The sequence below is a fragment of the Coregonus lavaretus genome, assembly GCF_964263955.1.
Source record: "Coregonus lavaretus genome assembly, chromosome: 25".
NCBI lineage: Eukaryota > Metazoa > Chordata > Actinopteri > Salmoniformes > Salmonidae > Coregonus > Coregonus lavaretus.
In genome coordinates, this window is record NC_140012.1 from 16033874 (window position 1) to 16105962 (window position 72089).

The 72089-nt window shown below is 41.2% G+C and overlaps 2 protein-coding genes across 6 annotated transcripts in view; both read right to left on the reverse strand.

Annotated features, from left to right (window-relative positions):
* Nucleotides 1–11826: 11826 nt before the first annotated feature.
* Nucleotides 11827–45777, reverse strand: hectd2 (HECT domain containing 2). The gene is made up of 21 exons (XM_084141292.1): nt 45340–45777; nt 44175–44292; nt 43029–43173; nt 42768–42870; nt 41795–41884; nt 41635–41699; nt 41444–41489; nt 39496–39605; nt 38996–39144; nt 37198–37321; nt 35529–35625; nt 30389–30496; nt 28393–28525; nt 27905–27993; nt 23854–24012; nt 21882–21956; nt 21670–21757; nt 21408–21514; nt 15631–15746; nt 12175–12318; nt 11827–12015 (listed from the first exon to the last, which is right to left on the reverse strand). Exons 1-21 carry the CDS (start codon nt 45433–45435, stop codon nt 11895–11897), a joined length of 2283 nt encoding a protein of 760 aa, XP_083997418.1. The 5' UTR covers nt 45436–45777; the 3' UTR covers nt 11827–11894.
* Nucleotides 45778–66128: 20351 nt separating this feature from the next.
* The window catches only part of LOC311101157 (polycomb group RING finger protein 5-B), a 17614-nt gene continuing 11653 nt past the window's right edge, over nt 66129–72089 (reverse strand). For all 5 annotated transcript variants that reach the window (XM_084142240.1, XM_084142238.1, XM_084142239.1 and 2 more), the window contains one exon: nt 66129–69290. In XM_084142240.1, coding sequence (XP_083998366.1) covers nt 69243–69290 — 48 coding nt within the window. In that variant the 3' untranslated portion in view covers nt 66129–69242. The remainder of the gene's footprint in view (nt 69291–72089) is intronic.

A 72089-nucleotide genomic window follows, 5' to 3' on the forward strand; every position in this document is an offset into this window, starting at 1 on the left:
GTGTCCTGGAAATCACAGTCTGTTTTTTTCTTCTTCAGTTCTGCTGGGAGTATATTTGATGATGGGAATTTGTGTTGAATGAGAGGCTAGAGACTTCGTAAAATAATAATTGGAATAATAATTGTATATTAACTTGCTCACCCAAACGTAGACATACGTCATGCGTGAGACATAATTAATATAATATTGCACAAAGCCAATTTAGGGTTTCCATTAAGGAACGTCAATCACTACATTGGATATTAATACTATGGAGATACATTAAATATATGCTGGTCAACTACGGCATGTGTTTGGTGTTATTTGTAGCCTACTTAGAAAGGACAGTTACCTATATCTGCTGTATTCTAAACAATGACAGATTGGGGGTTTCATAAGAGGTGGCTATAATTTTAGTTGATAACAGAGGTAATTAGATTTGAGAAATTTTGAAAAGTAATGTTAGATGGAAATTCAGCAATAGAGGATAGAGATTGTACAGGGTTACCTGTGTGAAACAAAATTAGTTATAGAAATTGGGTGATGAGAAATGTTGAATTGCATTGTTTAAGCAAGAATGGCATTAAATTCATGCTTTCTAGTTATGTGTATGCAAATATGTGATTCGTTTTGGATAGAATTGACTAATGCCAGGTTTAGTAAACGAAGCAGAGAGATGTAGTGAGAGCAGTGGAAGGGATACCCCACCCTAAAACGGGGGTACACCAGTTCAGAAGAGATATGGAAGGGCTGACTGCCAGCTTTAAGCTGAATACAGGGTAACTAGAGAGGGCAGTCAGACAGTGCTAAAGGACTGGGCGGCAGTGAGAGGAAACTGGGTTCCCGGAGATGGGAATGTGCCGGTTCTAGAGTGGGCAGCAGGAGGGGCTTATGGAGATAAATTGGCACAACTCTGTGATAATCTGAGAGAATATTATCACAGACATGCCGACTTCTCCAAAGTCCACGAGTGTAAGCAGGGAGACAGTGAGACTATTAGTCAATACCTAGAGAGACTGAGAGATGTGTTCAATGCAAACAGTGGATTTATTAAACGGAGTTGTGATTGTATTGGCTAATGAATTAAATATTACATTTACAGGGGCGACAGGAACAATAGAAGGGGAGACAGATTTTCCTATGGTGTTGATCAAATAATTGATAATGGATCATTTGAGATGAGATCACATGGAGCAGATTTAGGGGTTCAATAATCATTGTGAGATTTAAAGAGGATATGATCTGAAGGGTAATCAATTAAACATAATCATTGTATACTCGAGGAATTTTGAGTGGTTTTATGGATTAGTTATGAGGAATTAGATTGATACAAACGATTATTGATGAGTTAGGACTGGGGATATCTGTATCATGTTTTGTGTGTACTTACCATCTTTAGATTACTGATGGTAATTGAAGGTTAACAAAATGAATAATTTCTCTTCCAGGAGAAAGAGATTCGCTTATCTAATTGGAATGTTGCCCAGGGATAGGGGGAGCAGTTTAGTGTAGTTAGGCAGTATTTAGGTCGTAAAAGTGAGCTACCAAATTAAGTGGGGCCTGGCTATTTTTGGTTGTTGTTTTTTAATTGGGGTTTTCAAATAAAAAACAACACACCTAGTATGATGTTTATAAAGCCTTGTTATTTTGATTTTAGAGGATTTTCAACAGGTCAAAGGTGATAAGTCTTTAAGGAGCACACACAGTGAATTCTATGGAGTTTTTCTGTTTTGACTGAGTTTAGGGTATACATGATTTCTTATGAGAATAAATGTCATGAGGACTTAATGAACACCTGGGATAAGTAACATTTATGAAATATTTAGAATGATGGTAATGTTTAGTATACTATGGGATGGAACAGTTTGTTGAATGATTTCAATTGCCTCTGAACTCTGTTTTGACTTTCTGGTGTTAATTGATCATCCACACTGGTAAATTCTAAAGGCATGAGAGGAGGACTTTAAGATAGTTTATTTTACCAAGTTGAGGGTAATTTATAGTACTGTGAAAAGTGTGAAGAAATTTATAATTTGGTAATAATATATATGATTCAAACCATAAAATATCAGAAGAGAGAGAGAGTGTTCCCTGAATGAGGGATACCTGTTGCTAGTAAATTGTACTAATCTTGGATTACTTTTACGGGATAGAAGTAAGTTGAGGTATTATCAAATGTTGTCAGCAGGGTTAAAACACTTCTCTGGTCCCAGTCAGCTGTCAAAAGAGGAAGTTTCGATAGACAGAGATCTACTTATAGAGAGCTACAGTAGGGCCCCAATTAAGGAAGTTCACAGATGGGTGAAGCAAGGCGCAGTAAATAAGGAAGGAATATGGGTCAAAGACAGTTTACCAATTCTCCCGAAATTACTGTTTAGATGCTGCAATATTGACACACGGGCAGAGCCATGTGTCAACGGGAGGGATGGATGGTAGAGCAGATTAGACAACACTTTGTTGCATATGGGATTACTAATTATAAATAAAAAAACTTTTGTTCAAGATGTGTTATCTGTGCTCAAAATAATCACCAGGGCAGACAAAGGGCACCTCAGGGTGAGTATCCTCCGGCTAAGTACCCCTTCCAGCAATTGGAAATGGATTTTATAGAGTTATCACGGAGTGAAGGGAAGAAATGTAGAGTAACCCTAGATAAAGATGGGTTATCCCCCTTTGAGAAAGGTTTTGGGGGCTTTGGTAAGAAGGGGGCGTGTACAAGAAAGTTAGGTCCTAGAAGGTATGGTAAATACATTTGCACTGGGGAACGCTCATGTCTTTGGGCAAGGGTGTTTAAACATACCTGGGGAACATACTATGAGAATGGAATGGACGCAGTACACCGATGGGGAATTAAACAAACCCATGATAAATGTAAAACGGAACTGGTGATAACGGTAAAGTCAATTATGCAAGATGACATAGCAAGGAACTATTGGGCCTGTGTTGATGATTTCGGGGCAGATATATGTTTGAGGTTAATTTTTCAGGATATAAATGAATCTTCCACCCCCGAGACAGAACAGCAGGTAGATCTAATGTTATCACCAGAGGTAAAGACTATGACATTGAGCTACTATTTAGCAATGTGAGTAAGAGTTAGACCAGACAACAAAGGACAAGGAGAACTGTCTACAGACAACTGAGAAACCAAGATAAAGAGGCCTCCCAATTTAGGGAGGAGAGAAACTGTTAGGCTTTTTAAGGAGTATGCAGGATATTGTGAGGACGGCGATAACTAAGGAATGCATGTGTGTGTGTATGTATGTGTGTGTGTATGTATGTGTGTATGCATGTGTGTGTGTGTGTATGTGTGTGTGTGTGTGTGTATGTATGTGTGTGTGTGTGTGTATGTATGTGTGTGTGTGTGTGAACTGATGGTCAGGAGAGCAGTTTTAAAGTGGAAAACTACAGCCCGCCTAAAGAGGGGAGGGATTTTTGTATGACGTGTGAGTATAAAAGATGGATTCTGAAATTGTGATGGGAGAATTCTTAATGAATAAATCTCTGACTATGCAGACCGGGACTCTGTCCGTTTCTTGATTTTGGGAGACGCACAGAGACACTGAAATAGTTTGTTAAATAATTCACATAACAACACACATACACACACATAGACTACATACGACTATATCCACTCACACACACAAAACACACATGCATGTTGACTCCACGCACGCACACACACACACATAGACACGCACACACTCACACTCACATATAGACACACTTTCACACTTTTTCACACTCTTCTCATATGCTGCTGCTACTCTGTTTATTATCTATCCTGATTGCCTAGTCACTTTTACCCCTACCTACATGTACATATTACCTCAATTACCTCAACTATCTCGTACCCATGCACATTGACTCGGTACCGGTACTCCTTGTATTTAGTCTCGTTATTGTTATTTTATGGTGTTACTATTTCATTTTTTAACTCTGCATTGTTGGAAAAGGACTCGTAAGTACACATTGTATGGTAAAGTCTACACCTGTTACATTCGGTGCATGTGACAAATACATGTTTATTTTATTTTAGTAACAAGGAAGGAGGAAGTAAGGATTTGATGGACACATCCAGTCTCTGTTAGGAGCCAGAGCCTGTAACCTCACAATCTATGTGGAGCAGATCTCTGTGAAAAAAGTAAGAAAGGGTAAAGCCTACGCATATCCAAAAGTGCAGGTGTTGGATACCCCAGGAAGGGTTAACTTACTGAGAAAAGAAGCTGCCCCGTTTAAATACTGCAGTGAATGCATCAAATAATATCTTATCATGGCTATTAATTTTACTTTTAATCTGTTTAACTGTGAGAAACTGATTTGTGCCCTATCATGCCCAGAAGAATGGATGACTCAGCTAGCAGTGAAACCAAATGTCAAATGATAACGCCTGATCATGCAAACATCACCTGACAAATTGACCTTACTATCCTTTAAAGATGCATCAAAAGTGGCCAATGCCAAATACAGTTTATTACCAATATGCTGTAACATTTCCATTACCATTTTTCATTTAGAGACTGTGGTTAACTGACATATTAATGCTTGAGCAATACTACAGCATTAGATTGAGCAAAATAAAAAAATAGTGCCACCAAGACTCAGTAGAAACACTTTTTTGACCCTGAAACGTTTACATTGCAGTAAAGGCATGAAACTTATGGACTGGAAAGTGGAAACATTCATAATTTACATCCTATTGCGCTGGCCCTTCTCCTTAATTTAGGAATTCTATTTTGGAATAAATTATTTTTGTAAAAACTGTTAAACTATGGTCTTTCTCTCTCTTTGAGTCAACTACTCACCACATTTTATGCACTGCAGTGCTAGCTAGCTGTAGCTTATGCTTTCAGTACTAGATTCATTCTCTGATGCTTTGATTGGGTGGACAACATGTCCCCACAGTGACCGTACGAACATATCCCAACCAGAAGCCATGGATTACAGACAACATCCGCACCGAGCTAGAGCTGCCGCTTTCAAGGAGTGGAACACTAATCCGGACGCATATAAGAAATCCTGCTACGCCCTCAGACGAACCATCAAACAGGCAAAGCATCAATACAGGACTAAGGTTTAATCCTACTACACCAGCTATGACGCTCATCGGATGTGGCAGGGCTTGCAAACTATTACGGACTACAAAAGGAAACCCAGCCGCGAGGTGCCCAGTGACGCGAGCCTACCAGATGGGTTAAATGTCTTTTATTCTCGCTTCGAGGCAAGCAACACTGAAGTATGCATGAGAGCACCAGCTGTTCCGGATGACTGTGTGATCATGCTCTCGGTAGCTGATGTGAGCAAGACCTTTAAACAGGTCAAAATGTACAAAGCCGTGGGGCCAGACAGATTACCAGGATGTGTACTCAAAGCATGCACGGACCAACTGGCAAGTGTCTTCACTGACATTTTCAACCTCTCCCTGACCGAGTCTGTAATACCTACATGTTTCAAGCAGACCACCATAGTCCCTGTGCCCAAGGAAGCGAAGGTAACCTGCCTAAATGATTACTGCCCTGTAGCACTCACGTCGGTAGCCATGAAGTGCATCAACACTGTCACCATCATCTCAGAAACTCTAGACCCACACCAATTTGCATACCGCCCCAACAGATCCACAGATGATGCAATCTCTATTGCACTCCACACTGCCCTTTCCCACCTGGACAAGAGGAACACCTACGTGAGAATGCTATTCATTGACTACAGCTTAGCGTTCAACACCATAGTGCACTCAAAGCTCATCACTAAGCCAAGGACACTGGGACTAAACACCTCCCTCTGCAACTGGATCCTGGACTTCCTAACGGGCCGCCCCCAGGTGGTAAGGGTAGGTAACAACACATCTGCCACGCTGATCCTCAACACGGGGGCCCCTCTGGGGTGCGTGCTCAGTCCCCTCCTGTACTCCCTGTTCACCCATGACTGCATCAGGCACGACTCCAACACCATCATTAAGTTTTCCGACGACACAACAGTGGTAGGCCTGATCACCGACAACGACGAGACATCCTATAGATAGGAGGTCAGAGACCTGGCCGTGTGGTGCCAGGATAACAACCTCTCCCTCAACGTGATCAAGACAAAGGAGATGATTGTGGACTACAGGAAAAAATTATAATCGACGGGCTGTAGTGGAACAGGTTGAGAGTTTCAAGTTCCTTGGTATCCACATCACCAACAAACTATCATGGTCCAAACACACCAAGACAGTCGTGAAGAGGGCACGACAAAGCCTATTCCCCCTCAGGAGACTGAAAAGATTTGGCATGGGTCCTCAGATCCTCAAAAAGTATGGCCCAGTACATCAATTGGGCCAAGGTTCCTGCCATCCAGGACCTCTATACCAGGCGGTGTCAGAGGAAGTCCCTAAAAATGGTCAAAGACTCCAGCCACCCTAGTCATAGACTGTTCTCTCTGCTACCGCATGGCAAGCAGTACCGGAGCGCCAAGTCTAGGTCCAAAAGGCTTCTTAACAGCTTCTACCCCCAAGCCATAAGACTCCTGAACAGCTAATCATGGCTACCCGGACAAATTGCATTGCCCCCACACCCCACCCCAATCCCCTCTACGCTGCTGCTACTCTGTTTATTATTTATGCATAGTCACTTTAACTCTACCCACATGTACATATTACCTCAATTACTATTTTGTACTTAACACCTTTTTTTTTCTTTTTTTTTAACAGCATTGTTGGTTAAGGGCTTGTAAGTATTTCACTGTAAGGTCTACACCTGTTGCATTCGGCGCATGTGGCAAATAAAATTTGATTTGATTTGATGTGACAAATACAATTTGATATGATTTGATAGGTTGGAGGACATCCTCCGGAAGTTGTCATAATTACTGTGTAAGTCTATGGAAGGGGTGAGAACCATGAGCCTCCTAGGTTTTGTATTGAAGTCAATGTACCCAGAGGAGGACAGAAGCTAGCTGTCCTCCGGCTACACCATGGTGCTACCCTAGAGAGTGCTGCTGAGGCTACTGTAGACCTTCATTGCAAAACAGTGTGTTTTAATGCATTATTTGGTGATATGTGAATATATTTAGTATAGTTTTATCTAAAACTGATAACTTTTTTAATGTTTCACTATTTAGATTTTTATGAAATTCACTGAGGTCCTCCTCTTCCTCCTCTGAGTTTTGTTGAAAAGGAAATACGTCATATAAAATATTTCATATTTGTATCATATTTGTACTATGTACTTGAGCTTGTGTCCTCAAAAGTGAGTACACCTCAGAAATGTATAACTATTTTCACCAGAACGGATTGATTGTAATCTTTCTGGCAGTATAAACATTGCTAGTTATTGTTTATGGCCCTCTCATGATAAATAACTACTTTTAGGTATGTCTATTTAGGTGGAAATCTACATTTTAGATTACATCTAACAAGTTTAGTCAATAAAATGGCTAAAAATGAGCTATTGTGGAGAGCTGGGACACAGCAGGCTATACAGTAGGACTACAGTAGCAGGCAATAAGAAATTAAAACAGACACTTGTGGATATACTGACTTAAATAAGACTATTTTTTTGCATGATGTGGAGAGGTTTCAGTGACCAAACTTCAGACATATGATTCTGATACTCTTCTCTATCTGAGCGCAATCAGTGTTTTTAAATTAATCTACAATTTGTGGCAATTGGGAAATGTATAGTGCTGTCCCAGCTAGCAAATTTGGTTCACTGGAAGATGTAGGAATGTACGTTTTTGATTTCCCATTGGTTCTGGGAGTGAAGCCATAAGTTTCCCCTGACTAGTAATGAATTGGTGCAGGATACCCAGTCAGCACATAACGTTCTGAGAACCATATGTTTCTTAGGTGGGAATTTCAGTACTTTCAGTGAGAACGAAAGTGAACATTTCACATGTTCTGGGAACATACATTTTTAGGTTGCAGGGAGGTTCTGAGAACGTTTTACTATGATTCCCTGAAAGTTTTCCTGGGAGGTTTTATTAACATTCTGAAAATGGAATTTATAGGTTATTTGAAGGTAATTCAATAACGTTCTGAGAACATGTTTCAATAAGACTTTCAATAAAACTGCTAGCTTAGTTTGGGTTAACTGTTTTGAACTCCAAGCACAGATAGGACATATGGAAATCAATTTGCTTATCATGCAAACACATTTCTTTTTTATTGTGGCACAGCATCAGTGAAATTCAAACCTATGATCTTCTGTTCTCTAATCCATGGAATTAGTCCACTGCACCAACAGGATGGAGGTAGCATGCTATACTTTTTTAAACTGATACAAAGCTGTTAATTTGAGTCTATTCAAACAGAGCCCAAACAAGCACTCATTAAGAGCAGGTGTGGCCAATTAGTGGGCGCGGCCAACATACCTGAACACACATAACAAGATAGAGGAGAGAGTTTTGTTGACGCTAAGAATGGAATGTATATGTTTTTTAAATACAATTCTTAGAACGTTATTTGAATGTTACTAATGTCTTCTTGTGGTTTTATGGAACGTTTTCTTCATGTTCTGAAAATATGACTTTAAAGAGAAGCAGAAAACATTATGCTGAAGTACTGAAATTCCCACAGAAGAATGTTGTTTCTTAACGTTCTCTGCACGTTCTGAGAACATTACTTTAAATAGAACCATGAGGAAACCTGTAGGAAACTTTATGCTGAAGTACTGAAATTCCCACCTAAGAAACATGTGGTTCTCAGAACGTTATGTGCTGTCTGGGTTAGGTTTGCCAACCTGTGCCAGTAAAGTGGGTTATGAGAGCCAAGGAACCACAGCTGAGGTATTGAACAGCTATTACGAATGGGCATACCTAGGCCTACAGTAGCTGCCCTACTGTGACCTCCATTACTGCTACTGTACATGTCTTAGTATTTTATTAGGATCCCCACTCTTCCTGGGATCCAAACAGGAAACAAAACACAACAAAATACATAAATACATAATATACATGACACTACATAATACAATACATAATACAATGCAAAAGACAATACAAAATGTATAAAAATGTATGCGTCTCTTCACAGTCCCTGTCATGCTGAAAGGTGTTATTTTATCTTCTTTTTTATCTGGTTTTATTGCTAGCTTCAGTTACCTGGGGTGGCAGAGAGTTCCATGTAGTCATTGCTCTACTTAATATTGTGCGTTTCCCAGCCTTTGTTCTGGACTGTGAAGTGACTTCTGGCTGCATGTCTTGTGTGATGCCGAACTGTGTGACAACTGCTTGAACAGACAGTTCAGTCCCTTTAACCCATCAACACCTCGCACAAAGACCAATAGTGATGCAGTCAATCTCTCCTCAACTTTGAGCCAGGAGAGATTGACATGCATACCACTGACATTCGCCCTCTGTGTACATCTAAGTGCAATATGTGCTGCTCTGTTCTGGACCAACTGCAATTTTCCTATGTCCTTCTTTGTCGCACATGACTACACAACTGGGCAGTGGTCCAGGTGCGACAAAACTAGGGCCTGTAGAACCTGCCTGGTTGATTCAGATGCCAAGGGTGGCAGTATTTCTGGACCTGACTGTCCATGTGTCTAAAATCACCAACAGGCCACATTGACTTGGGCTCACATGATTGGTACGTTTTCTACAATTCAGGATATGACTAAATCCTCAAATGTGTCCAACTTATACATTCAATTATGAAATGTTAATTTTATCTACACACTATGCGTTCAACCTGGACTCAGGGGAGGACATAACATAGTATACGAAAATCCGGGCCACTCAAATTAGTATGCTATGTTAACGTTTGGTAGGGTATGTATTAATTTATGATATGTTACAAATTGCAATTCATACCATATGTTTCACATTTGCAATATATATTATATGTTACGAATTTCCAATTTGTTAAGACTAACGTTATCTAGGTGGCTAACTCTAACATTAGCTAGGTGGCTAACGTTAGCTACTGTAGGCTAGGGCTTAGGGGTTAAAGTTAAGGTTAGGAGCTAGGTTAAAGGGTTAAGGTTAGGGTTAGGGGAAGAGTTAGCTAACATGCTAAGTAGTTGCAAAGTAGCTACGAAGTTGTAAGTAGTTGTAAAGTTGCTAATTAGCTAAAATGCTAAAGTTGTCCGTGATAAGATTCGAACATGCAACCTTTGGGTTGCTCGATGTTTTTGTTATATGCCCAGCCATCCACCCCCCTTTTGTTGTTGCCTTAACTAACCTTCTGTCTTATGTAACCATACCAAACGTAACATATCAAACTAATTTGAGTGTCCCAGATTTGTTTACTATGTTAGTCTAAACCAAGCTGATACTTTAAACAACGTCCATTACATCACAGTCGGTGGTGTGCATTGCAACTTCACTTTCTCACTGTTGGGGAGAACTATAAACAGCTGACATGGGCCCATAAATCAAAATAACAGCTTGCTCCTATGATAGAAGCACAGGTAGTCCATTCCCGGAGGAGAGAGTGATGAGGGAGGCCTCAATGTATGGCAAGATCTTCCAAGCCTGGTAACCTTGGTTACTATACATTTACATGTACATTTACGTCATTTAGCAGACGCTCTTATCCAGAGCTATGACACTCCATGCAACAGGAGCGACACTTACATAACAGATCTGTTTAAACAAAGCCCTTTTTTTTCTTCAAATATATTTTATTTTATATTTGATCAACAATACAAAATATACACATACAAACGACAACATCATACAAACATCCACGACATCACCCCTGCCCAGACCCACTAGCACACAGCCCCATCTCCAGCGCCCGCATCACTTTCTGTCACATGGCCTCAAACTACACCATTTTGATTCTCTCCGTCGCCCACTTACTTTCAATTTTTAGATAATAAAGCAGTTTACCTTTTCATTGTGTTAACAAGGACCACATTTTTATTATCAAGATCATCATTTCAGAAGAATCGTACAGTACATGCAATGTGGACATCCTGAGAGTGAGCTAACTACTACAACACAAGAGGTGTCACTTTACAATAACGATCATTTTACAACCGCATTAAATTATATAGTTCCCGATACTGTACAATTCATACACCCGTTTTATCATTCTAACCTGCAGGTGTGTGAGGTCCATAGAACTCTTATTTGCCTTGATATCAATCATGATCTTATTGGTGTTTTGTAACTATTTCATACCTCTCCATACAATATGCCAATTGTAACAAGAGTATCAAGAGACGTAATCTGTATCGAGAGGCATCACCGACAATTGGGGAGCAAAAGAGGTATACCGTAAGTTCTCACATCAATAATAGTCATATACCAGCACAACTACTGTAACATGATAAACCCTAATGAAGCTTGATTCCCTTTCAGGCTCTACATTAAAACATCCTGAAAGGGTCGTCTAAAAACTCTGCTCACAAACATAACAGAAACTTCTTCCAAACCACAGAGACCTCTGAAAACAAAATATATTAGTATAAATACCAACGAGACAATCTCTGTGTTCATAATTTACCATCAGCCTCAGAATGAGTTAAATCTTAGGCCTGAAAAGGCCTTTGTCAAAGAGAGACAGTACAGGGACTCTGTTCAGGAAGAGAGATGGGCTCTGTCACTAAGAACCTACACCTCAGTACTGACAGACTGTCTAGCTATTTTATCACAGTCCAAACCAGCCCTAATCTAACCTACATTAAATCCCTTACTTTAATTAACTACTTAATTGTTACTGGACTGGGCAGAACCTTTTCCATGTCCATTTCGATATCCAAAAGGCAAAGGTATTTAGAGCACAAACACAAGTGCTCTGAAAGCTTACTTGTAATATAACTTTTCATTCATATTTCTACAGAAACAGATTGGCTAAGTTAATTGCTAAGAACATTTGAAGCGGAGAGCTTACTGGTATACCATTAGCATGTCTGAACATGTCCAAATGTACACACCCTAAAACAAGATAAATTACAATTTCACCATTGTGGTTTGTAGATCAGAGTTCACTCCAGTCCAAACCCCTCTGCGTTTGAAATGGCAATAGTTAACTTCTGCTTCAGTTCTTTTTTATTTTTGTATGGTGGCAGGCAGATCTGGTTGAAACAAGTGTGAGATATAGGCAACCTGGAGAGGAAGAAAAGGTAAATGATAAATTCACATTTGTTCACAGTTGCTGTTCTGTCTAAATCAAATGGGACAATAGCAACTGATTAAAGGGTCTTATTTTTTCAACATGTTTAAAATGAATAAGAAAGAACACTGAGGACATCTGCAGTATCTCACCAGTCGGTGGATGCATCAATCTTGGAGATCTTGAAGTTGAGGTCGGCCATTCCTCCCACGGGGACGCGGTCACTTCCTGTTGAGAAATGTAGCAGCTTCTTCTGGAGCTCCAGAGGGAAGGCCAGCACCACGTCCCAGAATGCCCTGACCACAGAGACAGACAATTGAACTCATTAGGTGCATTACTTTAGGGTTAGGCACAACTATTATTAATTTGAATCAGGGATGGGCAACTGGCGGCCCTCCTTTTGAAGGCCCTCAGATCAATCCCCCCCGCCCCCCAAAAAATATCTATCTATCTATCTATCTATCTATCTATCTATCTATCTATCTATAGTGCCTTCAGAAAGTATTCTCACCCCTTGACTTTTTCCACATTTTGTTGCGCTACAGCCTGAATTTAAAAAGGATTAAATTGAGATGTTTTTGTCACTGGCCTATACACAATACACCATAATGTCAAGGTGGAATTATGTTTTCCATTTTTTTTTAAACTAATTAATTAAAAACGAAAAGCTGAAATGTCTTGAGTCAATAAGTATTCAACCCCTTTGTTATGGCACCCCTAAATATGTTCAGGAGTAAAAACGTTCTTAACAAGTCACATAATACATTGCATGGAAATAGTGTTTAACATGATTTTTGAATGACTGCCTCATTGCTGTACCCCACACATACAATTATCTTTAAGGTCCTTCAATCGAGCAGTGAATTTCTAACACAGATTCAACCACAAAGACCAGGGAGGTTTTCAAATGCCTCGCAAAGAAGGGCACCTATTGGTAGATTGGTAAAAACCCTTGAATGAGTAGGTGTGTCTAACATTTTGACTGGTACTGTATACTGAACAAAAATATAAACACAACATGTAAAGTGTTGGTCCCATGTTTCATGAGTTTAAATAGAAGATCCTATAAATGTTCCATATGCACAAAAACTTATTTCTCTCTCTCTCTCTATTTTGTGCACAAATGTGTTTAAATCGCTGTTAGTGAGCATTTCTCCTTTGCCATATCCACCTGACAGGTGTGGCATATCAAGAAGCTGATTAAACAGCATGATCATTACACAGGTGCACCTTGTGCTGAGGACAATAAAAGGCCACACTAAAATGTGCAGTTTTGTCATACCACACAATGCCACAGATGTCTCAAGTTTTGAGGGAGTGTGCAATTGGCATGCTGACTGCAGGAATGTCCACCAGAGCTGTTGCCAGAGAACTGAATGTTAATTTCTATACCATAAGCCACCTCCAATGGCATTGTAGAGGATTTGACAGTACGTCTAACCAGCCTCACAACCGCAGACCACATGTAACCACGCCAGCCCAGGACCTCCACATTCGTCTGACACCAGCCACCTGGACAGCTGATGAAACTGAGGAGTATTTCTGTCTGTAATAAAGCCCTTTTGTGTGGAAAAACTAATTCTGATTGGCTGGGCCTGGTTCCCAGTGGGTGGGCCTGGCTCCCAAATGGGAGGGCCTATGCCCTCCCAGGCCCACCCATGGCGGCGCCCCTGCCCAGTCATGTGAAATCCATAGATTAAGGCCTCATTAATTTATTTCAATTGACTGATTTGCTTATATGAACTGTAACTCAGTAAAATCGTTTTGGGGAGGGGGGAGGGGGTAGATCAGCTTTAATACTGCAGATAGATTGTAGCGTCCATCAATGTAATTGGCTGCATCATTTCCAATCCCCCATATATTTTTTTGTTAATATATATACAGTGCCTTCGGAAACTATTCAGACCCCTTGACTTTTTCCACCTGTTGTTACGTTACAGCCTTATTCTAAAATGGATCAAATGTTTTTTTCCCCTCATCAATCCACAGACAATACCCCATAAAGAGAAAGCAAAAACACGTTTTTAGAAATGGTAATATCACATTTACATAAGTATTCAGACCCTTTACTCAGTACTTTGTTGAAGCACCTTTGGCAGCGATTACAGCATCGAGTCTTCTTGGGTATGACACTACAAGCTTGGCACACCTTTATTTGTGGAGTTTCTCCCATTCTTCTCTGAAGATCCTCTCAAGCTCTGTCAGGTTGGATGGGGAGCGTTGCTGCACAGCTATTTTCAGGTCTCTCCAGAGATGTTCGATCGGGTTCAAGTCCGGGCTCTGGCTGGGCCACTCAAGAACATTCAGAGACTACATCTCTCTGTACTTTGCGCCGTTCATCTTTGCCTCGATCCTGACTAGTCTCACAGTCCCTGCCGCTGAAAAACATCCCCACAGCATGATGCTGCCACCACCATGCTTCACCGTAGGGATAGTGCCAGGTTTCCTCCAGGCGTGACGCTTGGCATTCAGGCGAAAGAGTTCAATCTTGGTTTAATCAGAACAGAGAATCTTGTTTCTCATGGTCTGAGAGTCTTTAGCTGCCTTTTGGCAAACTCCAAGCGGGCTGTCATGTGCCTTTTATTGAGGAGTGGCTTCCATCTGGCCACTCTACCATAAAGGATTGATTGGTGGAGTGCTGCAGAGATGGTCGTCCCTCTGGAAGTTTCTCCCATCTCCACAGAGGAACTCTAGAGCTCTGTCAGAGTGACCATCAGGTTCTTGGTCACCTCCCTGACCAAGTCCATTCTCCCCCGATTGCTCAGTTTGGCCGGGCGGCCAGCTCTAGGAAGAGTCTTGGTGGTACCAAACATCTTCCATTTAAGAATGATGGAGGCCACTGTGTTCTTGGGGACCTTCAATGCTGCAGAAATTTTTTGGTACCCTTCCCAAGATCTGTGCCTCGACACAATCCTGTCTCGGAGCTCTACGGACAATTCCTTCGACCTCATGGCTTGGTTTTTGCTCTGACATGCACTGTGGGACCTTATATAGACAGGTGTGTGCCTTTCCAAATAATGTCCAATCAATTGAATTTACCACTGGTGGACTCCAATCAAGTTGTAGAAACATCTCAAGGATGATCAATGGAAACAGGATGCACCTGAGCTCAATTTCGAGTCTCATAGTAAAGTGGCTGAATACTTATGTAAATAAATATTTCTGTAGTCTAAAAACCAGTTTTCGCTTTGTCATTATGGGGTATTGTGTGTAGATTGCTGAGGATTATTATTTTTTCATCCATTTTAGAGTAAGGCTGTAATGTAACAAAATGTGGAAAAAGTCAAGGGGTCTGAATACTTTCCGAAGGCACTATATATATATATATATATATATATATATATATATATATATATATATATACAGTGTGTGTGGGGGGGGGGGGGGGGGGTTGGTATGGATGTGGGAATGTAGACCCGCGAGCAACTGCGGCCCCTCAGATTTTTTGTGGCCCCCATCAACATTGTCCATCCCTGCTTTAAATGCACCATCTCGGGTATTTCCTGCTCTTCAATGGTCATTTAGAAACTCAGGATTATTACTTTAATATCTATGAGAAATCAGGCCCTTTTTACAAAATGAATGACATGATGATGGGTTTACAGTACCTGATGGTGGGATCAGCCTTGCTATAGCCTTCGTACTGTGCTGCCTTCTGCAGAGTGTTCATGTCCAGGTTGGGACTGCCACACACCAGGATCTCCACCTCCTCTGGCCTCAACAACTACAACAAGAGGGACAAGACAAGGAGTCAATATCATGGTAGTCTGACAAGTAAAACTACAGGATATGAAACTACAGGACACATGGGATTCCAGTGAAACTACAGGATTTCACAAGACAACCAGTCACTACCATCCTACTTGGCACAGACGTCAATTCAATGTCTATTCCACGTTGGTTCAACATCATTTCATTGAAATGATGTGGAAACAACTTTGATTCAACTAGTGTGTGCCCAGTGGGATGGGATTTTGTCCATTAAAGAGCAACTGCCCCTTAAAACCAACTTCTCATTTACAAAACAGCCTGGTTGGCATCAATATGAGTCAGAAAGAGTTATTCTACTGTCAAAATTGACTACAAAGTGTAAATAGGATAATTCTGGTCATAAAGTCACTCTCGTTTTGGACGAGCGTAAATGAAAGTTGAGTTTGAAAGTTGAGTTGGTTTAAATTCTGCCCACATGCCCACAGCTGGCAGCACACAAGTAATCATCAATTCGGAGTACAGCTGCACGCGACCTGATCGTAATGCTTGTGGTCAATTTGGGTTGACTTTGGATATCCCTATAGGGCTGGTTAGGGACCATCTGTAAAATTATACAATGTAAATGGAAAATATGTTTAAAAAATCCAATAGCTCCACATTTCAATGACTTAAAAACCTCAAACCAACTATAAATTGTAGAAATTCATATACAAATATTGAAAGCAATTCATGAGAAAACTAAAAGGTGTGCAACATGAAAATATTGTCTCATTTACATTGTGTAATTTATTGACGGTCCCTAACTAGCCCCAGAGCTAGGCTATCCAAAGTCAAACCAACTTTGCCACAGTTGCCTGAAACTAATTGCTAGCTTTTCTTATTAATGAACCAAATATAAAACGAGGCCAAATCAGGAAGTGCAGTTGCCCTTTAAAACTAACCTACTGCATGACACAAGACAATTAGTTACTACCATGGTAGTCTGAATCATGAATCCCTGTTCATTGCACCAGTGCTGCACAAAAATGTTTACTTAAACAGTAAGGGCATGGGGTGCATGATCAGAGTGCCATATGCATGGTTCATCGTGTCACACACTGTCTAAACTGTATTTATCAGATACAGTATCCAATCTGTTGCTAACTTGATACATTGGTCCTCATTTTGCAAACCCTATTTGACATAGTTGCATATTTTCTCTGTATCACTCTGTCCTTGACCACTTTCACTCCCATGCACTCTTCACATCCGTGACTCCACCTTATCAAAACACACCCAGACGGCTGTGTCAGGCAGTGCACGGAGTGCAAACAGAAATACAACCTGGTGACTAGCTAGAGCAAGCCAAGCCAACGGCAAGATCCAGCTGGGATATAGAGTTACAGAAGAATCTGGGACGATCCAAACCTTGTCTGCCACACCCCCTCTTCCCTCACCCCACCAGGCAGCCAGTGAGTTATAACTGTCACAGCAGCGTTGCATAACCAATGAGAGGGTAGACAACTGTTGCATAACTGTCACAATGGGCTGGTTTGAAAGTCGATTGCTTTCGCTGTCGTGGGGCCATGTGGTGGGCTATAGCTGACTTTTCCTACATGTACATTACATGTTTCCATCCCACTGTCACACTATCATTGACCAGCATGAACATACATGTATAGTATGAGCCTGTTTATATGAGAAAACACTGCCTTGGAAAGCAAAGAGGGAAAATCTCCCGATTTGCAAGAACTGAGTGGACTAATACAGATGTAGGATCTTAATTTGAGCCAGTTTGCTACAGCAGCAAAATAATCCTGCAGCAACAGGAAATGTGAATTATTATGTGGATGATAATTTATGGATATGTTTGTAGGGGTTGATACATTTTTTGTAATGGAAAATCAAGTCTGAAATTTTAAAGTGGAAATTACAAACTTCAGATGCCTTTTTAAACCTCAAATACACTTCAAGTTTTTAAATGTCCTGCATTGCAGGAAAGTTCTCCTGCAACAGGTTGATCAAATGTAGATCCTAAATTTGTAGATAGCACTACTAGAACTAAAAATAGAACCAGGTCTGCACATATCTACAGTGGGGAGAACAAGTATTTGATACACTGCCGATTTTGCAGGTTTTCCTACTTACAAAGCATGTAGAGGTCTGTAATTTTTATCATAGGTACACTTCAACTGTGAGAGAAAATCCAGAAAATCACATTGTATGATTTTTAAGTAATTCATTTGCATTTTATTGCATGACATAAGTATTTGATACATCAGAAAAGCATAACTTAATATTTGGTACAGAAACCTTTGTTTGCAATTACAGAGATCATACGTTTCCTGTAGGTCTTGACCAGGTTTGCACACACTGCAGCAGGGATTTTAGCCCACTCCTCCATACAGACCTTCTCCAGATCCTTCAGGTTTCGGGGCTGTCGCTGGGCAATACGGACTTTCAGCTCCCTCCAAAGATTTTCTATTGGGTTCAGGTCTGGAGACTGGCTAGGCCACTCCAGGACCTTGAGATGCTTCTTACGGAGCCACTCCTTAGTTGCCCTGGCTGTGTGTATCGGGTCGTTGTCATGCTGGAAGACCCAGCCACGGCCCATCTTCAATGCTCTTACTGAGGGAAGGAGGTTGTTGGCCAAGATCTCGCGATACATGGCCCCTTCCATCCTCCCATCAATACGGTGCAGTCGTCCTGTCCCCTTTGCAGAAAAGCATCCCCAAAGAATGATTTTTCCACCTCCATGCTTCACGGTTGGGATGGTGTTCTAGGGTTGTACTCATCCTTCTTCTTCCTCCAAACACGGCGAGTGGAGTTTAGACCAAAAAGCTCTATTTTTGTCTCATCAGACCACATGACCTTCTCCCATTCCTCCTCTGGATCATCCAGATGGTCATTGGCAAACTTCAGACGGGCCTGGACATGCGCTGGCTTGAGCAGGGGGACCTTGCGTGCGCTTCAGGATTTTAATCCATGACGGCGTAGTGTGTTACTAATGGTTTTCTTTGAGACTGTGGTCCCAGCTCTCTTCAGGTCATTGACCAGGTCCTGCCGTGTAGTTCTGGGCTGATCCCTCACCTTCCTCATGATCATCGATGCCCTACGAGGTGAGATCTTGCATGGAGCCCCAGACTGAGGGTGATTGACCGTCATCTTGAACTTCTTCCATTTTCTAATAATTGCGCCAACAGTTGTTGCCTTCTCACCAAGCTGCTTGCCTATTGTCCTGTAGCCCATCCCAGCCTTGTGCAGGTCTACAATTTTAACACTGATGTCCTTACACAGCGCTCTGGTCTTGGCCATTGTGGAGAGGTTGGAGTCTGTTTGATTGAGTGTGTGGACAGGTGTCTGTTATACAGGTAACGAGTTCAAACAGGTGCAGTTAATACAGGTAATGAGTGGAGAACAGGAGGGCTTCTTAAAGAAAAACTAACAGGTCTGTGAGAGCCGGAATTCTTTCTGGTTGGTAGGTGATCAAATACTTATGTCATGCAATACAATGCAAATGAATTACTTAAAAATCATACAATGTGATTTTCTGGATTTTTGTTTTAGATTCCGTCTCTCACAGTTGAAGTGTACCTAAGATAAAAATGACAGACCTCTACATGCTTTGTAAGTAGGAAAACCTGCAAAATCGGCAGTGTATCAAATACTTGTTCTCCCCACTGTAACTACTGGCAAAATTATATGTTAGTGCTGGTGCAACAAAAGCTGAGAAGACCATATAAAGTAGATTGACACAGGGATTTCTGTTTTAGTCTCAAGGCAAAAAGAAAAAGCTCAGGGCAATTTGTAATTGGAGACCCCATTCAGTTTAGTCATCGTGACAAATTATATTGTATTGTATGCTGTTGAAAATGATATTGCTGGTTTCTATTTTTGTGTTTCTTTTCTATCTACAGTATCCAAAATGGATGGAATCAGCATGCTAAACTTGCTGCAAAGGGAAAAGCATTTAGGATAATTAATGTTTAACTGTGGTTTGTGGTGGGGTTGGTTAGGTTGTGGTGTACAGTAAATACCAACTCTGGCATTCACTGACACGTACACCAAACAGATAATTGAACAGTAAAATATTTGTTTTTGCTGGTGCAGCATAATCCTTGTCCAGACAGATACTAATGACAGCAATAAAACAATGAGGGAAATGTTCATCCCTGAGCTCACTGCTGTCAGCTCATCTGACAGTTCACTGCACAGTTAATTGCAGTACCCTAGTCTATTTTAATCTTGTCCATTTTAATTGATTCTAATTGATTGATTACTCCAGGGGTACTGAAATACTATTTGAAAGGGTCCATTCACACACATTTCCTAGGTGGCAAAAGTCTGGATGTATATTGCCAATAATGGAAACACTTGAGTAAATGAGGGATACAAAGTATATCGATAGCAGGTACTTCCACACAGGTCTGGTTCCTGAGTTAATTAAGCAATTAACATCCCATCATGCTTAGGGTTATGAATAGAAATGCTGGGCAGGCCATTATTTTGGCTACCATGGCTGAGCCCCCATACGATGACAATGCCCCCATCCACAGGACACGAGTGATCACTGAATGGTTTGATGAGTATTAAAAAGGTTTAAACCATATGCCATGGCTGTCTCAGTCACTAGATCTCATCCCAATTGAACACTTATGGGAAATTCTGGCGCGGCGCCAGAGACAGCGTTTTTCACTACCATCAACAAAACAACAAATGATGGAATTTCTCATGGAAGAACGGTGTCTCATTCCTCCAATAGAGTTCCAAACACTTGTAGAATCTATGCCAAGGTACATTGAAGCTGTTCTGGCTCGTGGTGGCCCAATGCCCTATTAAGACACTTTATGTTGGTGTTTCCTTTATTTTGTCAGTTACCTGTATATATTTCACTCCTTGCTAGTTACACAGTACGTTGATAGGTTTCTGTCAGCAGATCAGTGAGGATACTCACAGGGCTCACAGAGTCTAGCAACAGTTAAGGAACTATTGGGAAACCAACTGACAACGACCAGAGTGATCCAGCTCCTCCCATGTTAAACCATGCAAATCTAACCCTAAAGCTGGGCTGGTTCTGCATCAATACAGCAGCTTTGTGGTCTGTCTGATTGATATTCATGGTCTATGTCAACCCTGCCACTGTGGTTCCCTACGTACTCTTTATATAGGCCACTCATACGAGCCTCCCCCTTTTGGCCCAAAGAGCTCTGGTCACTGAGTGGAGACAGAGCACACACACAACACCCCCGTTAGGAGGCCTGTGCCAAGAGAGGGGGTGGGGAGCTCCTGTGAACAGGCAGCGAGGAACAGTAGACTCACTCACACACATGCATGCACTCACAGTTGTGTGTGTGTACACACACACACACACACATCACACGTGCACACACAGCTGAGGTTCCAATCCTGCACTCCTCGTTGCCTCTCTGGGCCTCACACTCCCTATGTTGCCTAATCAGGAACTTTCTACAAGAGTTGACTAAACTATCGGCTCCTGACACTTCAAACAGGACCAGCTGGCACTGAACTGCAGCACAATAAATGATGTCCTCTCACTTTCTCAGTGATAGTGATATACTGTATTCCAAAAACCTATAATGACAGTTGGAATTCATAATGTTTTTCTACAGTTGGTCACACCAATTAGAACTAATTTATTCATTCATTTTGACAGTAAAAGTCTTGACATTCTTACCATCAAAGCGTCGGAGGCACACACACTGTGGAAGCCATAGTAGAAGGCAGCAAACTGCCTGTAAATGGACTTATTCAGCAGGAAATCTATGTACAGCTGGACATACTCTGCAAAGACAAGAATAATCAAACAATCATTCAACTATGAGAGAACAAACAAATGCCACATAGTCTGAAAGGCAGTGTACTGTTAGATATCACATGCTACTGCAGGACAGTTGTCTTTTCTCTGGTCTTTGGCAGTCTGTCTACTCCTCACTTACCCTTCCTGTTCTGGTTGGTGACAGGAATCTTATCTCCTCCTGGTTTCAGATTGTAGGACTTCATCACACCTAGTTCTTCCTGCGACACCTAAAATGATCATCACATTAGTGGAGCACTTCCCTTGTGCTGTGACAGTATGTATTATGGTGACGTCAAAGATATTATGTTTCAAAAGTGTTATTGTGAACAAGAATGAGTGTGTTTTCCCAACCTGAAAAGTTGTGCAGAAGTCCTCCTCCACGTTGCCTTCATAGCTGAGAAGTTCTGCCAGCCCATGAGCAAGATCCTGAAACACAAGACCAAATCTATAAGCATTGCTTTTTATATAGATTGCAACCAATATTTATGAGGTATATGTCTTCTTCTAAATCTGTGAAGGACTAATAGAAAAAGTGCCAAGGTGGGAACGTCTATACAGCACATTACACTATGTTCATAGAATGTTTTATGGAGGAAAATCTGACTTCATTTTATTATTGACATCTAATGACTGACTTTTCTTTACTGAATTACTGTAATGGCATTGTAACACAAAACAACAAGAAAATCATGTAAAGCCTTTGCCACTACACAATCTAGGAAACGTATTGAGGAAACAAAATAACCATTGTATGCTATATGTATTGTACATGACATCACTGCGATTATGCTTTTCCAATCCATACCTCATCAAATTAAGTAAATTTTACAATGCAAAATCATTTGAAGAACAATTGCATGTGTTTGACGTCAGTGCTGGGCACTACTGGCATGTCTTTTTAAAGAGTTGCAGTAGCTTTTTCCCTGTCCTCCACCAATTTAGGAAAAAGTATTCAACAGGGACCAAATAAACTCCCAGAGGCTGTTATGTAAGCAAAGAGAAGGCCAACTGCCCAGTAAAAAACAACATCTGGCCTCAGCAAGGCTGACTCGACAAAACGCAGCGCAATGAGATGCATACTGCATAAAAAGCTATACAATTACACCAAAAGCAGGTAAATACTAGTCTTAGTGACAGTAATGTATTGTATGTGCATAAAGCATTTTTATATGATTAACATACATTTGGTTTGTTCTTTTGAATTTGTAGAGTTCAAACATGCAAGTGGCGATGTGCAAAAGTTAGGCTTAACAGCCCTCTGCTGGTGAATATTGGAAAATGTCAATCACTGACTAGCAAATGAAAAATCAACATATGAGGAACTACAGGATGATATAAGGAAATATTATATCAACAAAGCATAACTTTGATGGCAATTGCAGAATATTAATTTGCAGTTCATCAAAAAAGATAAAGAAAAGCATGTTATGTCACGTGAACTGTATCTCTCCTCTCCATCTCTCTTCCTAGACAGGTAACAAACTACAGCTAGCCTGGCATCCTTGAATCTTCCCGTTCAATAAAAAAGCTGCCTTCACCAGGAGATCTTAATAAGCAGTGTTGGGCTGCTATGTGTGACATCTATGGGCAGGGATCTATCACTGGTGTGTCTGAGGTGATGATGGGAGTAATGACACCTCTGAGACCTAGCTGCAGCCATACTGTTATAATTAGACTGGTGGCAGGGTGAGACTCTGGGACTGTATGGAGTGTGAACCTGGTTGATTATTTCACACTCCTGTGACGCACAAGCATTTCCTTAGATCCCATGCATCAATAGTGCAATGTATGCACTATGACTCCCATAATTAGAAGTACATTATTTATGTTTATTGCATGTATTCCTGTACATTTAGCTATAAGTAGGAACAATAGCATATTGCAGTTAATTCTAACACAGTCTATATAACATCTTAGTCTAGCAACCATACATCCCCCACTAGGTACAGACATCAATTTAACGTTTATTCCACGTTGGTTCAACGTCATTTCATTGAAAACTAAGTGGAAACAACATTGATTCAACCAGCCATATTCATATACCGATCAACACTATACCCTTCAGAGACAATGTTAACCTTTCTAAAACAGGGCAGTCCTCTCATAAGCATCACATCCATTAATTTGATTGTATAAATTATTATAATTGAAAAGCGGAGTACTTTGCAAGTACAAAAATGTTACTTTCCCATGGTTTTTGACCACTGCAAGCAATATTCTTGTACTTGTGATCCTTACAAGAAGAGTGCAGTGTAATTGGAAAGAATGCCAGTGAGAGAGGGTAACTAAGACAGCTGAGTCATAGCTTGTGTTGTGTACATACAGGCATGACCTGCTGCAGGTCGTCCAGGGTGAGGGTCGCCATGCCAACGGGGGTATCGGGGTCACACGGCACCACGGGCGGGGTCAGCAGCTTCTTGTAGACACAGGGGGGGAAGCGGATGTCCAGGGTGATGCTGTTGTACACGGCCAGGCCCATGAGCTGACACACATACAGTTAAGTGTGTAACAAAGTCTGTATAGAAAGCAGCAGATCCTTTACAATAGAAAGCAAGTATCTTAAACACCAAATAACTCACGGTTATAATCATATACACCACTAGAAGAACAGATTAAAATGTGGTTAGTTATATTCATTTAATGTAGCATAGCATTCAGATGAAAACCTTTTCACATCATTGCTACAGTATTCTGCTTCTGAGCTCTCCATACTTCGTAACAATGACAGCATTTTATATCAGCTTCACAGACCCTGCAGCATGTGTTAATGATCCCAATCATTACTCTATTATCACTGCATTTTGCCATGTACTGTATATTGGCTTGTAGCAGATCTGAACAGGGAATATAAACAGTAGGTGTATTATGCATTTAGAATGAAATTGGAGGGAGCCTGAACTCCTAAAGTGCTACCAGCTGCTTTTGGCAGATCTTACTCCACGTGTCGTCCATATGGAACTTCTGTGGGAGAGGCTGAGCTGCAGAGCTCTCTCGCTCTCTCTATGAGCTCCCTAGCTTGCTAAATAGATAAATAGAGTTTGGAAAAATGCTTAAAGTTATATTGGCGAAGGCTTGGGGAAAATTCCATGAGAACTGACAGGCGGAGGATGAAACACAGTCCGCTCCAGACCTGCAGCTCACAAAATAAGACAACAAAACCTTCCGTTTCTATTACCATTTCTCTCTTTGTCTCTTGCTCCGTTGTGCCACGCCATTTTTCGTCACCCTGCCCTCCCTGTGGTTTTCGCTTCAGATAGAGACACATAGCCACTTCAGTGTGTCAGCGTGCTGTAATTCTAGCCGAGTGGCAGACAGACTGGTGAGGTAGAAGGTGTGCGAGTGTGGGGGTATGTGGGTGGACTGACTCAGGCTGTCAGTCCACCCACATAACATACAGTGCATTCGGAAAGTATGCACTCATCAATCTACACACAATACCCCATAATGACGAAGCAAAAACAGGTTTTAGACATTTAAAATAAATAAAAAACTGAAATATCACATTTACATAAGTATTCAGACCCTTTACCCAGTACTTTGTTGAAGCACCTTTGGCAGCGAATACAGCCTTCGAGTCTTCTTGGGTATGACGCTACAAGCTTGGCACCCCTGTATTTGGGGAGTTTCTCCCATTCTTCTCTGCAGATCCTCTCAAGCTCTGTCAGGTTGAATGGGGAGCGTCGCTGCACAGCTATTCTCAGGTCTCTCCAGAGATGTTAGATCAGGTTCAAGTCCGGGCTCTGGCTGGGCCACTCAAGGACATTCAGAGACTTGTCCCGAAGCCACTCCTGCGTTGTCTTGGCTGTGTCCTTACGGTCGTTGTCCTGTTGGAAAGTGAACCTTCGCCCCAGTCTGAGGTCCTGGGCGCTCTGGATCTCTCTGTACTTTGCTCCGTTCATCTTTCCCTCGATCCTGACTAGACTCCCAGTCCCTGCCGCTGAAAAACATCTCCACAGCATGATGCTGCCACCACCATGCTTCACCGTAGGTATGGTGCCAGGTTTCCTCCAGACGTGACGCTTGGCATTCAGGCCAAAGAGTTCAACCTTGGTTTCATCAGATCAGAGAATCTTGTTTCTCTTGGTCTGAGAGTCATTTAGGTGCCTTTTGGCAAACTCCAAGCGGGCTGTCATGTGCCTTTTACTGAGGAGTGACCATCGGGTTCTTGGTCACCTCCCTGACCAAGGCCCTTCTCCCCCGATTGCTCAGTTTGGCCGGGTGGCCAACTCTAGGAAGAGTCTTGGTGGTTCCAAACTTCTTCCATTTAAGAATGATGGAGGCCACTGCATTCTTGGGGACCTTCAATGCTGCAGAAATGTTTTGTTACCCTTCCCAAGATCTGTGCCTCGACACAACCCTGTCTCGGAGCTCTACGGACAATTCCTTCGACCTCATGGCTTGGTTTTTGCTCTGACATGCACTGTCAACTGTGGGAGCTTATATAGACAGGTGTGTGCCTTTCCAAATCATGTCCAAACAATTGAATTTACCACAGGTGGACTCCAATCAAGTTGTAGAAACATCTCAAGGATGATCAATGGAAACAGGATGCACCTTAGCTCAATTTCGAGTCTCATAGCAAAGGGTCTGAATAGTTATGTAAATAAGGTATTTCTGTTTTTGCAAAATGTTCTAAAAACCAGTTTTCGCTTTGTTATTATGGGCTATTGTTTGTAGATTAATGAGGAAATGTTTTTATTTAATCAATTTTAGAATAAGGCTGTAACGTAACAAAATGTGGAAAAAGGGAAGGGGTCTGAATACTTTCCGAATGCACTGTAACTACCCACTGGGAACAAAATGGTTAAATTAACGTTGTTTCATTGTAATTTGTCAACGTATTGTGATGTGGAATCTACGTGGAAAATACATTGGATTCAAAACAAGTCATCAACGTAGTAAACTGTTGTTTTGAGGGTAAAATTTCAACCGCAGGATTATGTCATCATAACCAATTTTCAACATAGACAAACCTTGTATAAAATATGTTGAATTTGTACATTTGAAACGTCAGATCTTCACCTACTACTGGAGAGTTGATCTATCTACATCTATTAATTTGGTCTCCCATCCAGGGTTATAACCAAGCCCAGCGCTGCTTAGCTTTGATATTTGTCACTGACTATTAACAATGTACTATCATGAGAAAGATTTTTGAGAAATCTCTGCTTAATAGATTCACTGTTGCTATCGAAGTCATTCCAAAGGGTAGGTTCAACAGAGCAAATTAAATGTAACCATACTTGATCAATCATATATCATCAATGATGCTATTTAGGCCTTTCAAATGGAATCTACAAGTTAATAATAAATATGTTGGATTCACGTCTCCATCTCAACCAAAAATGTAAGTTAAAGAATATAATTAAATCAAATCAAACTGTTTAAAGTTTGCTTTGATTTGATTTAGTCCTATTCTTTAACTTCGCTTTTTGGTTGAAATGGAGACGTGAATCCAAAATATAAATTATTAATTTGTATACAGACTGGAATTAAAGCCAGACTCAGTGGCACAGATGGAGCTATCCAAGCAGAAGATATATCTCCTTCAAAAGTTGATATTTAGTTGAGTTGACAACCCAACACAATTCCATATCACTTTTGCAATACGGTAAATAACCTATTAACTTGTCGACAAGTTAACAAATTATATGTTGGATTCACGTCTCCATCTCAATCAAAAATCTATGTTAAAGAATAGGACTAAATCAAATCAAAGCAAATGTTTAATACAGTTTGATTTGATTTAATTATATTCTTTAACTTACATTTTTGGTTGAGATGGAGACGTGAATCCAACATATTTATTATTAACTTGTAGATTCCATTTGAAAGGCCTAAATAGCATAGGATTAAGCCAGTGGCTCAGATGGAACTATCCATGCAGCAGATACCGTAAAACTCCTTTAAATGTTGATATTTGGTTGCGTTGTCAACCAAACACAATTCAATATTACTTTTATAAGACAGTAAATAGCCTAATGTTAAGGCTATCTTACAAACTAATATAACAGTATTTCAACCTTAAAATGAGTAACACATCCATGGCCACATTTTGAGGTTCCTGTAACAATAAATGTATTCTTATGTAATCATAGAAAGCATTCAGGGTCTCAGGTCTGTGGAAATATTTACAATTGCTATAATAATCTGCACAAAATCTCAAACGGCATTGATCACTTGCACCATGTACTTTAATGTAATCTCAACTAACTGCAATCCAAGTTATTTGGTTGTGCTACGTGACCTGACTAAAACTCCAGGCACCAGTTAAAGGGTACAACATGAGGACTGCTGCTGTACGTTGAGAATCTGTTTACAGTTCACCACAGGCTACATGATACCATAAATCACGGTATGGTACAAAAGGATACGGCTCCGACCAATCGGAACTCAGAGTAGTTGTCACACTTCCAGCTGCTGAACCAGTGACAGTGGGAATCCTTGAAGAATGTAAACATGCCTTCAGAGAGTAGACACAAATAAACTCTGCTTAAACACAACTCCGGCCCAGAATAGAGTACATGGGAATTTCCTTTTTGGACTGCTAGGTCCCAGACTAAATGGGAGTTACTGTAATTGAATGGTTATCTATTATTGCAGTGCTATATGGCCCAGAACATGAACACGTTTGAGTTTTTTTCTTAATTCATGGCTAGGTCAACATTCTTAGTCTGGATACTTGTTGAAACTTTAGGATGAGATATAGAGAGCTAGGGCTAAAGGAGAAGTAACTCCCATAATCTTATACTGTTATCTATGGAGAAACATATTATTGTTGCAAACAAAACAGCTGTAACATCTGTATCTCTATGGCTCAGAGCAACACATATGCCTGATCTGTTTGTCCCATATGTCTCACCGTAGTCTGTATGAAAGATCTGTCGGATGAGAAGGAGAAACCACTCCTTGGTCAGACCGCCCATGTCTAAACCAGCCTCCCCCACAAACGTCACTTTCAGCTTCTTCTTCAAGTCTGCACGGTTTCTAGCAAGCTAAAAGCAAGAGAACAAGTTAAGCTGTGGCCAACTTTCTTGAACTCATCAGACCTAGGCATGCTGCATGTCTTAACTTATACACTGCTCAAAAGAATAAAGGGAACACTAAAATAACACATCCTAGATCTGAATTAATGAAATAATCGTATTAAATACTTTTTTCTTTACATAGTTGAATGTGCTGACAACAAAATCACACAAAAACTATCAATGGAAATCAAATTTATCAACCCATGGAGGTCTGGATTTGGAAAAACCCTCAAAATTAAAGTGGAAAACCACACTACAGGCTGATCCAACTTTGATGTAATGTCCTTAAAACAAGTCAAAATGACGTGTGTGTGGCCTCCACGTGCCTGTATGACCTCCCTACAACGCCTGGGCATGCTCCTGATGAGGTGGCAGATGGTCTCCTGAGGGATCTCCTCCCAGACCTGGACTAAAGCATCCGCCAACTCCTGGACAGTCTTTGGTGCAACGTGGCATTGGTGGATGGAGCGAGACATGATGTCCCAGATGTGCTCAATTGGATTCAGGTCTGGGGAACGGGCGGGCCAGTCCATAGCATCAATGCCTTCCTCTTGCAGGAACTGCTGACACACTCCAGCCACATGAGGTCTAGCATTGTCTTGCATTAGGAGGAACCCAGGGCCAACCGCACCAGCATATGGTCTCACAAGGGGTCTGAGGATCTCATCTCGGTACCTAATGGCAGTCAGGATACCTCTGGCGAGCACTTGGAGGGCTGTGCGGCCCCCCAAAGAAATGCCACCCCACACCATGACTGACCCACCGCCAAACCGGTCATGCTGGAGGATGTTGCAGGCAGCAGAACGTTCTCCACGGAGTCTCCAGACTCTGTCATGCCTGTCACATGTGCTCAGTGTGAACCTGCTTTCATCTGTGAAGAGCACAGGGCGCCAGTGGTGAATTTGCCAATCTTGGTGTTCTCTGGCAAATGCCAAACGTCCTGCACGGTGTTGGGCTGTAAGCACAACCCCCACCTGTGGACGTCGGGCCCTCATACCACCCTCATGGAGTCTGTTTCTGACCGTTTGAGCAGACACATGCACATTTGTGGCCTGCTGGAGGTCATTTTGCAGGGCTCTGGCAGTGCTCCTCCTGCTCCTCCTTGCATAAAGGTGGAGGTAGCAGTCCTGCTGCTGGGTTGTTGCCCTCCTACGGCCTCCTCCACGTCTCCTGATGTACTGGCCTGTCTCCTGGTAGCGCCTCCATGCTCTGGACACTACGCTGACAGACACAGCAAACCTTCTTGCCACAGCTCGCATTGATGTGCCATCCTGGATGAGCTGCACTACCTGAGCCACTTGTGTGGGTTGTAGACTCTGTCTCATGCTACCACTAGAGTGAAAGCACCGCCAGCATTCAAAAGTGACCAAAACATCAGCCAGGAAGCATAGGAACTGAGAAGTGGTCTGTGGTCACCACCTGCAAAACCAGTCCTTTATTGGGGATGTCTTGCTAATTGCCTATAATTTCCACCTGTTGTCTATTCCATTTGCACAACAGCATGTGAAATGTATTGTCAATCAGTGTTGCTTCCTAAGTGGACAGTTTGATTTCACAGAAGTGTGATTGACTTGGAGTTACATTGTGTTGTTTAAGTGTTCCCTTTATTTTTTTGAGCAGTGTACATATCTTGGATGTTTCAGTTTTGAAATGCACTGCATTGAAAACAGTGAAACAACTGCTGCAAATTAATTGGCTCTTGTGTGATTCAAAAACACAATAACAGAAATAGCTATCAAGCCACTCTACCAGGGCTGGGCTGTCTTCTTAAGTAATGCTTTTGTGTGTCTGTGTGTAATGTGCCCAGATTTAGATGGGAGATGGTATTACCTCATCCAGTGAGTCACTGACCAGCTGCGGCCGCCTGACTTTGATGTTGAGAAACAGCAGGCTCATGTCAACTCGCTGTCTGCGAGACACTTTGTCCACTAGGCTTTGCTGCAATAAATTACAAGAGGCACTCTTTATTTGCAGTTGCTCCCACAGTACATGCTGTTGGCATTAGACCACTGCTTGCTGTCAGAGTGGGAGAGTGTATGTTTTCAGGCTGATGCCGTGAGATACACACTGTAAATATTGTATACTTATAGATCTGGGTTATTCCTGACTACAAGACCTGACTGGGAAAAACTCTGGGTCCAACAAACTTCAATTATATAAAATAATAATAATAATAGTAATAATAATATTATATATATACAGTTGAAGTCGGAAGTTTACAAACACTTAGGTTGGAGTCATTAAAACTCATTTTTCAACCACTCCACAAATTTCTTGTTAACAAACAATAGTTTTGGCAAGTCGGTTAGGACATCTACTTTGTGCATGACACAAGTAATTTTTCCAACAATTGTTTACAGACAGATTATTTAACTTATAATTCACTGTATCACAATTCCAGTGGGTCAGACGTTTACATACACTAAGTTGACTGTGCCTTTAAACAGCTTGGAAAATTCCAGAAAATTATGTCATGGCTTTAGAAGCTTCTGATAGGCTAATTGACATAATTTGAGTCAATTGGAGGTGTACCTGTGGATGTATTTCAAGGCCTACCTTCAAACTCAGTGCTTCTTTGCTTGACATCATGGGAAAATCAAAAGAAATCAGCCAAGACCTCAGAAAAAAAATTGTAGACCTCCACAAGTCTGGTTCATCATTGGGAGCAATTTTCAAACGCCTGAAGGTACCACGTTCATCTGTACAAACAATAGTACGCAAGTATAAACACCATAGGACCACGCAGCCGTCATACCGCTCAGGAAGGAGACGCGTTCTGTCTCCTAGAGATGAACGTACTTTGGTGCGAGAAGTGCAAATCAATCCCAGAACAACACTAAAGAACCTTGTGAAGATGCTGGAGGAAACAGGTACAAAAGTATCTATATCCACAGTAAACGAGTCCTATATCGACATAACCTGAAAGGCCGCTCAGCAAGGAAGAATCCACTGCTCCAAAACCGGCATAAAAAAGCCAGACTACGGTTTGCAACTGCACATGGGGACAAAGATCGTATTTTGTCCTCTGGTCTGATGAAACAAAAATAGAACTGTTTGGCGATAATTACCATCGTTATGTCTGGAGGAAAAAGGGGGACGCTTGCAAGCCGAAGAACACCATCCCAACCGTGAAGCACGGGGGTGGCAGAATCATGCTGTGGGGGTGCTTTTCTGCAGGAGGGTCTGGTGCACTTCACAAAATAGATGGCATCATGAGGAAGGAAAATTATGTGGATATATTGAAGCAACATCTCAAGACATCAGTCAGGAAGTTAAAGCTTGGTCGCAAATGGGTCTTCCAAATGGACAATGACCCCAAGCATACTTCCAAAGTTGTGGAAAATGGCTTAAGGACAACACAGTCAAGGTATTGGAGTGGCCATCACAAAGCCTGCCTCGCCTGGTTCACCAACTACTTCTCAGATAGAGTTCAATGTGTCAAATCGGAGGGCCTGTTGTCTGGACCTATGGCAGTCTCTATTGGGGTGCCACAGGGTTCAATTGTTGGGCCGACTCTTTTCTCTGTGTATATCAATGATGTCGCTCTTGCTGCTGGTGACTCTCAGATCCACCTCTATGCAGACGACACCATTTTGTATACATCTGGCCCTTCCTTGGACTGTGTTAACAAACCTCCAAACGAGCTTCAATGCCATACAACACTCCTTCAGTAGCCTCCAACTGCTCTTAAACACTAGTAAAACTAAATGCATGCTCTTCAATCGAATGCTGCTGGCACCCGCCACCCGACTAGAATCACTACTCTAGACGGGTCTGACCTAGAGTATGTGGACAACTACAAATACCTAGGTGTCTGGTTAGACTGTAAACTCTCCTTACAGACTCACATTAAGAATCTCCAATCCAAAGTTAAATCTAGAATCGGCTTCCTATTTCGCAACAAAGCCTCCTTCACTCATGCTGCCAAACATGCCCTCGTAAAACTGACTATCCTACCGATCCTTGACTTCGGCAATGTAATTTACAAAATAGCCTCCAACACTCTACTCAGCAAATTGGATGTAGTCTATCACAGTGCCATCCGTTTTGTCTCCAAAGCCCCATATACTACCCACCACTGTGACCTGTATGCTCTTGTTGGCCGGTCCTCACTACATATTCGTCGCCAAACCAACTGGCTCCAGGCCATGTATAAATCACTGCTAGGCAAATCCCCGCCTTATCTTAGCTCATTGGTCACCATAGCAACACCCACCCGTAGTATGCGCTCCAGCAGGTATATCTCACTGGTCATCCCCAAAGCCAACACCTCCTTTGGCCGCCATTCCTTCCAGTTCTCTGCTGCCAATGACTGGAACAAATTGCAAAAATCTCTGAAGCTGGAGACACTTATCTCCCTCACTAACTTTAAGCATCAGTTGTCAGAGCACCTTACCGATCACTGCACCTGTACACAGCCCATCTGAAATTAGCCCGCCCAACTACCTCATCCCTATATTGTTATTTATTTTGCTCATTTGCAACCCAGTATCTCTATTTGCACATCATCTCTTGCACATCTATAATTCCAGTGTTAATACTAATTGTAATTATTTTGCACTATAGCCTATTTATTGCCTTACCTCCATAACTTGCTACATTTGCACACACTGTATATATATTTTCTGTTGTATTTTTGACTTAATGTTTTGTTTTACCCCATATGTAACTCTGTGTTGTTGTTTTTATCGCACTGCTTTGCTTTATATTGGCCAGGTCGCAGTTGTAAATGAGAAATTGTTCTCAACTGGCTTACCTAGTTCAATAAAGGTGAAAAAAAAAAAAAAAAAAGCCCTGACCTCAATCCTATAGAAAATGTGTGGGCAGAACTGAAAAAGCGTGTGCAAACAAGGAGGCCTACAACAAACCTGACTCAGTTACACCAGCTCTGTCAGGAGGAATGGGCCAAAATTCACCCAACTTATTGTGGGAAGCTTGTGGAAGGCTACCCGAAACGTTTGACCCAAGTTAAACAATTTAAAGGCAATGCTACCAAATACAAATTGAGTGTATGTAAACTTCTGACCCACGGGGAATGTGATGAAAGAAATAAAAGCTGAAAGAAATCATTCTCTCTGCTATTATTCTGACATTTCACATTCTTAAAATAAAGTGGTGATCCTAACTGACCTAAGACTGGGAATTTTTACTAGGATTAAATGTCAGGAATTGTGAAAACCTGAGTTTAAATGTATTTGGCTAAGGTGTAAGTAAACTTCCAACTTCAACTGTATATATACATACTGTATACACTACCGTTCAAAAGTTTGGGGTAACTTTCCTTGTTTTCAAAAGAAAAGCAATTTTTTTGCCCATTAAAATAACATCAAATTGATCAGAAATACAGTGTAGACATTGTTAATGTTGTAAATGGCTATTGTAGCTGGAAACGGCTGATTTTTTATGGAATATCTACATAGGCGTACAGAGGCCCATTATCAGCAACCATCAGTCCTGTGTTCCAATGGCACATTGTGTTTGCTAATCCATGTTTATCATTTTAAAAGGCTAATTGATCATTAGAAAACCCTTTTGTAATTATGTTAGCACAGCTGAAAACTGTTGTGCTGATTAAAGAAGCAATAAATCTGGCCTTCTTGAGACTAGTTGAGTATCTGGAGCATCAGCAATTGTGGGTTCGATTACAGGCTCAAAATGGCCAGAAACAAAGAATGTTCTTCTGAAACTCATCAGTCTATTCTTGTTCTGAGAAATGAAGGCTATTCCATGCGAGAAATTGCCAAGAAACTGAAGATCTCGTACAACGCTGTGTACTACTCCCTTCACAGAATAGCGCAAACTGGCTCTAACCAGAATAGAAAGAGGAGTGGGAGGCCCCGGTGCACAACTGAGAAAGAGGACAAATACATTAGAGTGTCTAGTTTGAGAAACAGACGCCTCACAGGTCTTCAACTGGCAGCTTCATTAAATAGTACCCGCAAAACACCAGTCTCAACGTCAACAGTGAAGAGGCGACTACGGGATGCTGACCTTCTAGGCAGAGTTGCAAAGAAAAAGCCATATCTCAGACTGGCCAATAAAAATAAAATATTAAGATGGGCAAAAGAACACAGACACTGGACAGAGGAAGATTGGACAAAAGTGTTATGGACAGACGAATCGAAGTTTGAGGTGTTCGGATCACAAAGAAGAACATTTGTGAGACGCAGACCAAATGAAAACATGCTGGAGGAGTGCTTGATGCCATCTGTCAAGCATGGTGGAGGCAATGTGATGGTCTGGGGGTGCTTTGGTGGTGGTAAAGTGGGAGATATGTACAGGGTAAAGGGGATCTTGAAGAAGGAAGGCTTTCACTCCATTTTGCAACGCCATGCCATACCCTGTGGACGGCGCTTGATTGGAGCCAATTTCCTCCTACAACAGGACAATGACCCAAAGCACAACTCCAAACTATGCAATAACTATTTAGGGAAGAAGCAGTCAGCTGGTATTCTGTCTATAATGGAGTGGCCAGCACAGTCACCGGATCTCAACCCTATTGAGCTGTTGTGGGAGCAGATTGACCGTATGGTACGTAAGAAGTGCCCATCAAGCCAATCCAACTTGTGGGAGGTGCTTCCGGAAGCATGAGGTGAAATCTCTTCAGATTACCTCAACAAATTGACAACTAGAATGCCAAAGCTCTGCAAGGCTGTAATTGCTGCAAATGGAGGATTCTTTGACAAAAGCAAAGTTTGAAGGACACAATTATTATTTAAATTAAAAATAATTATTTCGACTACATTTCCTATTCATTTGGCTATATTTCCTATTCAAACTCATTTCATGTATGTCTTCATGGAAAACAAGGACATTTCTAAGTGACCCCAAACCTTTGAACGGTAGTGTACATACAGAAGGGTAAGGGTTAGACTGAGACTGTGAGGCACTGTCTGTGCTGTCTTGCAATACAATGACACTGTCATAGATGGACGACAAGGACCTATGTGAGCAGTGACCTCTGTCTCACCCTGGCCATGCTGATCATCTGCTGCTCCGAGTCCTTCTGGATGATTGCCTTCTTCACCACCGTGGATAGAATGAAGGGGAACTGGCAGAATGTAAACCTGTGGATGGGGAGGAACCGGTAGGAACGGGGATGTTTGGTTATCATAACTTATCACATGGAAATAATGTTTTGGTTTAATCAGGGATTGTGTTCTCTTGGTGTATGATACTCATTGGAGATTGTATCGTAGCTGGATGCTATGATATGTCTGGGTTTGAAATATACACTACATGACCGAAAGTATGTGGACACCTGCTCGTCGAACATCTCATTCCAAAATCATGGGCATTAATATGGAGTTGGTCCCCCTTTGCTGCTATAACAGCCTCCACTCTTCTGGGAAGGCATTTCACTAGATGTTGGAACATTGCTGCGGGAACTGGCTTCCATTTAGCCACAAGAGCATTAGTGAGGTCGGGCACAGATGTTGGGCGATTAGGCCTGTCTCGCAGTCAGCGTTCCAATTAATCCCAAAGGTGTTCAACGGGGTTGAGGTCAGGGCTCTGTGCAGGCCAGTCAAGATCTTCCACACGGATCTCGACAAAACCATTTCTCTATGGACTTTGCTTTGTGCACGGGGGCATTGTCATGCAGAAACAGGAAAGGGCCTTCCCCAAACTGTTGCCACAAAGTTGGAAGCACAGAATTGTCTAGAATGTCATTTTATGCTGTAGCGTTAAGATTTCCCTCCACTGGAACGAAGGGGCCTAGCCCAAACCATGAAAAACCGCCACAGACCATTATTCCTCCTCCACCAAACTTTACAGTTGGCAGTATGCATTCGGGCAGGTAGCTTTCTCCTAGCATCCGCCAAACCCAGATTAGTCAGTCTGACTGCCAGAGGGTGAACCGTGATTCCTCACTCCAGAGAATGTGTTTCCACTGCTCCAGAGTCCAATGGCGGCAAGCTTTACACCACTCCAGCCAACACTTGGCATTGCGCATGGTGATTTTAGGCTTGTGTGCGGCTGCTCGGCCATGGAAACCCATTTCATGAAGCTCCTGACGAACAGTTATTGTGCTGACGTTGCTTCCAGAGGCAGTTTGGAACTCGGTAGTGAGTGTTGCAACTGAGGACAGACGATTTTTACGCGCTACATGCTTCAGCATTTGGCGGTCCCGTTCTGTGATCTTCTGTGGCCTACCACTTCGCAGCTGAGCCATTGTTGCTCCTAGAAGTTTCCACTTCACAATAACAGCACTTATAGTCGACCGGGCAACTCTAGCAGGGCAGAAATTTGACGAACTGACTTGTTGGAAAGGTGCCATCCAATGACGGTGACACGTTAAAAGTCACTGAACTCTTCATTAAGGCCATTCTACTGCCAATGTTTGTCTATGGAGATTGCATGGCTGTGTGCTTGATTTTATACACCTGTCAGCAATGGGTGTGGGTGAAATAGCCGAAATTTGAAGGGGTGTCCACATACTTTTGTATATATAGTGTATCTGATGTTGCAATCTTATATCATAAACAATCAATCTGTTGTTATAAAGCTGAAAACTGGCACAAGAGGGAGCTCCATTTATTTACAGGGAAACACAGGAATCATAACAACAAGGGTTATGGGCAGAATTGAACAGCACTGGTCAACATAAGCTTTGCTCTGATAATATTGTCCTGCCTCACCTGGTAAAGTTTCCCTGAGTCTGCCATGTGCGATAATCCTCCATGAAGTCAGTGTGGTCCAGTGTGAGGTTATAGAAGTCAACAAAGGGCATGATGGGAGTGCAAGAAATGCTATTGGCTGCATCTACAATGAAGAAAAAGTATAAAAATAAAAATGTATCAAGGTCTCTTAGACTGATGTTTGCTTGAACCTTGACACCTCTGAACTTCTCCTGACCCTCAAACTACGTGTACCCCAGACAAATATCGATAGGAGGTCCAGACATACAGTGCATTCGGAAAGTATGCAGACCCCTTGACTTTTTCCACATTTTGTTACGTTACAGCCTTATTCTAAAATTGATTAAATTGTTTTTTTTCCCTCATCAATCTACACACAATACTCCATAATGACAAAGCAAAAACTGTTTTTTAGAAATTGTTGCAAATATATTAAAAATAAAAAACTGAAATATCACATTTACACAAGTATTCAGACCCTTTACTCAGTACATTGTTGAAGCACCTTTGGCAGTGATTACAGCCTCAAGTCTTCTTGGGTATGACGCTACAAGCTTGGCACACATGTATTTGGGGAGTATCTCCCATTCTTCTCTGCAGATCCTCTCAAGCTCTGTCAGGTTGGATGGGGAGCGTCGCTGCACAGCTATTTTCAGGTCTCTCCAGAGATGTTAGATCGGGTTCAAGTCCGGGGTCTGGGTGGGTCACTCAAGGACATTTCAGAGACTTGTCCCGAAGCCACTCCTGCGTTGTCTTGGCTGTGTGCTTAGGGTCGTTGTCCTGTTGGAAGGTGAACCTTCGCCCCAGTCTGAGGTCCTGAGCTCTCTGGAGCATGTTTTCATCAAGGATCTCTGTACTTTGCTCCGTTCATCTTTCCCTTGATCCTGACTAGTCTCCCACTGAAAAACATCCCCACAGCATGATGCTGCCACCACCATGCTTCACCGTAGGGATGTTGCCAGGTTTCCACCAGACATGACGCTTGGCATTCAGGCCAAAGAGTTCAATCGTGGTTTCATCAGACTAGAGAATCTTGTTTTTCATGGTCTGAGAGTCCTTTAGCTGCCTTTTGGCAAACTCCAAGTGGGCTGTCATGTGCCTTTTACTGAGGAGTGGCTTCCGTCTGGCCACTCTACCATAAAGGCCTGATTGGTGGAGTGCTGCAGAGATGGTTGTCCTTCTGGAAGGTTCTGACATCTCCACAGAGGAACTCTAGAGCTCCGTCAGAGTGACCATCGGGTTCTTGGTCACCTCCCTGACCAAGGCCCTTCTCCCCCGATTGCTCAGTTTGGCCGGGCAGCCAGCTCTAGGAAGAGTCTTGGTGGTTCCAAACTTCTTCCATTTAAGAATGATGGAGGCCACTGTGTTCTTGAGGACCTTCAATGCTGCAGACATGTTGTGGTACCCTTCCCCAGATCTGTGCCTCGACACAATCCTGTCTCAGAACTCTATGGAAAATTCCTTTGACCTCATGGCAGCTGACCTCAATTTCGAGTCTCATAGCAAAGGGTCTGAATACTTATGTAAATAAGTAATTTCTGTTTCTAAAAACCTGTTTTCTCTTAGTCATTATGGGGTATTGTGTGTAGATTGATGAGGAAAACATTTATTTAATCAATTTTAGAATAAGGCTGTAACGTAACAAAATTTGGAAAAAGTCAAGGGGTCTGAATACTTTCCGAATGCACTGTATATGGACAGCAGAATTCAATGTCTGTAGAAAGTGTAGTTCAATCCATCACAACCCCCCATTACCTCAGCTCCCTGTAGGGGTGGATATAGAAGACGTCCTACTCACTGAGGAGGGAGAGGACCTTGGTGGCGGAGGGGATCCACCAGGAGCACTTGGCCATGGGGGGCAGCTCCTCAGGCTTGGCTGGGAACAAACGGGTGGAGATGAAGAGGTGGAGCCGCTCCACCAGCTGTTTGAACCGCTTCTGGGACAGCCTGGGAGAGGAGGACACGAGTTAGATAATCATCATAAAGAATCAAGGCATTATCATGATCACCATCATCATCAGAATTATATAATCGAAAACACTGAGTACATGGCAAGGAATACATTTTAACTGTCAAAATAGATTGTCTTGGTTTGAAAGCTACAGTATGACTGCTCAATCTCTACCAACTGTTACTAAAACAATTTCGAAAACGTATTTTTAACGTTATTGATTTAACTTTCCTGGATAAAGAATAACAACAAAGGTTTCTTTCTTAGGACTGTGTTTACTTTGGGGATAACAACTATACTGGCTTGAAAATATATATATAACGCAGAGGAACAATTCAGACTCTTACTTCTTAAACCAGTGCATCAGGAAATAGTGGTCTGCTTCAGCCAACGCGGCTATTTGCCTCAGTAAGTGTGCATAGATGACATATGTGGCTGGGCTGGTGCACTGAGGGTTCTGCAACAAAGAGGAGCTTTTTCAGCAGTGGCAGTGCACTTCAAAAAGGAAATATAGCTTTTCATTTGGAGCAGCAGCTGAAGAAGTCTGGCTTTTAATAAAGACTGGCATTACAGAGGAAACCAGACTTTTCCATTCCAAACATGACCTCATCCGTTCCCTTGGCAGAGAGAGAGAGAGAGAGAGAGAGAGAGAGAGAGAGAGAGAGAGAGAGAGAGAGAGAGAGAGAGAGAGAGAGAGAGAGAGAGAGAGAGAGAGAGAGAGAGAGAGAGAGAGAGAGAGAGAGAGAGAGAGGGAGAATAATACCACTTGTATTACCAGGGGCTGACTGACATCAACCAAGTCGGACAGACACATCTACTTAGGCTACTTCCCAAATGGGGCCCTGGTCAAAAGTAGTGCACTATATAGGAAATAGGGTGCCAATTGGGATATAATCCCAATAATTGCCTTGTGCCTTTCAATTTCACAGGATCCGCCACCGAAATATTGGTCAGAGAGCCTATCAACAGCCCAAAGACGAATGTATGTCATCATACACTAAATTTGGATGAAAGAAAGAACTGTAGAGGCTCAATAGCCACAAAAAGTTGTTGGCAAGAAAGCGATAGAAGAAGTGCTTTTTAATTTACTGCCCTATAAACCCCATAAAACATCTGAAACAATAATAAAACCATGAATGGGATAGAAACCAGAAGTCTCCAACCAAAGTCTCACTTTTTAGCAGACAGAAATCCTCCCAGTTCTATTCAACCATTTCCCAGTCTGTCTCCCAAGTCTTTACCAGACTCTGTGTCTAATAGTCGTGTCCATATTTGGCTGGTGCCAAGCCTGCCTCTAGTCTGTTGCTCATGTGTGAAGTAAACACTGTGCTCTCATTATATCCAGAGCCTGACTGAGACTGACTAACTGCCTGGGCTATGACTGGAGTCAATGGGCCATGTGGCGAGGTAGCAGATCAAGAGTTTCCTGTGTTTCTGATTTGACTTTAGACTGATGGCTGCTGTGTTTAACATACTGAGGCCCCAAAACAAAAATTCATTTTGTAAGATGGCTGTGGAGCACATGCGTGCAGAAACTGTCTCACTTCTAATGAGGAAATTGCCGTTGTTACTGGAAAGTACACAATGTTCTCTTGTTACGTAATGAAAGGGTTTGCTATTTATAGCGTGGAATTAAGTATTAGCGGTCAAAAGAGCACCTTGGCCAAATCTGTTCGTAATTTCTCCACTCCCAGAGGACCTGAGCCCTAGGACCATGCCTCAGGACTACCTGGCCTGATGACTCCTTGCTGTCCCCAGTCCACCTGGTCGTGCTACTGCTCCAGTTTCCACTCTTCTGCCTACGGCTATGGAACACTAACCTGTTCACCGGACGTGCTACCTTGTCCGAGAGCTGCTGTTTTCAACTCTCTCTCTCTCTACCGCACCTGCTATTTCAACCTCTAAATGCCCGGCTATGAAAAGCCAAGTGACATTTACTCCTGATGTACTGACCTGTTGCAACCTCTACAACCACTGTGATTATTATTTGACCCTGCTGGTCATCTATGAATGTTTGAACATCTTGGAGAAAAATCTGGCCTTAATGGCCACTATCATAATCTCCACCCGGCACAGCCAGAAGGGGACTGGCCACCCCTCAGAGCCTGGTTCCTCTCTAGGTTTCTTCCTAGGTTTCTGCCTTTCTAGGGAGTTTTTCTTAACCACCGTGCTTCTACATCTGCATTGCTTGCTGTTTGGGGTTTTAGGCTGGGTTTCTGTATAGCACTTTGTGACATCTGCTTATGTAAAAAGGGCTTTATACATAAAATTTGATTGATTGATTGATGAGGTTACCTGAACTAGAATGAAATACGCTCTCAGGTCATCCTTCGTCCGTCGACTGCAAAATAAAGCAGACAATATGAAGTTAATTTCATTTCTCATCCAGTATGTAACGTTTGCATTAATATTCAAGTCACAAAGTATAGAGCTTTACTATGTAGATAGGAATTGTTTGATTTGAATGAAAATATAAGAGCACTCACCCCTTCCATTCTCTTAACAAGCTGTTAATGATCCCCTTCAGCACTGCTCTCTGGGTATCAGGAGGCTGTTGAATCAATGTTGGATCAATGTTAGTGAGAGGTTTTCATTTCAACAACCTAATATAAACATGGCTATTTGTTGCTCTATCATTCTACATACCGTGAGCAATAATGTGTCATAGACAGCATTGATGAATTTGGTATTGATTCCTGAGTCTTCAATCGTGTTGAATGGAGCGTTTGCTTCTTTCTGAAAAGAGAAATGAAGAACACTTTCAGATTAGGACTAACACTAGTTTAGTCTAATTTTATTGGTGATTCGCTCAGTTCAAGTCTGGTTTACACTCTTAAAAAAAGGGTTTCAAAAGGTTTTTTTCCGGCTGTGCCCATAGGAGAACCCTTTTTGGTTCCAGGTCAAACCCTTTTTGGTTCCAGGTAGAACCATTTTAAGTTCCATGTAGAACCCTCTGTGGAAAGGGTTCTACCTGGAACCAACAAGGGTTCTTCAAAGGGTTATCCTATGGGGACAGCCAAATAACTGTTTTAGGTTCTAGATAGCACCTTTTTTTCTATGCATGTACTTTGGGAGAAGGCTAACACTCCATATTAGACTTTGTTATGAAATATCCTAGACCCTCTTGCTTCTAATAAGCTCCATCATCTCTAGGAAGTCATGCAGACCGACCATCACATGTGCTAAACATTTACCCAACTGTTCCTTGCCATATATGACCATACGTTCTCTTATAGGTTCTGCTCTCATGTATAAAACTCTCCATGGAAACCACACACAGGTGCTCTTTTTTTTTTTTTACAACCTTCTGAATGACTTCATTCATTCATTTACAGACTCAAAAACAACTCTCCAAATTCCCCTTTTCCTGGCTCCCAGAAAGACTCTATTCACCGACTTTAAACACTAAAACAATGGTCACCTTTAATTTGCATTGATCAGTCATATTTCAAAATTAACACTGTTACTTTAGCAATTTTACCATCACACTTATCCATACAAAATAATTGATATAGTGTAATAAGTCATTTAAAAACATTCTGTATAACTAGCACTGGCTTGACTGACGATATAAATATGAAACCGCAGGATTGGATATGGCACAATCAGGATCACCCACCTTAAAGGCAGCATTCAGTTCCAAAAAAGAGTCAAACGTGGTCAAGTAGAAATCATGGACGTGTTTCCAATCGCCGGAGGCTGTTGCCTTCTCAATGTCCTCCCTAGTAGAAGTTAGATGAATATTAAGAGATGTTTCTGTTTGAGTATAATACTGATGATAATGATGACACAGTGTGTGTGTGTGTGTGTGTGTGTGTGTGTGTGTGTGTGTGTGTGTGTGTGTGCGTGCGTGCGTGCGTGCGTGCGTGCGTGCACTTACTGAAACTCTTTGGCAGTCTTGGTGCGGAGGGGGATAACAGGGTCGGAGGCAAAGCGAGCCCTGACCTCAGGAGGCAAAATGTCAATGGTGATGCGATGTTGATGCTTCTGTCTGACATCAGGACAGATGGGGGGAAGATCTCTACCTGCAGGGGGAATAAAAACACATGTAACCACATATAAAAACACACAAATACTCACACATAAATATACCATCCTAGAAAATACTATTTTATATTAACCAATTCCTAATTAAAATGAAGGCGGTAATTAATATGAACTCTACTTACTGGCAAGGTACCAGTGTATAAGGTGTATAAAACAGGTGCTCTAATCCACAATATTATAGTTTAACTATCTCAGTAAACTTTTATATAACAAGATGGACAGACTTGCAACCTTGGACTTTTTGAGCCATTAGAGGAAACCTGCATAAAAAAGTTGTTTTGCATGGGTCAATGAACTCTCCATATTTACAAGTATAAGTGACAACAACATATTAACATCTTGTATTTTGAAAACACAACAGTTGTGCTCATTTCACCCAGAACAAGTTCTCCCTGTAAAGGATGAGCAGCTCTGAATGGCCCTTTGTCTCCCTCATCTGCATCAATCATTGATCCTCAAGTCTCCTCCAACATCTTTGATCTCAAGAATAGGAAGCCACGACAACACATCTGCCTGGTGTATTGTTCATGATTTCAAAGCAGCCTGTATGGGTCACTTTGAAATTGAAACAAGCCTTTCTTTTGTGAGCGCTGTGAAAATGATTTCCTTGTAAACCTCTCAGTTATATTTCTAAGTCTCAATGTGTTCCTCTTGAAAACTTTGTTCATACTCAGCAAAGGTGCAGTCTGTCCCAGGAGGGTACTGTTTATCAATTAGAGATGATTGATGCCACAGACAATATCTGTTCATCAAATCAGCTTTGTTAGACACCCTGTACCTGAAGGTAAGAATATCAAAAATGTGTTAGGTAGCCATACTGATAGCTCATGTTGAATATGCTATTGGGATCAAACTTGAGTAAGTGCTTCATGCCTGCACTTTGATATAGGTTCACTATGAGCTTCACAATCTCAGTTTACAAAAGACTGACTCTTGAATTAAGTAATGTGTACATTAGGGTTACCATGACGGGACCTACCATGCCGTATGCCAGGAAGGATAAACTGGGAGGAGAGGCCGTGGCTACCAGCCTCCTTTTTGTGGTTTGAGATGAAACTGAGGGACGGATATGGCAGCTTTGGTCCACGATCAGTACCCTATGACAAAAAAACAGAATTCATATTACAGACATCATGGAGTCTTGGATGTCCAAAAATTGACATTAGGTCCTGGATTTAATTATAATTTTAACAGTATAGATCAGAACTATGACAGTACAGGCTTTGTTTCAGTGATAATGTGTTGGGGAGTAGTGAACTACATGTAGTTCAACTAGTAATGAACAACATTTTGCAGTAGCTTGGTAGTAGTTGAACTAAATTCAAATATTGGTAGTGTTTTCAGTAGTTAATAACTTTTTTTGCCATGTAGCGGTGTAGCTGACTACTGGAACTACACACTAGTTTTTTTTTTGCTAAATAGAAAGAAAATATGGGTGCCAGTAGGCAATAATTTATTTTATTTTTCGACATCAGACCTGGCTAATTCTCACTTGAAACTTAAAAAGCTAAAATACACATTCTGTTAACTCCAGAGTGATCTGTTTGTGCAATTAGTTTTCTATGACATTTTAGATTTATATGATATGATCATTTTTCACAAAGTAGTTTGGATGTAGTGAACTACTTTTTCATAGTAACTTTAATTAAGTAAACTATATTTTTCTGAAGGGTAGCTTTGGTATAGCTTAACTTCTTTCATGCAGTGTGAAGTAATTGGTAGCTTGGTGAACTATTTTCTGAGTAGCTTCCCCAACACCGCATATTAGCACTCATTACTCACAGAGCTGCTATGCTGTTTTATAGCATAATAGGGTTAGGAAGAGCTGTCCAAAAGGTTCCACCCTTAGTCTGAACATTAACACATTTCCCCAAAAAGACAAGCTCTGAGATAATTGAAATGGTAATGTTAGTACGTTACCATTATGCATTGGAAAAAAAAACACATTCTAAATCTAAACCTTTTTCTAAACCTTTATATAATTCTATTTTTACATTTTAAGAATTAATTGTATGACATTGATCACACATGAAAATTATTTTAAAAAACAGAATTTTATTTTATTTATTTGTTAATTGAACATGGAAACATTTATTTGTCATATTTAATTTAATTAGAAACATTGAAAAACATGTAATACTCACAGAGGTGGAATTATTTGAAATTGGAGGGAGTCTATCTCTCTCCCTTTCCCCCTGGTGCAGTTGTGTGTTGTTTTCTCTCATAACGTTGAGTAACATTTCTTCATCCGTTGAAGTCTGGTTTAGGTCGCAGTCACATAGCTTTTTAATTTTTTCTTAACTAAAACAAGTTAAAAGACCTCACAATACCCGCATACACGGTACCCGCAGTAACAAAACATTCAATCTGAAACTAAGTAACGGTTCAGGACCTAAAAGGCTTTCTCGTCTTCATGGTAAACAGGTGAGCTCGCGCAAAGTTGTCAAAGCGCGCAGAGACGGATGCTGTCCAAGTAAACAGGCACGAGCGTCTGCATCAGATAGTGTCGCCGAAGTCTAGTTTAGGTGCTAGCTGAGCATAAATTACTTATTTTCCACCTAACTGGATGTATCGTCTATATTTGCAGTGCAGCTGTACACATGCGCCATGTTGTTTAAGAGGAGGTTCATAGTTACAAGCTTGGATACCATGGATGTCCTTACGTAAGTGCGCGGGTTTGCTGTGCGCACTTCTCCCAGCCAGGGTCTGTTTAGACTTCGAGGAAACGGCTCGAGAGATGAATTTATCACTATGTACTCTATACAGTAGGCTACTGATAGACTACATTTGAGTTTTTTCTCTGTAGGTCTATTCAAGGAATCCAAGTGATAAGATATACAGTACTATGAAAAAGTATTTGCCCCCTTTCTAATTTTCTCAACTTTTGCATATTTGTGATACTGAATGTTATCAGATGTTCAACCAAAACCTAATATTAGATAAAGGGAACATAAGTGAACAAATAACACAACAATTACATATTTATTTCATTTATTTCATAAACAAAGTTATGCAACACCCAATTCCCCTGTGTGAAAAAGTAATTGCCCTTTTACACTCAATAACTGGTTGTGCCACCTTTAGCTGCAATGACTGCAACCAAATGCTTCCTGTAGTTGTTGATCAGTCTCTCACATAGCTGTGGAGGAATTTTGGCCTACTCTTCCATGCAGAACTGGTTTAACTCAGTGACGTGTGGGTTTTCAAGCATGAACCACTCGTTTCAAGTCCTGCCACAACATCTCAATTTGGATTAGGTCTGGACTTTGACTAGGCCATTCCAAAACTTCAAATTTGTTGCTTTTTAGCAATTTTCATGTAGACTTGATTGTGTGTTTTGGATCATTGTCTTGCTGCATGACCCAGCTGCGCTTCAGCTTCAGCTCACAGATGGATGGTCTGACATTCTCCTGTAGAAATATCTGATACAGAGCAGAATTCATGGTTCCTTCTTTTAAGGCAAGTCGTCCAGGTCCTGAGGCAGCAAAGCATCCCCAAACCATCACACCACCACCACCATGCTTGACATTTGGTATGATGTTCATACTGTGGAATGCAGAGTTTGGTTTTCGCCAGGCATTACTGGAACCATGTCATCCAAAAAGTTATACTTTTGAATCATCTGTCCATAGAACGTTCTTCCAAGAGTCTTGATGATCATCCAGGTGCTTTTTGGCAAACTTGAGTCAACTTTTAGGACGAGATGGGTCCCATTATGCCATTATGCCATAATGAGATGGGTCCCATTATGCCAAACAGAAGGAACCATGAATTCTGCTCTGTATCAGAGAATTCTACTGGAGAATGTCAGACCATCCGTCTGTGAGCTGACGCTGAAGCGCAGCTGGGTCATGCAGCAAGACAATGATCCAAAACACACAATCAAGTCTACATGAAAATTGCTAAAAAGCAACAAATTGGATGTTTTGGAATGGCCTAGTCAAAGTCCAGACCTAATCCCAATTGAGATGTTGTGGCAGGACTTGAAACGAGCAGTTCATGCTTGAAAACCCACACGTCACTGAGTTAAAGCAGTTCTGCATGGAAGAGTGGGCCAAAATTCCTCCACAGCGACGTGAGAGACTGATCAACAACTACAGGAAGCATTTGGTTGGAGCCATTGCAGCTAAAGGTGGCACAACCAGTTATTGAGTGTAAGGGGGCAATTACTTTTTCACACAGGGGAATTGGGTGTTGCATAACTTTGTTTATGAAATAAATATGTAATTGTTGTGTTATTTGTTCACTTATGTTCCCTTTATCTAATATTGGGTTTTGGTTGAAGATCTGATACCATTCAGTATCACAAATATGCAAAAGTAGAGAAAATTAGAAAGGGGCAAATACTTTTTCATAGCACTGTAGACTAGGCTTACTACCCTGCCCTACTCGCCTACTTTATAAACTCAACACGTTATTATAACTGTGTTATTACACATGATGACTTGGCCCTGCTTTTGCCTTTTCTAATCATAATACAGTACTACAAAGTTGATGGTGAAAATAGAGACACTTTCAGCATCTCAGCAGGCTACTGGTAAGTTTGACTGGTAAGATAACCAGAGCAGAGGAGCCTTCTCCACCCTTTACCACAACTCTGTCATTAGTGCCAACACAAACTTCAGATGAGCACAAGGCACATCCTGAGCATGTACTAAGCTTTAAATAATCTGCCAGATGAGTAATGAGGAGGATAATGACAGCCTCTTCATCAGTGTAGCTTGGGGTGATTGTTGTTGATGCAAACAAATTGCTGTTATGTTATGGAACTTCTCGCTGACAGAGGGATCCTCACAGCTTCATCACTGGGCACTGAGTCAGTCGTATATGCTATAGCTATTCCCCCATCCACATGTTCAAGCCACACGTTTGAGATGACTGTGGAGTGTTTTCCAACACAGCCAGAGTGGGGCCAGTGATCAGCACCACTCGGTGGTGAAGATCATGGACACTGGACAAAGCAATCAACTGCTGCTATCTGAGGAGGACTATGCCGAATAATATTGATTACATTACTGGTGCATATTGCTCTAGATTCTCCACACAGAGTCCAATTTGATTTACTATATGATTATTGGGGGCTATCGTTTCTTTTTCTCTTTGGGATGCTGAATGACAAAATAGTTGAAGAGACAGAAATGTGTTTATAATAATTCCTAATGAAGATAGTTGATCAGTCAAATAATATATCACAAATGTACAGAATACAATTGCACTGCAGTGCCACATGCCACACACGCTATGGTGTAAGTGACTGACTCAACCAGTAGGTGGTAGAAGCGATCTGTTTTCAAATGGTTCCAGGCCTACTGTATTTGGACTAGGGGATTTGTCTATGTTGCAGTGCTATGCATTACCTCATTCTATTCATTGAACAGTTCTTCTGTAAGGAAGACAAGGTCAGCAGAAGCATCACATCTGGTTTCTCCTCTTACTGTATTTTGAACCGACTCCTCCAGATGTATCTTCTCATTATAAGAGCTCCATAGGCAGGGAAATGCAATTATTTTCCAGCCAAGAGATTGATCATTCACTCTCAGTTGACCCCCCTGCTGAAATACAGAAGGTAAAACCTGGCTGTTCTTCCATAACATTACACATGGAACTGCATGACCGGATTTCTATCTGTGAAATCTAGAAAATAAATCTAGGAAATCTATGATGTCATTACAAACAAAGGAGTCATTGTTTGTATACTAGGTAAAATACATAACCTCACTTTATCCATCTTATCCAATTGTTGTCAAATGTCATCATTTGCGGTGAATAACACACACGCTTCAGGTTACAATAACTGTTATATAATCATTACAATCACATCACATTTTTTAAGCATATAATGGTTTCTGTCTATTTTTTCAAGCAAACCTACACCAAGGCTTTGCGGAATGACTCACACATCAGTAATAAAGAGGTGATGTCATATCATTGCATGTTTCTTGTAAAGATGTGACTCACACATGATGTTCCCGCATGCCTCGACTGATACGTAAACATACCTAAGTGATGTTCAGGCAGCTACTGTAAACTGTTCAGAGTGCTCCATGTGTGCACCTATCCCCGTTCCACCCTGACCAATACACAACACTACCCACCTGTCAGTATCCAGTAAGTCAGACAGACATTTCCAACCGTAACATGACCGTGTGTGTACATGGCCAAGACCCTTGGTGCTCGCTGGCGCTGGCTCGGATGACACTGCCACCTTTTCTCAGCGGGATACAAATCCCTGTGGAATGACTCCCGACTGTCACCATGACTTAAGCCTATCTGTAGGGTCCTAACACGGTACTTTACTATTTGATATGTTTATGGCCTCAGATTACCATGTTTTAAAACCTTGGCTCTTAGGTAGTCAGACGCTGAAACTGGATCATTACGTTTTAATTAACAAGACAGGCTTTATTGGTGCTTTCCACAAAGACACCTGAGAGGTGGGGACTGGAGGGCCATGTTTGGGAACATACTCTTGTTTAGAGCCTGTTTTAATGGGGCTAAATGCACTTGCCGCCATTGACTATGGACTAAGTCAGCATGTCCTGTGATTTTACAAGGCAGAGTGAGTCCTCAATGTTCTTGGCAGAGCTGGAATTTTAATGAAGTCCTTGCAGCAGCATTGACGAGGTTGGCTTTTGTGAGGCGCTGACTATTCAGAGTCAATGTGGGAAAGACGCCTGCGACTCACCACAAGCCATACTGAGATCTGAAGCACTTTCAATCTGTATTCCCTAAACTTCTGCATACTGTACACACCTTATGAGGTGTACAGGAAATATGACAACTCATATTAGTGACAACACCAAAGTAACTTTAATGTGGTTGAATGGTTTTACCATTACCTCTGCCCTGACTTGTTGAGTTGGTCTGAGACTGGACTGAAATCCACATTGGGTAAGGAATGTGCTATCAATGCACAAAAGTCAAAACAATTTCCAGGACAAAGAAAATAGAGCATGTTCAAATGTCAACATAGCTTTTGTTCTTCACATTCCAAATAAGCATTTTGAAGCCTCCTCTCTCACTCCCACCAAGGCCCCTAAAGCTTATAAATAACTTATCAGGTGCCAAAATGGGGAACTGAAAGCTGGAGGTGTAGTCTCACAGCAACAGGAAGTCTGTTTATCACAGATTATAATTATTCTGTGTTAATATGAATCTGTGGTTTGAATAGTGTATGGAAGTCTTGAAGGTAAAATTGATTTGAACAGTGTTTACTGTAACTAGGGCAAGGAGTTTTGGTCAGACCAGGAAAAACTCTGGGTCATAGTTCTAGAAACAGTGTTTCCTATAGGGTTAGGACCTGACCTGACGTTACATAACTATAGCTACTGTAATCTCCCAGTAACACAATACATTATATGGATATGGTCTCATATCAAGTTCAACTCTGATAGGTGAGCTGTCTATGATTAGTTATTATAGGGATACCAGAAAGTCATTGAAAGGGATCACTTCTTCAGCTTGGTTTGAGTGCCTCTCTGTCCTGCTTCCTATCTCTACTCACATCCTTGATGCTTAGCAACGGCTGTGGAAAATCACATGATGTATGAATCATTCTCTTCGCCTCCTAGAGGTGTGTGTTAATCTCCACCTGCATTTGGCAGCTCTATGCTTCAACATAATTGTCTGTTTTATTTTAACTCTGTGCTGTTTCCCTAACAGTACAGAGAGGTACCACTCTAACCACTGTACTTCTGGTACATTTGATCAATATGGTCTAGCTTTAGCCAGCCTGTAGTTGGTGTCTGCACTGTATTCATTACTTAAAGCTAGAAAATATTGGAAAATGTCTACTGAACCTGTGCATGGGGCACATTGATCCAAGTCACCTGATTTCACATACTATTAACATGACACTATAGTCACAGTGTCACTCACGCGCCACCGGTGTTATTAATGGGAAGGATCAACTTTACAGGCTGACCAGGCGGGGAATGTTGTCACCATGTCGGACGGTACATGTACAGTGAGGGAAAAAAGTATTTGATCCCCTGCTGATTTTGTAAGTTTGCCCACTGACAAAGACATGATCAGTCTATAATTTTAATGGTAGGTTTATTTGAACAGTGAGAGACAGAATAAAATAAAATAAATCCAGAAAAACACATGTCAAAAATGTTATTAATTGATTTGCATTTTAATGAGGGAAATAAGTATTTGACCTCTCTGCAAAACATGACTTAGTACTTGGTGGCAAAACCCTTGTTGGCAATCACAGAGGTCAGACGTTTCTTGTAGTTGGCCACCAGGTTTGCACACATCACAGAAGGGATTTTGTTCCACTCCTCTTTGCAGATCTTCTCCAAGTCATTAAGGTTGAGGCTGACGTTTGGCAACTCGAACCTTCAGCTCCCTCCACAGATTTTCTATGGGATTAAGGTCTGGAGACTGGCTAGACCACTCCAGGACCTTAATGTGCTTCTTCTTGAGCCACTCCTTTGTTGCCTTGGCCGTGTGTTTTGGGTCATTGTCATGCTGGAATACCATCCACGACCCATTTTCAATGCCCTGGCTGAGGGAAGGAGGTTCTCACCCAAGATTTGACGGTACATGGCCCCGTCCTTCGTCCCTTTGATGCGGTGAAGTTGTCCTGTCACCTTAGCAGAAAAACACCCCCAAAGCATAATGTTTCCACCTCCATGTTTGACGGTGGGGATGGTGTTCTTGGGGTCATAGGCAGCATTCCTCCTCCTCCAAACACGGCAAGTTGAGTTGATGCCAAAGAGCTCAATTTTGGTCTCATCTGACCACAACACTTTCACCCAGTTCTCCTCTGAATCATTCAGATGTTCATTGGCAAACTTCAGACGGCCCTGTATATGTGCTTTCTTGAGCAGGGGGACCTTGCAGGCGCTGCAGGATTTCAGTCCTTCACGGCGTAGTGTATTACCAATTGTTTTCTTGGTGACTATGGTCCCAGCTGCCTTGAGATCATTGACAAGATCATCCTGTGTAGTTCTGGGCTGATTCCTCACCGTTCTCATGATCATTGCAACTCCACGAGGTGAGATCTTGCATGGAGCCCCAGGCCGAGGGAGATTGACAGTTATTTTGTGTTTCTTCCATTTGCGAATAATCGCACCAACTGTTGTCACCTTCTCACCAAGCTGCTTGGCGATGGTCTTGTAGCCCATTCCAGCCTTGTGTAGTTCTACAATCTTGTCCCTGACATCCTTGGAGAGCTCTTTGGTCTTGGCCATGGTGGAGAGTTTGGAATCTGATTGATTGATTGCTTCTGTGGACAGGTGTCTTTTATACAGGTAACAAGCTGAGATTAGGAGCACTCCTTTTAAGAGTGTGCTCCTAATCTCAGCTCGTTACCTGTATAAAAGACACCTGGGAGCCAGAAATCTTTCTGATTGAGCGGGGGTCAAATACTTATTTCCCTCATTAAAATGCAAATCAATTTCTAACATTTTTGACATGCGTTTTTCTGGATGTTTTTGTTGTTATTCTGTCTCTCACTGTTCAAATAAACTGTTACGAACCCCGTGGCTTTAAACGTCTAGGGTGGATGGACAAGAGACCCGTAACATAATTCATGCAAATTAGAATCGTGACATGGAACAGTGAGAACAAAAACTACACGACAACCATAAACTACCCTCAAACATAAAATGTTTATTTTTGAACACACGGTAAAGGTTTGGGAAAAAGGGCTGAGCAGGACCCAAGAAATGAAACAATAGTGTAAAAAAACCTAAACTGATCTTGCCTGCCTCAAGAACCGCTAAGCTACTGCTAATCATACAAAAATTACAGTGGGTGGTCCGCTCACTAACTAGTGTTTTTAGACAGTTTTCTTCCTACGGGTAATGTATGCCCAAGGGCAACTTGCTTAATTTCCCCTTTTCCCAGAAACACACAACAAAGTTACCAAACAGAGTAACCAGCAAATGAGTGAGTACACAAAACACAGGACACCACAGTATCCATACTCACATACGGAAAATAGTCTCTCTCTACAAACACAACTGACCGGCTTTTAAACAATGGGATGTGTGATTGAAAATCCAGAAACAGGTGGTGCAATGCAGAGGAATGTCCACTGATTGGTCCACCTCAGCAATCAGCAGACACCCCAACGACCACCAATCAGGAACATACAGGACACCTGTGATTAGGGCAGAAGGAGAGGAAAAACACAAAAAGACACAGGATACCTGTATCCGTAACATAAACCTACCATTAAAATTATAGACTGATCATTTCTTTGTCAGTGGACAAATGTACAAAATTAGCAGGGGATCAAATACTTTTTTTCCCTTACTGTATATCTGTCACTCATGACTTTGGCATATTTTACCAGGTCTGCCAGGCTAGGCTGAAGTATAGTAGGTCTAACCCAGTTTAAGGTACCGCCATCTTCAATAGTCTACATTTTGGGAGCTTCATTTTGGGAGCTGTTCCCAAACAGTGAGTGATGTCATGGCTGAGCGTGGATTGCTTTAAAAGAAATGACATTCTGTGACTAAGCGATGCTGACTGAATGCTAATTTTAGCCCTCCTGGCTGGGATGCCATCATGGTTTCATAATGAGATCTATTTGTCAGAATTCACTCTGAAGGTTTTGCTTATTTACAGTTGCAGAAGTAAGGTGAGACTTAGCATCGGATTCTTAGGCTAATTATAATATTTTCAAAGAGTCAGCTCATAAATGGGAAGAATGATAGCCTACAGCCTTATCTACAAGGCTATCCGATTATCAGGTTTTATGTAATCAATGACTTTTTGATTTCGGCACACCCTTACACACCCTTATGTGGATGGCTTACTTTCTAAGCCTTTTACTATGTCTGACTTATGATGGGAAACTCCAAACCTCACATAAGTTTGTGAAATTAAAGAGAGAAAGAAAGAGAGAGCGAGAGAGAGAGAGAGAGAGAGAGAGAGAGAGAGAGAGAGAGAGAGAGAGAGAGAGAGAGAGTGTGTGTGTGTGTGTGTCTGTCCATCCGTGTGTGTCTGTGTGAGCGTGTGTGTGTGGGCATGTGCGTGTGTGCACACATTTATGTGTGTCTGTGCATGTGTGTGTGTGTGTTGAGGGCCCAGGCACAAAGCTTTTATTTTCCTTGGCTGGCTCTCACACCCCTGAGAGCAGCTGAAAGGGAGGCAGAACAGAACTCTTTGACCAGTGGTATGGCCCGGACCCAATGCCTTCATTTATGCCCTTTCCGTTTTTCTGCCTTGTTCCTGAACAAAGGGTGATTGAGACAAAGTTTCACAGACTGGCCTCAATCCTGTTAGTGACAATAGTATGAAGAGTGAAAAGGCACAAGCACTTTTTTTTTTCTATAATGGATTTTACTTGGACTTCCCACTAATATTACAGCCCAGCGCATTAAAGTGAAGGACAAATGATGACCACTACATTATATTTGAAAAAAGTATCATCACAATTTAACTGTTGTCTTCAGCACTGTGGGAATAGGTGGGGACTACAATGCACAGCCCCCACCCTCAATTAATACTATCCCCCCAAAAATGCTGGGCTGAAAACAACACAATTTGGGTTATTTGGTAACCCAGCGCTCTGTAAATATTGGACAGAACACACGCTGGGTTATTTTCACATGTTGGGTTGTTTGGATTACCCAAACATGGATTAATTTAACCGTCATGTGTTTTTTTTTACTATCAGTTGGGTCAACGCAGCAGCTGGGACTTTTTTAATGTAATCAATTGGTTATTTTCGGGAGGCGTGGTATATTAGGGGCGTGGCTCAGCATATGTGGGAACTCCTTCAAGACTGTTGGAAAAGCATTCCAGGTGAAGCTGGTTGAGAGAATGCCAAGAGTGTACAAAGCTGTCATCAAGACAAAGGGTGGCTATTTGAAGAATCTCAAATCTCAAATATATTTTGATTCGTTTAACACTTTTATGGTTACTACATGATCCCATTTGTTTTATTTCATAGTTTTGATGTCTTCACTATTATTCTACAATGTAGAAAATAGTAAAAATAAAGAAAAACCTTGAATGAGTAGGTGTTCTAAAACTTTTGACCGGTAGTGGGGAGAACAAGTATTTGATACACTGCCGATTTTGCAGGTTTTCCTACTTACAAAGCATGTAGAGGAAAACCTGCAAAATCGGCAGTGTATCAAATACTTGTTCTCCCCACTGTATATACAGTGCCTTCGGAAAGTACTCAGACCCCTTGACTTTTTCCACATTTTGTTACTGTCACGACTTCCTCCGAAGCTGCCTCCCCTCCTTGTTCGGGCAGGCTTCGGCGTCCGTCATCACCGAGCCGCTCCATATCTCATCATTCCATTTGTCTTGTCTTGTCAATTACACACACCTGGTTCATATTCCCCTCATTCACGATTGTTCATCGTGAAGATTAGTAGCTCGGTGGAGCTCAGTATTTTGTATTGCTGGGGTATTTTCCCCTTGTGCATGTTTGTTCCAGTGCGCCTGTTTTGCGCACTGGACTGGTTACGCTGGATTACGGAATAAACTCTGTATACTTTGATTTACCCTCCTGTGCCTCTCCTTCAAATCACGCATCACAGTTACGTTACAGAATTATTCTAAAATTGATTTTTTTTTAAAGCATCCTCAGCAATCTACACACAAAACCCCATAATGACAGGCGAAAACAGGTTTTTAGATTTGTTTGCACATTTATTTAAAGAAAACAGAAATACCTTATTTACATAAGCATTAAGACCCTTTGCTATGAGACTCGAAATTGAGGTCAGGTGCATCCTGTTTCCATTGATCATCCTTGAGATGTTTCTACAACCTGTGGTAAATTCAATTGATTGGACATGATTTGGAAATGCACACACCTGTCTATATAAGGTCCCACAGTTGACAGTGCAGGTCAGAGCAAAAACCATGAGGTCGAAGGAATTGTCCGTAGAGCTCCGAGACAGGATTGTATTGAGGCACAGATCTGGGGAAGGGTACCAAAAAATTCCTGCAGCATTGAAAGTTCCCAAGAACACAGTGGCCTCCATCATTCTTAAATGGAAGAAGTTTGGAACCACCAAGACTCTTCCTAGAGCTGGCCGCCCGGCCTAACTGAGCAATTGGGGGAGAATGGACTTGGTCAGGGAGGTGACCAAGAACCCGATGGTCACTCTGACAGAGCTCTCGAGTTCCTCTGTGGAGATGGGAGAACCTTCCAGAAGGACAACCATCTCTGCAGCACACCACCAATCAGGCCTTTATGGTAGAGTGGCCAGACGGAAGTCACTCCTCAGTAAAAGGCACATGACAGCTCGCTTGGAGTTTGCCAAAAGGCACCTAAAGACTCTCAGACCATGAGAAACAAGATTCTCTAGTCTGATGAAACCAAAATTGAACTCTTTGGCCTGAATGCCAAGTGTCACGTCTTGAGGAATCCTGGCACCATCCCTACGGTGAAGCATGGTGGTGGCAGCATCATGCTGTGGGGATGTCTTTCAGCGGCAGGGACTGGGAGACTAGTCAGGATCAAGGGAAAGATGAACGGAGCAAAGTACAGAGAGATCCTTGATGAAAACCTGCTCCAGAACGCTCAGGACCTCAGACTGGGGTTAAGGTTCACCTTCTAACAGGACAACGACCCTAAGCACACAGCCAAGACAACACAGGAGTGGCTTCGGGACAAGTCTCTGAATGTCCTTGAGTGGCCCAGCCAGAGCCCGGACTTGGAACCTGATCGAACATCTCTGGAGAGACCTGAAAATAGCTGTGCAGCAACGCTCCCCATTCAACCTGACAGAGCTTGAGAGGATCTGCAGAGAATAATGGGAGAAACTCCCCAAATACAGCTGTGCTAAGCTTGTAGCATCATACCCAAGAAGACTTGAGGCTGCAATCGCTGCCAAAGTTGCTTCAACAAAGTACTGAGTAAAGGGTCTGAATATTTATGTAAATGTCATATTTCAGTTTTTTATATTTTTATAAATTAGCAACATTTTCTGAAAACTAGTTTTTGCTTTCTCAATATGGGGTATTGTGTGTAGATTGATGAGGGGATTTTAGAATAAGGCTGTAACGTAACAAAATGTGGAAAAAGTCAAGGGGTCTGAATACTTTCCATTGGCACTGTACATAGATATCAGTGGCGGTCAGTGCCATTTATGACGAGGAAGGACGAATTTTTTTTCATGAGCATGGCCTAATTTCTATTAGAGCATGTTGGATGACTGTCATTCATATTCCATTCACCCAGTTCAATGTAACATCGATAGAGGTATAGGCTACTACATGATACTCAAATTTTCCCTATACCCATCATGAGGTTGCTACAACCCAGCCTATGAATGAAAGTTTACAAGGTAGGTGCACACAGGTCGAGATAAAAATTTGAGATGATAGACAGTGACACATGGACAGACAGTGACACATTCAATACCGCCTTGCACACTCTTGCCTACATCTAGCTTATCTAGGGTGTAATCATTAGTCCAACAGTAGCAAACAAAAGTTTCTATTGGACAGATTCAGGTATTTCTATCCCTGTTTCGTTTGCTTCCATTTAAGAAACGTTTTCAACAAAATCGGCAGAATGAATACACCCCTGATCACGCATAAATACAGTTCACTTTCATAGCAGCCACTTTGCATTCCTTCTCGCCTCAATGCACTCTCCTCCTCTCACCTTTTCCCTTCGTTTGTGGACTTCAATGAACAACACATCAGCTGTATGTGACCAGGCGAAAAAACCTTTCCAAGCCAAACCATGTCATAACCGCTACACACAGCCTACATCGTTGTCCCCATATTAGCTAAAGTAATGTCCTAGTCAACATAGCTAATAGAACTAATGCGTTAGTAAACCTGCTACAATCATGCAGTAACATTACAGTGTATAGTCAGTAAGCAATAAATTAATAAACCAAAAGCTTAACTTGACTTGGAAGAGTTCCAGTGTTGTGTTAGATAGTCATAGCCAGCTAGCTAACATAGCATCCCTCTGTTTGAGTCGGGTGTTTGAGTAACTAAACTAGCCAGCTGCATTTGCTAGCTAAGTAAGTGAAACTGAAAGTGAAAAATAATGACGAAATCTCTCTCTTGCTTCTCCTTCATTTTTGAAGAAATTAATTTGTTAAACACTGTTCAAGTATTGTCTTTCTCTCTTTTTGAGTCAACTACTCACCACATTTTATGCACTGCAGTGCTAGCAAGCTGTAGCTTGTGCTTTCAGTACTAGATTCATTCTCTGATCCTTTGATTGGGCGGACAACATGTCAGTTCATGCTGCAAGAGCTCTGATTGGTCGGAGGACGTCCTCCGGAAGTTGTCATAATTACTGTGTAAGTCTATGGAAGGGGGTGAGAACCAAGAGCCTCCCAGGTTTTGTATTGAAGTCAATGTACCAAGAGGAGGACAGAAGCTAGCTGTCCTCCGGTTACACCATGGTGCTAACCTACAGAGTGCTGTTGAGGCTACTGTAGACCTACATTGCAAAACAGTGTGTTTTAATCAATTATTTGGTGACGTGAATATATGTTGTATAGTTTTATCTAAAAATGATAACTTTTTCAATATTTGACCATTTTTATTTGTATGAAATTCACTGAGGAGGATGGTCCTCCGCTTCCTCCTCTGAGGAGCCTCCACTGATATATATAGACAGTACCAGTCGAAAGTTTGGACACACCTACTCATTCCAGGGTTTTTCTTCATTTTTCTATTTTCTACATTGTAGAATAATAGTGAAGACATCAAGACTATGAAATAACACATATGGAATCATGTAGTAACCAAAAAAGTGTTAAACAAATCAAATAATATTTTATTTTTGAGATTCTTCAAAGTAGCCACCCTTTGCCTTGATGACAGCTTTGCACACTCTTGGCATTCTCTAAACCAGCTTCATGAGGTAATCACCTGGAATGCATTTGAATTAACAGGTGTGCCTTGTTAAAGTTAATTTGTGGAATTTATTTCCTTCTTAATGTGTTTGACCCAATCAATTATGTTGTGACAAGGTAGAGTTAGTATACAGAAGATAGCCCTATTTGTTAAAAGACCAAGTCCATATTATGTCAAGAACAGCTCAAATAAGCAAAGAGAAACGACTTTTAAGACATGAAGGTCAGTCAATCCGGAAAGTTTCAAGAACTTTGAAAGTTTCTTCAAGTGCTGTTGCAAAAACCATCAAGCGCTATTATGAAACTGGCTCTCATGAGGACCGCCACAGGAAAGGAAGACCCAGAGTTACCTCTGCTGCAGAGGATAAGTTCATTAGAGTTACCAGCCTCAGAAATCGGCAATTAACTGCACCTCAGATTGCAGCCCAAATAAATGCTTCACAGAGTTCAAGTAACAAACACATCTCAACATCAACTGTTCAGATGAGACTGGGTGAATCAGGCCTTCATGGTCGAATTGCTGCAAAGAAACTACTACTTAAGGACACCAATAAGAAGAAGAGACTTGCTTGGGCCAAGAAACACGAGCAATGTACATTAGACCGGTGGAAATCTGTCCTTTGGTCTGATGAGTCCAAATATGAGATTTTTAGTTCCAACCGCTGTGTCTTTGTGAGACGCAGAGTAGGTGAACGGATGATCTCCGCATGTGTGGTTCCCATTGTGAAGCATGGAGGAGGAGGTGTGATGGTGCTTTGTTGGTGACACTGTCAGTGATTTATTTAGAATTCAAGGCACACTTAACCAGCATGGCTACCACAGCATTCTGCAGCGATACGCCATCCCATCTGGTTTGCGCTTAGTGGGACTATCATCTGTTTTTCAACAGGACAATGATCCAAAACTCACCTCCAGGCTGTTTAAGGGCTATTTGACCAAGAAGGAGAGTGATGGTGTGCTGCATCAGATGACCTGGCCTCCACAATCACCCAACCTCAACCCAATTGAGATGGTTTGGGATGAGTTGGACCGCAGAGTGAAGGAAAAGCAGCCAACAAGTGCTCAGCATATGTGGGAACTCCTTCAAGACTGTTGGAAAAGCATTCCAGGTGACTACCTAATGAAGCTGGTTGAGAGAATGCCAAGAGTGTGCAAAGCTGTCATCAAGGCAAAGGGTGGTTACTTTGAATAATCTAAAATATAAAATATATTTTGATTTGTTTAACACTTCTTTGGTTACTATATGATTCCATATGTGTTATTTCATAGATTTGATGTCTTCACTATTATTCTACAATGTAGAAAATAGTAAAAATGAAGAAAAACCCTTGAATGAGTAGGTGTGTCCAAACTTTTGACTGGTAGGGTATATATATATATATACGAGCGAGACTTACATCTATCTGCAGGATCTGAATGTGTGATAGCACACTCCATGTTTCAGCGGAATACTATATAAAGATCTGTTAACTTTAGAGGGAGGCCTAGCCGGTGTGGTTGCACTAAATACTTGCAGTGTACAGCTTGAGTTGCTGCTGAAACGCACCATTGCAATAAATTGTTGAGAGGGGACTTAACTGCCAAACAGACAAAATACCTGTGCAGGACAGAACTTTATGTTCTTGTCAACCTGCAATGCATCCATCTACACTGAGTGTACAAAACATTAATAACACCTTCCTAATATTGAGTTGCACCCCCTTTTGCCCTCAGAACAGCCTCAATTCATCTCTACAAGGTGTCGAAAGTGTTCAACAGGGATGCTGGCCCATGTTGACTTCAATGCTTCCCACAGTTATGTCAAGTTGGCTGGATGTCCTTTGGGTGGTGGACCATTCTTCATACACATGGAAAACTGTTGAGCGTGAAAAACCCAGCAGCGTTGCAGTTCTTGACACACTCAAACCGGTCAAAGGCACTTAATCTTTTGTCTTGCCAATTCACCATCTGAATGGCACACATACACAATCCATGTCTCAATTGTCTCAAGGCGTAAAAATCCTTCTTTAACCTGTCTCCTCCCCTTCATCTACAATGATTGAAGTGGATTTAACAAGTGACATCAATAAGGGATCATAGCTTTCACCTGGATTCACCTGGTCAGTCTATGTTATGGAAAGAGCTTAATGTTTTGTACATTCAGTGTATGTGACTGTTGTTCAGCGTCACAGATCAGAATCCTAGTTGGCATTTCACCAGGGTGACATTTCCCAAAGATGCTCCCATGGGAGAGAGATGCACAGACAGTGAGCTGTCTCCATTTTGCTAAATTCATTTTGAAGAATTAAACTATGTTAACTTGAGATTACATTAAATCCTGAGATAAACAGCTGATAGTTTTATTACTTAAATAGGATAGAGGCCTCAAATGTTATAACACGACACCTTTCTCATGTCCCCGCTCTGTTTAAAAGTTTCCCAATCGTCTATGCGTCACAGTCTGGTTTCTCAGAACCATAAACACTTCTACATTTCCCAGCTCCCACACAATATTACAGTTCGTATGTTCTATCACTAATTACCCATTGAAGAGAAGGGGCAGCTGTATCGTGGGGCCTTGGCAGCATTTACTGTATAACAGTACAGAATTAATGAGGCAGCTAAGCAATATGGTCTCAATATAGGCTACACAGATTCTCACTAGACTTGGCCTCCCCTGTACTCTCTATGTGGGCAGGGACAGAGAAGCACAAGCTGGATTTACAAGATAACATGTATTCAGGTCATGGGAAAACATTATGAAAGTGAGACTTCATAAAGAAAGAGAAACAAAATGACAAAACATTAAAATCATTACTCAGATCACATCTAGGAAAAGGGCAATACCCTTTTTATCACAAGACAAAGTGTTATTAACATGTTACTAACATTATTAAGTGTTATTAACGGATGACTAACTGCAAAGGGTCCTTATCTTAAAGATGACACTGTATTCAGTAGTTATGGGCTACTGTACGACAGTTGAGTGTGATTTGTAACCTCTGGGGCTCAAGCCTCACAGCATTCCCAGATGAAATAAACAATTGATGACAGAAAGACATGCTATGAGTGCCTGCCTTTCCATGACAACCCACCCAGGCAACACAGATTGCATTCTTATCTCATATTTCAAACTGGGCTTGGACATCCTCATCAATCATTTCTCAGGCCATGTTGTATGTTGTATGTTTGTCTAAGTCCTCCTGTTGAATTGCAAATTTCCTAACCTTCAGCTGGCAAGCCTGATAGTCTAATCTGTATTCACAACAAGGCAATAATATTCTAAATGCTAGCACTATGATCACTGACATAAGTGGGCTTGGGTCTCACCCTAAGGCAATGATTGAATAATATCACAGAGCATCTCTCAGATATATAATTGCTGATTGTTTTGATATAGGACCACCCACTGCCCAGAGTGGATAGAATGAAGATTACTCACACAAACAAGCACTGTTTTTAAACAGTAGGAAACCACATAGGCCACAGCATGTTAAGTGAAATGTAAAGGTTTAGTGGCACAGGAGCTCTTTTTCTTCAGAATTAGCCACAGACTGTTGTTTTTAAGTATTTCTAATGGCAATCTGAGACAGTGATATCAAAGTCCTTCCTCACGCAACCACTCCTGGCAAAACATGAATTCATAGTGTGTGTCTGTATCAGTGGCGGTCAGTGCCGTTTATGATGAGGGAGGACGATTTTCTTTTCATGAGCATGGCCTTATTTCCATTAGAGCATGTTGGATGACTGTCATTGATATTCAAATTTTCCCTATACCCATCATGAGGTTGCTACAACCTAGCCTATGAATGAAAGTTTACAAGGTAGGTGCACACAGGTCGAGATACAAATTTGAGATGACAGACAGTGACACATGGACAGACAGTGACACATTCAATACTGCCTTGCACTCTCTTGCCTGCATCTAGCTTATCTAGGGTGTAATCATTAGTCCAACAGTTGCAAACGAGAGTTTCTATTGGACAAATTCAGGTATTTTTATCCCCGTTTTGTTTGCTTCCGTTTAAGAAACGTTTTTCAACAGAATCAGCAGAATGAATACACCCCTGATCACGTATAAACACAGTTCACTTTCATAGCAGCCACTTTGTATTCCTTCTCGCCTCAATGCACTCTCCTCCTCTCACCTTTTCCCTTCGTTTGTGGACTTCAATGAACAACACATCAGCTGTATGTGACCAGGCGAAAAAACCTTTCCAAACCATGTCATAACCGCTACACACATCCTACATCGTTGTCCCCATATTAGCTAAAGTAATGTCCTAGTCAACATAGCTAATAGAACTAATGCTTTAGTAAACCCACTACAATCATGCAGTAATGTTACAGTGTACAGTCAGTAAGCAGTTACACCGGCGGGCCCCGGTGGCAATAAATTAATAAAACCAAAAGCTTACCTTGACTTGGAAGAGTTCCAGTGTTGTGTTGGATAGTCATAGCCAGCTAGCTAACATAGCATCCCTGTGTTTGAGTCGGGTGTTTGAGTAACTAAAGTAGCCAGCTGCATTTGCTAGCTAAGTAAGTGACACTGAAAGTGAAAAAGAATGACGATATCTCTCTCTCTTGCTTCTCCTTAATTTTTGAAGAAATTAATTTGTTAAAAACTGTTCAAGTATTGTCTTTCTCTCTCTTTGAGTCAACTACTCACCACATTTTATGCACTGCAGTGCCAGTTAGCTGTAGCTTATGCTTTCAGTACTAGATTCATTCTCTGATCCTTTGATTGGGTAGACAACATGTCAGTTCATGCTGCAAGAGCTCTGATAGGTCGGAGGACGTCCTCTGGAAGTTGTCATAATTACTGTGTAAGTCTATGGAAGGGGGAGAGAACCAACACCCTCCTAGGTTTTGTATTGAAGTCAATGTACCAAGAAGAGGACGGAAGCTATCTGTCCTCCAGCTACACCATGGTGCTACCCTACAGAGTGCTGTTGAGGCAACTGTAGACCTTCATTGCAAAACAGTGTGTTTTAATCAATTATTTGGTGACATGTGAATATAGTTAGTATAATTTTATCTAAAAACGATAACTCTTTCAATATTTAAAATTTTGTATTTGTATGAAATTCACTGAGGAGGATGGACCTCCCCTTCCTCCTCTGAGGATTCTCCACTGGTCTGTATGCAAGCAGAACACCAGTAGTAAATGTGACCTGTATAATGTGAAAACATTAGGGGGACTTTGCATAGACATGTAAATGTTTGCAGCTGAGTAAATACTCCTCCAATTATAGCCAGTCAGTGGAGGAGCCAGCCACTTGCAGAGGGAGACAAAAGTGTAAAAATGGACCCGAATGCATTGAGCTTAATTTAAACCCAGCTGGTGCATCGGAGATACTGCTCCTCTCAGCACAGATAAGAATGCCACAGCTTGCAGAACTTAAGCCGGGTTACAGCAGCTCCCTATTGTCCACAAGGAGGATAAACTTAACTCAGGTCAGCCAAGTTTTTTTTTCGGCCTCACAATCACGGCCATTTAGTAGTGGAAGTCTCCAGACAGAGAGAAGAAAGGAAGGGGGCCGGTGGAAAATGTGACAGTTTGGCTGAGGGGCTGAATGGAAATCCAGAGACAATATTTTGGGCCAATCCAAGGAAAGCAACCGTTTTTTCATAGGGATCAGGATTCAGACAGTGTTGGCCACCAGAGGGATGGTCCTTTCAGGGGATCATTCAAATAGCAACACTGACCCCAAAGTTAGCGTGCCTCTGTCTGGCAGTCAACAGCTTTTGTACTGTGTGCTGTGTGTCTGTGTGTGTGTGTAACCAACCTTCACTTTCTTCAAACAAATGCAAAAGCTGGCCTGGACAGCTGTGGTTGTCGACAGTACAGCCCCCCTCTCCTCGCCCCTCCTCGCCCCACTCCAAAACAGCATTGGCACTTCTTCAGCACATGGGTTTTTTCCTGCCAAAAGCAGTATTCAAGTATTCAAGTAGTCAAAATTGGTTGATTGGTTTTAATATAGGAGAAACGTTGTCATTGGCAGATAAAGCACTGATGAAATCATGGTGAAAGTATGAGACTCTGTCTGAGGGCCTCTTCACACACGGTAAAGCTACGGTTGCAAAGGGAGGGTATATTACTGGAAGCTTTCAAAGTTTAGCAGTAAACTACCAGAATTGTTGTATCTTTCAAGGACGTTCTGTAATCTATCACAAGACATCTAGAGGCCCTTTTGGGTACTTCAGATTATCACAGGTGTCTGTAATTATCTCTGGCCCTCTGTGTGGCCTTATCACTTGTAAAATATATAAAATAAATTATTAAGATGATTTGAAAATAAAACAATTGAATGAAAAAGCTGTAAAACATTATCCTAAATATAAACCATAAACTTAGTGAATACCATTGGTGTTTAATATGAGGGTGAAATATCCGTACATTAAATATCCGTACATTTATTTTACACCCTTATATTTATTTTACAATGTCAGTATGTATTTGTTGTCAGTGTTTTGCCGTCAAACTGGTGGCAGTTGTGAAAAAAGTAAATAGTTGGAAGAGTTAATTGAAAATAATGCCATTGGTGATTAGATACTTTTTTCATTAATTAGGCTATTTTTTCTTGAACCAAGAAAAGCTATTTCTACTAGAAACTCATGGACAATATGGACACAGATATAAAAAAGGAATACTATATATTAATATATATATATATATTTTAAAGTTATTCAAGTATAAATTACCAAAGTTATGATAGATTGCCATAGATTTTGTGTTAATTACCAAAATGACTGAAGATTCTGGTAACTTTGGTAAATGACCGGTAGCTTTGCAACTCTAGGTAGAAGAGCCATGTTCGTCCAGGAGAGGCAGAAGGTTTAGGTCGCTCTTTGTCAGGATGAAAGACGGCACTGAAAGGAACTGGGATACCGTTGGGGATCCTTGGATTTGGGAGTGAATCAGAAAGATCAACTATGCCTCCATAAGAAAGAAAGACATTTAGAGGGAGTCAATGACAATCACAAAATGCAGACCATTCCTATTATTAAGAAAAGTAGTCTTGAAACCAAATGTTTGAAACTTAAAAACTTGAAAACAAATCACACATTTGACAGATAACAATAAGTAACTTGTCAATTATGAAATGACACCAAGTTAATTCAATGAGTTCTGTATTTCTGTATTTTTGTTGTCATGTCACATATAGAGCAGCTCTTGCATATGTACAGTTCTAATCTCTCTAGGAATGCTTATAGGCACAGTGACATTGAAAAATATAATAGATTATTCTAAGCAGCATTTTAAGTTTGTAAAATGTACAACAAACAATTTCATTTTTAAAGATAAAATATCTACAAGTGCTTCTTGTTACAAAAATACATATTGTTCATTGCAGCACAGAGACGTTTCAAAGATTATTCGGTCTAAACATTTACTTTGCTAACATTTAAAACCACTACAGCTGGGTTTTTAGGGAAAATAAGAGATACCATTTCAAACAGGAAAAAGAACATGTGTGTAACAGGAAAGTACACAAGAATGCTAAGTAGGCTTCAAAGTTTTACTTGTGGAGATTTGTAAAGACTTTTAGGCCCTTCCAGAAATTGGTGTCCAATCTGTCCATTGATTGGTTCGCACATAACTGCAAATGAACATCAACTAACTATTGACAGACATTTACTGTATGGAAAGTCCTATTACAGTGGCAAATTGCACACCAAGTTTTGTTTCCTACCAAGAAGACTTCAGTATGTTAGGATTATTATATCTCTGTTAAAATGTAACAGATAAAATACAACCACTGCTGTCTCTCTCTGCTCTTATTCTTTGGTGTTTCGAGGAGAGTGAGAAAAAGATGAATGGTATACAGTGCCTTCAGAAACTATTCATACCCCTTGACTTATTCCAAATGTTGTTACAGCCTGAATTCAAAATGGATGAATTCTTTTTTTTTTTTTTACACAATATCCCATAATGACAAAGTGAAAACATATTTTTAGACATTTTAGCAAATGTATTGAAAATGAAATACAGAAATATCTTGTTTACATAAGTATTCAAACCCCTGAGTCAATACATGTTAGAATCACCTTTGGCAGCGATTACAGCTGTGAGTCTCTAAGAGATTTCCACACCTGTATTGTACAATTTGCACATTATTATTTTTTAAATTCTTCAAGCTCTGTCAAGTTGGTTGTTGATCATTGCTAGACAGCCAGTTTCAAGTCTTGCCATAGATTTTCAAGCCGATTTAAGTCAACACTGTAACTAGGCCACTCAGGAACACTCAATGTCGTCTTGGTAAACAACTTCAGTGTATATTTGCCCTTGTGTTTTAGGTTATTGTCCTGCTGAAAGGTGAATTTGTCTCAGAGTGTCTGTTGGAAGGCAGTCTGAACAAGGTTATCCTCTAGGATTTTGCCTGTGCTTTGCTCTATTCCATTTATTTTACTCCCTAGTCCTTGCCGATGACAAGCATACCTATAACATGATGCATCCACCACCATGCTTGAAAATATGAAGAGTTGTACTCAGTGATGTGTTGTGTTGGATTTGCCCCAAACATAACGCTTTGTATTCAGGATATAAAGTTAATTTCTTTGCAACATTTTTTGCAGTTTTACTTTCGTGCCTCATTGCAAACAGGATGCATGTTTTGGAATATTTTTATTCTGTACAGGCTTCCTTATTTTCACTCTGTCATTTAGGTTAGTATTGTGGAGTAACTACAATGTTGTTGATCCATCCTCAGTGTAATTATAACTTCACCATGCTCAAAGGGAAATTCAATGTGTTTTGTTTTTTTACCCATCTGCAAAGGCATAGGAAAACCTCCCTGGTCTTTGTGGTTAAATCTGTGTTTGAAATTCACTGCTCGACTGAGGTACCTTACAGATAATTGTATGTGTGGGGTACAGAGGTGAGGTAGTCATTCAAAACTCATGTTAAACACTATTATTGCACACAGAGTGAGTCCATGTAACTTATTATCTGTCTTGTTAAGCACATTTTTATTCTAGAATATATTTAAGCTTGCCATAACAAAGTGGTTGAATACTTATGGACTCAAGACATTTCAGCTTTTGATTTTTTATTAATTATAAATTTTTTCTGAAAACATAATTCCACTTTGACATTATGGGGTATTGTGTGTAGGCCAGTGACACAAAATCTCAATTTAATCTATTTTAAATTCAGGCTGTAACACAACAAAATCTGGAAAAAGTCAAGGGGTGTGAATACTTTCTGAAGGCACTGTATGTCAAGGGGAAAAAAGCATTTAAAGCACTTGTTTACTGATCCACCATTAGAGACAAATGGCAAGGGTTATGGGACCCTGTAAAGACAGTCTGGACAGTTTCTATACGGCAACAACAATAAATTAATGTTAAGCCACACAGTAGGACATACAGCATAGTAGTAAACAGTCTATACAAATCTCTGCTATGTACAAGTCAACAATAATGCCCAATACGTTTACATAGTGCACAAACACACAGCTACACATTTCAGACAGTGTAGGTGATACTCTGTTTTTTCTAACCTTCTTCCAGCAAATCTAGTCTTACAGTACTTATATTGCTTTATATGCGGTAATAACATCAAAATGGCATGGAATGGAAGAATATAGCTTATTGAGATAAGGATATGGTAGGTATGGTATCCATAGCTTCCTTGTAGTTGTATGTAGGCTATACGTTGGGGCTGTTGAATCCACTATTAGGGATTTCATATGAAAAGCAGTTTGAATTTCGAAGGGCTCTGCACTGAAAGAGGCATGTGGGGAAAGGCACTACCGTAGTTAATGATTAAAAAACAGGAGTAAGGGAGGGAATCATGTAAGACACTAAATCCAGCATAGATAAGGTGAAAGAATTATGGGCCGTTTGCCAGTGCACACCTTTGTCTTGGAATATCTATTTTGTGTTGCGTAACAACGGACTTCTAGTAATTTCACCTTGTATTATTAGGGACACTTCCATGTGCTGTAGAATTAAAGGGCATGTCTTCACTCTTCAATCAATTACATTTCGGTGCTTGTTTAAGAATCAATACGTCATGATGGAATGTTCTTAAACCCTTGATGCGTAAAAAAAATAAAAATGAAACGCAGATATTGAAACTGAAAGATAACGTACGAGAACAGAATGAGATTAGAGGCAATAACAGATTACTGCATGCAGATGATAAGAAGAAGTGTGGTCCTTGTCTCTTGTGCCAGGCACATCCATTCATTGTGTAGTCTGTCAATGGGCTGTTAGTTAGTACAGGAGTAGTCCCACGTCTCCCTCCGTCAACCAAAGTCTATCCGTGGGCGATATTCTAGTACCATTGGGTAGGCCTGAAAGAGAGAGATGGCATTGGTCACCCTTGGACAGAATCCACTACAATGGAGACAGTAATCAGAGAATAAGGAACGTAGATGATCTAACATTGTAAGAATACAATATATACAGTACACTTACAGGGGAACTTGCTAGTTAGAACACAAAAACAACACAATCTGATGTGTTCCTCCAGATTGTAGCTTCGTAGCTAAAATGTTCTGCAGTGAGAGAAGAGCACTAATGCAGGTGAGTGCAGAGCAGAGCGGTGGGAGTGTGATGAGGAGAGAACGAGTCTGATGCCAGAGCAGGTGAAAGTGAAAGACACACTCCACAGACATCTCATGCAGCAGCCCTATTTTTAGACAAGCAGGCAAGCAGACAGCAGCAGTAGGCAGGAGACACTTATGTACAATCCCAACGAGAACGGAAATGAGTCGGCCCACACTGACCCAGTTCCTGGTCATTTGGTCCAGGGGAGGACAGGAATTCATACTAGGCATCACAGAGCTGTCACATATTCTGCACAGATAGAGAATTCTTAAGAGACCAATCAGAAAATCCCTTTCTGGTACAATCAAAGTGGGACGATCTGCCCCTGATGCCAATAGTAATAATGTCATCTGATTTTTTTTGTTGCTTCAACATGGATGTCTACACTGGATATAGTTCTTCTAAGCTAAAAGGCCTTTACTGATTCCTTCCTGGGACTCTGTTCTTGGCATCAGAATGTTCTGCATAAGGACTGAGGACAAGGGTATTTTAAGCTTGCCAAAACCTGTTTTTAATGCAAGCCTAAATTAGGAGGAAAATTTCAATATTTCTCAGTGTTTTAGAATTAGTTGCTTATTAGGCTATATAGCGATGTGTGTATGATGCCGCCCCTCACCTCTGATTCTCCTCTGGGCGGCAATATCAATTGCGTCTATAGGCTATTTAGTGTGGTCTCAATCAAATGATCCATAGTCTTTAGGTTATAGGCTATGAAGTGCATGCTCCGATAAGCACAGAACAAAGTTATATTTCTAAGATAGCTGCTGGGATGGTGTAAATAAAACTAGGCTGCATTGCACACCGCAATGGATATTCCAATCCTGAGCCCCAGCCTGCTCTGCTCTTGCTGATCAAAAACGTTTTTGAATGCTGCTTAACCAATGGCTGTGCTGTGTAGGGCTATGGTGGCAGTTCAGGAGGAGACTCAAAGGTTTCTTCTGAAGATAATTGTTGATTAAGCCTAGTCCAAAAAATACAATATCTTGCAGGCGGACCAGCCCATACCCTATGCTCTGTTCAGTTTGGGAAGGAGACAGCGAAGATGAGTAGGACCGGAGTCAACTTTGATAGCTTGCTACTACTATAATTTATCATTATTAAAAACAATATGTTTCTTGCCCATTATGTATTTATCAGAGTTCGAGTTCAAAAAGTCAGATTCGAGTAACTTACATTGTGGTGCTGAAACTTGAAGCAGCAGCCGCGGCACAATCAATCAGAAATGGACAGCTCATGGTGCTGAAAGTTGGCAAATTCGAGTAGGCATAACTAATTTCAACATTCTTCATTTTAATTAGACATTAATAACAACAAGAGGGATTTGCGTTGGAGACAATTTCTTCCTATTTAAGAAATAAGAGGTAGGCCTACCTGTTTGACAGAGTAGGCTATAGGCTGCTATATCCATAGATTTGCCAGCCAATTCCTCCACCCACCATGCACTCTTTAAATAGCGTACCTCCATATCAGTGAAGGGCTGTTAAGTTAAAACCAATACTCGAGGGATTATGAGCGGGTATGCCATAGGCCTACCTTTTATTAAAGAAAATGGCAAAAAGCACAGGCCCACCCATTGTTAGCTTAAGATTTAAAAAAAAGAAAACAACGGATCCGATTATATATAATGATCTATAACAGCCCTTTCGTCTGCGATGCTTTACGCTAGAAACAAGCTTTAAAATACTTTGGAAAAAAATGACTCCGATGCATATGGGGATATCATTGTTTCATTTCTTTGACATTCAGAGGCTGACTTTGCTTGCGAAGTAATCAAATTGTGTCACTATCAATTGATTAAGCTATTCACTTTCTGTACAATAGAAGATGTTTAAACCCAGACAGCTTTTAGGGAAACACTTGTGACCTTCTCTCGTTGGGTTAAGCCACGGAAGAAGAGTAGCCAGCAGTTAAAGCTTACATTTTTCTGCGTCGGTAGGCCTACTCTGTCTGGGGTGGAAAGGTAGGCCTAACTTTTGAAAGTACCATGCTCAGATTCCTAATGACGTCTCGGATTTAATTATTTGCAAACAGGGACAGTTTCATTGCAAACAAGACACACTGATTTGGCATTGGAGAAATATGATAAGATGATCACATAGGCCTATCACTCTGTCCATTCTTAGCTGGTAATTTCGTTAATTTGTGTGGTATTAAAAAAAGATTCCGCTAACATGTAAAATTACGTAGAATTGCACGTAATGTTTATAAAAAGACATATTCTCTGCTATCCACTTTGTTTTAATTATTATTTTTGGTATAGGGGAGGGTCACTTTTTTTTTTCAAGCGTTCAGGGAGGGTTTAGGTAAAATATATTTAGCTGAAGGGAGGGCCATCCATTTTCATTTCAAAGAGGTCCGATTTCCTCCATGTAACCCTTATTATAAATAACATTCACTCCCTTAGCAGAGTATCATTTCATAACAGGGGAATCAATTGAACAATTAAAACTGTACAGTTTATGAGGCCTTGGGTGCGTTGTACTGTATGTTGCAACCAAACCAGGACAGAAATGGTCTTTGCTGCTGCTAACAGGGCGCCTTCA

Coding starts and splice junctions, on each gene's coding strand:
- hectd2 (XM_084141292.1), bottom strand. CDS start 45,435: ATGTTACTCAACGTTATGAGAGAAAACAACACACAACTGCACCAGGGG. Junction 44,293..45,339: donor TTTCAAATAATTCCACCTCT/GTGAGTATTACA, acceptor TTTTTGTCATAG/GGTACTGATCGTGGACCAAA. Junction 41,885..42,767: donor AACTGAATGCTGCCTTTAAG/GTGGGTGATCCT, acceptor TTCTCTTTTCAG/AAAGAAGCAAACGCTCCATT.